This window comes from Triticum dicoccoides, chromosome 7A (genome assembly GCF_002162155.2).
Source record: "Triticum dicoccoides isolate Atlit2015 ecotype Zavitan chromosome 7A, WEW_v2.0, whole genome shotgun sequence".
NCBI lineage: Eukaryota > Viridiplantae > Streptophyta > Magnoliopsida > Poales > Poaceae > Triticum > Triticum dicoccoides.
This window is the reverse complement of record NC_041392.1, coordinates 191,901,797-191,973,885: the sequence shown is the minus strand read 5'-3', so window position 1 is coordinate 191,973,885 and position 72,089 is coordinate 191,901,797.

Genomic DNA, 72,089 nt, shown 5'->3' with positions numbered 1-72,089 from the left:
TGGAAAAATCCTACCGAGTGGAGAGCAATCCTCCCACTCGGGGGCTTAGCTGCAGTCCAGTACTCGCCTAAGTTTGAGACCCATCCCTATCCGCAAGGACGACGAGGTGCAGGTCGACTGCAACCTTCTTCTTCGGAGCTGCGGCACTAATACAACGTCCGCTGCATCCCTATCCGCAAGGACGACGACGTGCAGGTCGACTGCCACCTTCTCCTTCGGAGCTGCGGCACAAATACAACGTCCACTCCATCCCTATCTGCAAGGACGACGAGGTGCAGGTCGACTGCCACCTTCTCCTTCGGAGCTGCGGCACAAATACAACGTCCGCTCCATCCCTATCCGCAAGGACGAAGGGGTGCAGCAAGCAAAGTCCATCCAAAGGCAAACACAAGCACATTCGGAGATAAACCAAATTCAGGTAAATACTAAAAGGTTCCAAGCAGCGAATCAAAAGTACTCGGGCACCAAGCCCGAAGGAGTTTAACGGTTACAGAAACCACTCGGCATTCCGAGGCAAATTTAAAGCGTATCCAAGTTTCATAAGATTGTTCACTCAGCCGGAGGAGGACTGGCAGGCTCCACGAATGAGTCCAGATCGATCCCATCAGCGATCCAAGTGGCAGCAGCAATGAAAGTCTCCATGAAGGACTGGAAGTCGTGCTTTTTGGTGTTAGCGACTTTGATCACATCCAGCTTGTCTTCACGAACCTCCTTGCAATGGACTCGCACCAGGGACAACGCCATGTCAGCACCACACCGGGTGGAGGATTTCTTCCATTCTTGCACTCGGTCAGGGATCTCGTTCAGTCGAGTCATCAGAGATTCTAGATCATTCTGAAGCATCACCTCCGGCCAAAGCATCGAGTCGATTCAAGAGACAACCTCCTTCAGGCATGCGAGGTAGCTTGTGGCGCTGGCGATACGTGAATCTAGTCGGAGCACGTTCATCGCAGTTTCGTCGCAGACCGGGGAAGCGATAGGGTCCAGGCCCGTCTCTACCCTCCCAGTTTGTTCGTCAAAGTATTGACAAAGTTCTATAGCCAAGATCAGTTCAATCAACCGAGCAAAATCCGATGGCAAACATCAACACAGTCGGATTAAAAGAAATACCTCCCAGCATGAGATAATGCTTCTTGGCGAAGGTCCTCAGATAGGCTTCTTTGTCGTTCCTCTTGCGGATCGCAGACTCCAACTTTTCGTTCAGGGCGACCTTATCCTTCTTCAGGACGGTCACTTAGCGGTTAGCTTCATTAAGACAAGATGTCAGTCTAGTCACCTCTCCTTCAAGCGTTCCGACTGAAGCAAGCTTCTTCTCTACGAGAGCGGTTTTGTCTTGAGCTGCTTTTTGTGCGGCTGCGAGGTCCGAGTCCTTCTTGTCTAGAGCCAACTTCATTTTCTCTGCAAAAGAAATAATCGAATCAAAAAAGAGATCAAAGAGATATATTGAAATTCAGTCGGGAATCAGTTACCTTCCATACCAGCGACCTCGTCTTGAGCTTTTTTCAGATTTTCTGAGCCAATTCCAAGTCTAAGTTGAGTTGCCTCTGCTTCTCTTCGAGTTCGGCAAACTTGGAGATAAGAGTACAAGACTTCTATAGGAGGCAAGAGACAGGTCAATCGATAGGTTCGAAAGCAGCTCATTTCCGAATGAATAAAACCTAAAGAAGTGGACAACAAGCTGTTCAGACCCCAGTCGACCGCGGTCTCGGGGACTACACCCAGTGGGTGCACTTGGCGTGCCCCCACCGGTTCTGATCCCACTCGCCCGGCCCGCCGGAGTTAAGTGCAAGGAGTAAAAAAAAGAGAGAAAGAGAAAGAACAATTGCGCCGTCAAGAAAAGAAGAACTCAGACCACAGTCGACTGCCAGTAGTCGACCGCGGTCTCAGGGACTACACCCAGTGGGTGCACTTGGCGTGCCCCCACCGGTTCTGATTCCACTCGCCCAGACCGAGTGGAAGAGCGAAACTACCAAAAACGACAGCAACACCCACTGGGTGCTCTAATTCAATGCGAACAGCAGGAGATTGTGCAGAAGAAGATTTTTCGAGAACAAAACAGTCGGAAAGTCTACTCACCTCGACGTTGGCCCGAAGAGTGGCACTAGCATCGTAGGCAGCCTGACTGCTCTCGTGCACTATCTTCACCCGCTCCATCATCATATCAGCCTGTCGGATGGCTTCCGCAGCCGCTTCCGACTGGTTGTCTGGGATGGGGTAGCTGGTAAAAAAATGTGCAAACGACCCAGGTGCAGATGCTTGAGGCTCCGCGGTGTGGAGTTGGATAGTTGAAGGAACCACAGGCGCGGCCGACCGCGTGGGGTGCCCGATCGGCAAGGGTGCAGCAAACGTCACAGCGGCCCTGCCCGCATCTTCAGCCTGACAGACGGGAGGCGTTGCAGTTGGTTCCTGCCGAGCCACCCTGCCAGCTGTTACTTTCTTGCTCTTCCTAGGCTTAGGAGCCACTTCTTCGTCGTCGTCCGGAAGGTCAATGATGTTGGGTGGATCTGCAAGACAGAACATTCGACCCCAAGTGAACCACTCGACCCTAAAAGGATCAAGAATAGAAATCGCAAGAGTTCATACCTGGGTTAGAGGTCACCGCATCCTCCATTTCCTCGTCCCGGTACTGGTATGAAGAGGTCCCTGACATAGCAGCACTGCAAAGGCCTACATTCAATCGGTTACATCCAGTTAATTGAATCCACATAAAGGATAAGTCAGATGGTTACCCAGAGATAGTAGGAACGGTCACTTTGATCTGAGGCAAAGCTTTGGGCGGTTTGGAAGAGATGGCTTTCGGCACTTTCGGCGCTGGAAGCAGCGCGCCCTTGGATTGCTTTGGAGGCTTCTCAGTCGGCGTCGGGGAAGACGTCCTGGGGCGCTTCGAGGATTGCCCGATCGGGGCAACCACCAAGTCTGAAGCGCGTGCCGGGTCATGAGTGTGCTTGGATCTCCTCTCCCTGCAAGGAGGCGAGTCGACTTCTTCCTCATCAGTCGATTCATTGCTCTCCTCGTCTTCCTCGGCTTCCGAATGCTCCTCGCCGCTCTCGCCCCCGCTCCCTTCTTCTTCAGCGCCGGGGTCCTGCACTCCGTTGGGCATCGAGTACATTTCAATGAGGGCCTGAAAGGATAACAATCAAAAGACATTCAGTTGACCACAAACGGTACATCACGTGGTGAATCGGAAATATACTTGATAAAGCAGAAATATACCTGCTCCAGCTGGCGCGAGTTGTCGAATGGAATCACCCTCCTGGATCCCCGAGGGTTGTCTTTGTTGCCAGTGATTCCCCTCAACCAGTTCTCCAAGATATCCTCGCTGACCTCCTCCGGGTGGATCCGAGTGGTATCTTTGAGCCTAGAGTACATCCACATCGGATGGTCGCGCGCCTGAAGAGGTTGGATGCGTCGACCGAGAAAGACCTCCAGCAGATCCATCCCGGTCACTCTGTCACGGACAAGCTGGACGACCCGTTCGACCAGCTCCTTGACCCGCGCCTTTTCTTCTAGAACTACCTTCAGGGGAGCAGGCTTCTCCACTCGAGCCAAGGAGAAAGGAGGAAGTCCAGTCGACAGGCCAGGGGTTGGCTGATCCTTGCAGTAAAACCAAGTCGACTGCTAGCCCCGGACCGAGTCAGGAAGGATCATCGCTGGGAAAGTACTCTTGCTCCTCATCTGGATCCCCAGACCACCGCACATCTGGATCACCCGCGTCCTCTCGTCACTCGACTTGGCCTTTTTAACCGACTAGGATCGGCAAGTGAAAATGTGTTTGAAAAGCCCCCAGTTCGGTCGACAACCCAAGAAGTTTTCGCACATGGACACGAAAGTGGCCAGATAGACTATGGTGTTCGGAGTGAAATGGTGGAGCTGAGCCCCAAAGAAGTTCAAAAAACCCCGGAAAAAAGGGTGGGGAGGCAGCAAGAATCCGTGATCTACGTGGGTTGCTAAGAGGACACACTCACCCTCTCTAGGCTGCGGCTCAGTTTCGTCCCCCGGGAGCCGAGCCGACTTGTGGGGGTTCAATCCCCCCTCCACCAGGTCGTTGAGGTCGTCCTGCGTGATTGCCGAGCGGATCCAGTCGCCCTGGATCCAGCCCGCCGGCAGGCCGGACCTCGACGAGGATCCGGACCGGCTGGTCCGCTTGCCCTTCGCCTTCGTGGTCGCCTTCTTCGCGCGTTCCAACGCCGCCGTCTTGTCCTTCCCCATGGTGGCGGATCGAGCTTGAGCGGAGGTCCAGCGACGAGGCGGAAGCGAGAGTGGCGGAGGGATCGGGAGAAAGAGAAGAGAGAATGGGGGCGTGCGGAGCAGAGGCCTGGCCTGAGACCTTTTATAAGGCCTTCCACTGAGTGGCTGACTAGTGGACCCAAGCGATCTAAACAAATCCCGCAACAGTCGCGCGCAGTACGTGGCGAAAAAGGTGGCGCGGGGATCGAGGAGACTTACCTAATCCGTCCCGATAACCTCATTTCCTCTCGTCTGGCGCGATTCCCAAAATTCGAATCCCGCGAGATCCGCGGAGAGTGGAACGACCTGTCAGACTGAAGACAAACACCCTCTACATCATCATTCGGAATTCAACCATGAAAGTTCACTCGACAACAACCAAGAATGGACCAAGGCGATTGAGAAAGGCGTCGACGTCGTCTCCTCAACCCATTGTTTCAGGACAAGGCATATTCATAGCACAAAGAGTGGGTCGGTAGTGTTCTCGACCCCTTCCTCACTCAAACCCTGATCCATTCGGGGGCTAATGATGAAGCTATGTACCTAGGGTAGGGTCATGGATCTGTCCAGCGTATCCTCCCCAAGGACATCTTTACAAAGAATCAGAAGCAATCAAAGAGAAATCATCATCCACTCGACCGTGGAGATGCGCTCATTCGACCACCTTGAAGACACTCGACCACCAGAAGATGACGAACCCTCCACTCTGCAACGGTTAAGACTTAAACCATAGCATTATGAGCATTTATGACATTTACTGTAGACGTTACCTGTAACGCATTTCTTTTATGAGCATTGAACTCTGTGTAACGGAGGGGAGCCGGGGTCCTGGCGCACTCTATATAAGCCACCTTCCTCCTCTAGGACAAGGGTTCGCACTTTTGTAAACACACACACACGTATAATCCAGTCGACCGCCTTAGGGCACCGAGACGTAGGGTTGTTACTTCCTTCGAGAAGGGCCTGAACTCGTAAAACTCGTGCGTACAACTACTCCATAGCTAGGATCTTGCCTCCTCATACCTACCCCCCATTCTACTGTCAGTCTTAGATCCACGACAAGGGCAGCTCCTCCTTCACCTCCTGCTTACGCGCCGGTAAGGGCGGCGACGAGTGCGGCGGTAAGGGTGGCGCGGAACCACGGTCACAGAGCGACCGATCAAGAGGACCTCTAGATGACAGTGGAACTCCATGTTCATCGTGGCGGCCTTAGCGAGGAGGAAGACGGCTCAGGAGACCCTGTGCGGTAGCACCACAGTCCGGATGGAGATCAACCCGTTCGCGCTAAGAACCATCCACTAGCGCCTGACTTGCCGATCGTAGCGACGCATGAGAGGATTGGATCAGATCGTGGAGAGGGTGTGGAGAGAGGAGAGGGGATGGGGTTGGCCGAGGCCGAAACCCTTCTTAAATAGCGTGAGCAAGTGGACAGACACCGCTTCAATGCGGCATAGCGGTCAAAGTAGGCTTCTTAGTTGCCATGTCCGTGTTGAAGCGGCGTCACCCTCCTGCTTGGTCACATCACTCTGACCAGCATTGTCCCGTCGCATCCACTCTGAAGCGGCAGACCGAGATGAGTGCGCAACAAACTTTCGAGAGAGATACGCCTGGCGACGATTTTGGCATGATGACATGTTGTCGGATGTGTACGTGGCATGAGTACGGATGCCCGTGCACCTTCCCAAGGTTTGGTGCCAGTTTGTGGGAATTCAGATTTTAGACAGACGAACATATCTGTGAACGTATATGACACCGCATTTGGATGGCAAAAACTGATCCAGACTCTTAAGTATATTGTGTACGTGTATATTTATGTATAGGACCCACCTCCTGTTTCCTCTGTATAGTTGAGGTTGTGGCTCTCCTCTGTACTTATATATACGTGCCTAGTGCACCGATCAATATATCGTGATTGCACAGCCCACATCTTGCCCTTTTATATGGTATCTATTGTAGCACGATCCTAAACCCTAAGCCGCCGCCGCCGCGCCTCTACGCGCCGCCGCCGCCGGCGCTACTCCCCTTTGCCGCCACTAGCCGCCGCCACCATCCTCTCGGTCGCCGCCGCTGCCGCTAGTCGCTGCCGCCTCCCACCACCGCGCCCTCCGCCGCTGCCGCCTCTCTATGCCGCCGCAGCTGCCGATCGCCGCCTCACTTCCGCTCCCTCTCTCCACCCGCGTCGCTCTCCCGCGCCGCAGCACCCCCGCCACCCCACCCCGCACCGCCACCCACGTCGCACCACCTCCACCTTGTGTCGCGCCACGCGTCGCCAACCCTAACCCTAGCCATGAGTTCCTCCTCCTCTACCATCTCCAACCCGTTCGCCGGTCCTGATGTCACTCTCGTCCGCGACCTCAACATCCACGAGCGCGTTCCGGTGAAACTTGATCAATCCACTGGCTCCTACTCCGCTTGGAAGTGGTATTTTTCGCTGGTGTTCCACGAGTACCTCCTTCATGGCCACGTCAATGGCACCGTGGACTTGGACCTCATGATCCATGACGAGGAGTGGATGATCCTCGACGCCACCATCATCCACTGGTTCTACCTCACCATCTCCACCGACCTCTTCCACACTTTGGTGGATGATGACAACGACGCCTACGCCATCTGGACCAAGCTCAACGGCCTCTTCACCGACAACAAGCTGCAGCGCAAGGTCCTCCTCCACGGTGAGTTATACGGGTGCCAGCAGCTTGACTCGTCCATCAACGATTTTTGCATGCGGATGAAAAAACTTGCCGATGAGCTCCATGATCTCGGGAGACGGTTGGCGACGAGCTCCTCATTGTGGGTGTCAAAACTGGCAGATCTTGGGTAGGGGGTCCCAAACTGTGCGTCTAGGATCGATGGTAATAGGAGACAGGGGACACGATGTTTACCCAGGTTCGGGCCCTCTATATGGAGGTAATACCCTTCTTCCTGCTTGATTGATCTTGATGAATATGAGTATTACAAGAGTTGATCTACCACGAGATCATAATGACTAAACCCTAGAAGTCTACCCTATGGTAATGAGTATATGCGATGTCCTTTCCGGATTACCCCCTTCGGTTTATATAGACACCGGGGGGGTCTAGGCTTTACATGGAGTCGGTTACATAAGAAGGAATCTTCGATCGCTAAGCTTGCCTTCCACGCTAAGTAGAGTCCAATCCGGACACGATGCAGTCTTCGGCCTTCATGTCTTCACAGCCCATCAGTCCGGCCCAAAGTATAATAGGTCGGACGCCCGAGGACCCCTTAGTCCAGGACTCCTTCAGTAGCCCCTGAACCTGGCTTCAATGACGAGGAGTCTGGCGCGCAGATTTGTCTTCGGCATTGCAAGGCGGGTTCCCTCCTTCCGAACTCCAGAATAGTCTTCAGACGAAGTAAGTATATCTGGACATGTGTATATAATGGCGGAGGACATAATACCCCACGAGCCCAACTTGTTGATAACTGTTCATGACATCATATCACACCTGCCCGGTTGCTATTTCCAACCATCGGCTAGCGAGCCGCCCCACGTCTCAGGGTGCGGTTTTACTAGCACGTCTCGTCAAGGCAGAGATCGTGTCCCTTTATTTACGGGATTTTCATTAATGCAGGCGTAGGGAACCCAACCATCCCCTGGGTACAGCTCCTTGGCGATAGGTAGGTTTAGAGACCCAGGGGGAAACGCCCGGTATTCGGGGCCTTTATATAGAGATCCTAGTCTCGTCTTCTTCCCTTGCATTCGCTCCTTCCTCAACCCCGGCTACCCCAAGTTCCAACCCTCGGGTCCCACTGGCCACCAGCCTTAGTCATGTCCGGATCCAGCTGTCAGGGCCGGTGGGTGGCTTCTTCTGTCACGGAGGAGGATATTGCGAGTATCTGACCTCGAAAATCTTTCATCGGCTTCCGGCACAAGGGCAAGTCATACCGACCCCAAGATCTAGCGAGAGGGTAGTATTTGTATCCCACTTCCTTCATGGGATAGGGTTTGCGCTTAACCCCTTTGTCCGAGGGCTCATGTTCTACTATGGTCTAGATTTTCATGATCTGGCCCGAGACTCTGTTCTCCTCATCTCGACGTTTATAGTCACGTGCGAGGCCTTACTCCAGACTCCTCCGCACTTTGGTTTGTTGCTCAAGACCTTTTACGTGAGGCAGCAGGTGGCAGAGAAGGAGCAGGCAAAGTGCAGCAGCGTCACAATAGGCAAGCTGGCCGACGCGGTTTGGCCCAAAGGATCTTTCGTCGAATCTTCCGACTTATGACAGCAGGGGTAGTTTTATATCAACGAGACGCAGAGCCCCAAGTGAGCGGCCACACCCGCGTTCCGACCCAACCCTCCAACTCAGCTTGCTTCATGGGTCAATAAGGGATTGGACTGGGGATCCGTCATGAAGTGCAGACTCTGCAAAGTCGCATCCGAAGCCTTACCGAGAAGGGATCGATCTTGTGAATGTTGTCCAAGTAATGATGGTCCGCCAGATCCTGCCATGTCAGCGGTGGCCTCTTCGTATGTGGGAGTTTAACCCAGAAGGGCGGCGGACCCTACATCACTTCTTCGGCACTACGCACGAAGGAATGTGGAAATTGTATTTTGGGGAACGAGGGCAATGGCCGGACACTAGCAAAGATGTTGGCCTTGACTGCAATCGTCCAACTACTTTGGTAAGTACTCGAGCACCTTTCATTCGAGCATCTTTTAACGAGATATTGAACAACCTGTCCCTGCTCCGGACTGGATAAAGAAAGTGGTGCTAATCTGGTGTCTGGCGCCTCTTCCTGAAGACCCCGTGACTGTCCTACTGACGAGAATGCTGATTCCGGTACCGTACCAAGTGGCTGTGTTCGAGGAAACCGAAATCCCTTTGCCCAAGGGCAAGGGTGCAGAGGGAGTCTTCCAAGGCAAGAAAAGGGCTGCTTCCGAAGATCAGGAGGGGAAGCCTTCCAAGAGAGGAAAAAAGACATCGTCGAGCGGCTTAGGCCGGGCGAGTGAGGTTGCCGTAGAGCTTGATGACGAGGACGAACCTCGAGGCAAACCGTAAGTGTAGCTGGGGAACTTTGGACGTACCTCGTTCTTTTCCCACTAGTGAAGTGATCATATGTTCATCCATGCAGGTTAACACCTGTTGTTTCTCAATCGTCCTCCTCCTCGGGAGATCTTCTTCAGGAGATGATGGAGAGTGACACGCCTCCTCCGGCCTCATCGCCCAACAGAGGAGATGATACTGAGGTATCGTCCCAAAGGGCGACCGAAGGGGGTACCTCCGTCACTCGAGGTTCCGGGATCGAGACTGGTGTTTCCGAACCGTCCGGTTTACAGCCGGAGATGGTTCTGGAGGCAAGCAAGCGGGTTCCTTCACTAGAATGCCATACTTCGGCGGTGGTTTCTGAAGACCCAGGAGCGCCGGAGATGCTGACAGACATGCTACGACGAGCGTCCATTTCAGAAGAGCACCGTTCCTTGATGGTTACGGTGGTCGAAAGGGTTCTATCCGCAAAGAGTGGATTGAACGAGGCCTTCACGAGCCTTCTAAGAGGTTTTGAGGTTTGTGATGTAGCTTTATCAACTAAATTTCATTGACAGAATGCACCTGTTGTGTATGCAGTAGCCCTTGAGACTCGGATTGTCTTTCGAAGGGAGCGATCGAAGGATCAAAGAGATATGCCCAGGTATTAACCTTGGTTTAATTTGAAATACAGGCTGCTTCCCCTCCCGTGGCTGCCCAGAATACAGAAGTGGCCGAACTGCAGCGAAAGCTGGATATTGTGGAGGATAATGTTGCGTTGATCAACGGGCATCTTGACGACTCGCAAGGCATGTATTTCGAGTATTCTTTACACCCGTGTGCTTGACATGGGAAAGAGCTTTATATGAAATGTGCATGAAATGCAGATGGTGATGCCGCCATGGAGGCTCTTCGGGCGGAGCTAGTCCGGGCCACGGAGCGGGTCCGGCTTAGTGATGCCGCTGCTAAAGAGGCATCGGTTGAACTGAAGGCCGAACAAGCTGCGTGATGCCAGGGCGAGGAGAAGGTATCCATGATGACACTCGCTTTGGATAATGCTACTGGCCGCTGCGAATTCCTTGAGAAGGAGAATGAAGCCTTAACGGCTGAACTGGACAAGGCCCGATAGGAGGCAAGAGAAGCACGATCAGAGTCCAGAGCACTCCGTGAGGATGTTCGGCAGGCGAAAGAGATAGTGGCTGGAAAGCCTTTTCTGCTGCAGACTAAGTTTGGCGGCCCGGACTATGCTCAGCTGAACCAAGTGTGGAGTTCTCCGGACGAGTATTCGGACTTGCCGAAGAGTTCTTCCGATGCACCGCGGTATTACCAAGCGCGAGCTGGATATGCAACAGAGAAGCTTTTTTGGTCACAGTTCGGTGTGTCTAAGCGCCCGCTGCTGCTTAATGAACAGATGTCCCAATGGGCCGAACTTCATAGGGTATCTGGCGCTGCCATGAAGCATGTTATAATCTGGCTGTGGCCAACTGAGCCTGTGCTGAATAGCTATTTTGGTTTGGTGCAGAAGCTCGTCGACATGGTGCCGCGAATCGATGATGTGAAGCGATCAGTGTGCATTGAAGGTGCACAGATGGCCCTTGACCGAGTTAAGACGTTCTGGGGAAAGATGAAGGCCATCGACGTTGTCACAAAGGGTCCGCCTGGAGGCAGGGGCCGTCCAGAACCGGAGAGCTATTTTGAAGATGTCATGGAGGCTGCCCGCTTGATAGAGGGTCAATGCTCAATAAACATAATGTTCGAGTGAGGTGTATGATGATTGTAAAAGACAACTTTATGGTTAATCTATTTATGTTTTGCTCGAAAGCTTAAATTCCTCCTTTGAGGTTGTTTTAATATAATCTGAAAGTTTTACAGTCGTCGGCTTCAGCCCTCTCGTAGGAAGTACGGGGGTGTTCGGCAAAGCATTTAATCACTCTTTATCCAACGTCTTGATCCATGAAGGAGGTGATAATGCGGCGAACTAGGCAATCAGACTATAAGGCGTTAACACTTTCACTTAACCATAAGAGTTTTATGGTGGGGCTACGACATAGCCCCTGGTGTGTATGCGGCGTGTGGTGCCTTGCATATCGGATTTGAAAAAGATCCTTCGTGTTACACAGAGAATCGCTAAGGATTCCAATAAGTCGTCAAGTGATTGACCAGCTCTCGCCGCATCATGACAGTCACTTTGCGGCTTTCTCTACTGAGGTACTCATCCGGTCTAGGCCAGGGCACAATCGCAGTAGTTCTCCCTTTACTACCCTAGCCGATAGGGCGGAACATAGGGTAGCAAAAACAGGAGCCGGCCAACCCAACTATAGACCCAAGATAATGATTCGGAGCTGATGCATATAAGGCCAAACTTGCGACGCCGAAGTACGCTATTGTAACAACCACAATGCGGCTATATCTCCCACGTGTCGGGGCACGACTTAGAGGCATAGTCGCATGGCAGGCCTGTCGCCAGAGGGGTAATCTTCGCACATCCCATGTACTAAATAAGAAAGGGATAAAGAGTTGGCTTACAATCGCCACTTCACACAAATAGAAGTTAAACATACATCATCCAAATTACAAACAAGGTCCGACTGCGGAACCAAAATAAAAGAAGACAACCCCAAATGCTAGATCCTCGATCGACCCAACTGGGCTCCACTGCTGATCAACTGGAAATGAAACAAAACAACGATCAAGATCTTCATCGAGCTCCCACTTGAGCTCGGTTGCGTCACCTGCACTGGTATCATCGGCACCTGCAACTGTTTGGAAGTATCTGTGAGTCACGAGGACTCAGCAATCTCACACCCGTGAGATCAATACTATTTAAGCTTTATGGGTAGGGTAAGGTAAAGAGGTGGAGCTGCAGCAAGCACTAAGCATATATGGTGGCGAAAATACGCAAATAAGAGCGAGAAGAGAAGCAACACAATGGTCGTGAACAAGAAGTGATCAAGAAGTGATCCTGAAACTACTTACGTTCAAGCATAACACAAGAACCGTGTTCACTTCCCGGACTCCGCCGAAAAGAGACCATAACGGCTACACACGCGGTTGATGCATTTTAATTAAGTCAAGTGTCAAGTTCTCTACAACCGGACATTAACAAATTCCGATCTGCCACATAACCACGGGCACGGCTTTTGAAAGTTCAAACCCTGCAGGGGTGTCCCAACTTAGCCCATCATAAGCTCTCACGGTCAATGAAGGATATTCCTTCTCCTGGGAAGACCCGATCAGTCTCGGAATCCCGGTTACAAGACATTTCGACAATGGTAAAACAAGACCAACAAAGCCACCCGATGTGCCGATAAATCCAGATAGGAGTCGCACGTATCTCGTTCTCAGGGCAACACCGGATGAGACAGGCTACGAGTAAAACCAACCCTCGAGTTTCCCCGAGGTGGCCCCGCAGGCGGCTCGTTTTGGACAAACACTCAGGGGAGCACTGGCCCCCGGGGGGGGGGTGGTTTGAAATAAAGATGACCCTCGGGCTCGCGAAAACCCAAGGAAAGGTTATACGTTGTTAGGCAAATGTAAAACTAAGGTTGGGCCTTGCTGGAGGAGTTTTATTAAAAGTGAACTCTCAAGGGGTTCCCATAACACCCAACCGCGTAAGGAACGCAAAATCAAGGAACATAACGCTGATATGACGGAAGCTAGGGCGGCAAGAGTGGAACAAAACACCAGACATAAGACCGAGCCTTCCACCATTTACCTAGTATATAGATGCATCAATTAAATAAGAGATATTGTGATATCCCAACATATCCATGTTCCAACATGGAACAAACTTCAGCTTCACCTGCAACTAACAACACTATAAGAGGGGCTGAGCAAAAATGGTAACATAGCCAAACAACGGTTTGCTAGGAAAGGTGGGTTGGAGGCTTCACATGGCAATAAAGGAGGCATGATAAACAAGTGGTAGGTAGCGTGACATAGCGATAGAACGAACAACTATCAAGCAAAGATAGAAGTGATTTCGAGGGTATGGTCATCTTGCCTGAGATCCCGCAAGGAAGAAGAAAAACTCCATGAAGAAGACAAACATACGTAGTCGAACGAATCCTCACAACCGCAACGTTACCGGAACTAACACGAAGAGGCAACACTGGAAAGAAGCAAACAACACGGTAAACACACAAGCATAAACATGGCATGATGCAGAACTAAGGATGATGCATGTCCAGTTTAAATATGCATGGCATGGCAAAGTGCACAAACAAAACTACAAGTTAAGTGGAGCTCAACATGTAACAAGATGCATGTTGATGAAACACCACATCTGATTATTTAGTTCACTCCTGGTTAGGTACTCAATAATATTAAATGTTGGTTAACATGGCAAAAGGATAAGCATAAAGAAATTATCTATTTAGGCAAGTTTAAATGAGGCCGGAACGCCAAACAACAATTCCGGGAAATCCCCATATGCATTTAGCAATTTAGTGCAAACACCAATTTTCACCATTTTAAATGTTGTTATCATGATGCGGATGATATATGCAAGTTGGATGCAATTTTAAGAAAATATTGGCATGAGCATGTTATGAAGCATTTGTCATCGTGGCGGAAGGAAAAAGGGTGCCACGGCAACGAATCCAAAAATGATGCCACGACAACATATCGGTTCCGGTGGCTCATGGAGATACCGGTGCAAAGGAAGTGTGGCGGGAGCGTGCAAAAGATGGTGGGGTGATCCCGGTAACCGGGTCCCCACGGGTTAGCGGCCAACGAGGAGGACCGAGCAAGTGACAACTCGGACATGGTGCAAACATAGGGTGCAACTCATACATCACACAACATGCATTCGTTCCCCGGGTCATCTCTCGGCGGTTATACCTTCGAAGCGTGCAAACGAGGACGGTTCAGGTTTGGTGCAAGTAGAGGAACTAGACGTTCTCGGGACATTCGTAGTGGAAGTAGTCGTTCACGTTCGTAGATGTTCGAGGTCACGACATGGGACTTGGTGTCCACAGGGTCTTCACGGGTTAACGGTAGTGGTACACCTTTCGTAGCCGTTCGAGTCATCGTTAAAGGAACTTGACGCTTGTGTTACAAGAGTCTTCGACAATGGTAGTGGTACATATCATAGTGGAACTTGGTGCATCCAAGGTCTTCGGACGTAGTGGTACACATGTCATCGGGGTACTTGTCGGATCCAAGAGGTACTTGGCAATGATAGAGATACACGCGGTCTTTAGCGTTAGCGGTTGTACACGATCGAAGGGGAACTCGGCGTATCCATGTACTTGGCGTTACGGTGTGATAGTCGTTCGAGCGTCTGACAAAGCGGTACTTGGCGGTCTTCGAAAACACCGGTAGTCGCAGTATGCATTCTTGGCGGATTCGTAGACGCGACAGGGGTACTTGACGCATCCACAGAAGGGTCTTGGCGTCCTTGGCGGATGAAGACCGTGGTGCGAGGTGGTGGCTTGGGGTCAGACGACCGAGGTAAGGTGGCGCAGGAGCTTGACGGCGCGGGGGCCATGGCACTGAGCGACGAGCTGCTGCTACTCGATGCAGACAGAGGTAGCCTGGGGACACGGAGGAAGCCGGGAAGTCGGGGATGAGTGCCCGGGTGTAAAGGTCGCGAGGTCGTCGGAGCTTGGTGCGGACCCGAATGGTGAGGCCAACGCGGGACTGGGATCTGCCAATGAAGAGATGAACGGCGAGGCAGAGCTCGCGCATCGGGCGGCGTTAGTGGACGAGGAGGAGGCTGCGGCCTCGCGAGTTCCGGCGGTGGGGCACGGCTCACTGGCGAGCAGCAGGGCCGCCGGGCGCTGCGCGCAGGTCCATGGCGAGGACGCGAGGGGGAGGGGCGGCGCAAGGCGGCGCTGGAGGGTGCAGCAAGGTGGTGCCATGGGTCCTGGACGGCGTTGGCGCATCTGTTGGCTCCTGGAGCTGGTGCTTGACCGCGGAGGGAGGTGGGGATCGGGAAGAGCGACGCTGCTCTCTCTCCCTGGCGATGCGTGAAGGTGCGCGAGGCGGCAGGAGGAGGAATGAGAGGAAGGGGGGCAGGGATCGGGCTATGAAGCTAGGGATAGAGGGATGGATGGGCCTGGGGCGACTGGGCCTTAGGGAGGCCGCGGATGGCTGCTGGGCTGCGCGCTGCTGGGCCTGCTCTCTGCTGCGCTGAGCTGCTGCTGCCCTTTTTCTAAATTCCTTCAGACAGGAAATAATTACAGAAAAGAACAGAGAGCATGGAGAAGGTAGAAGCAAGGATGAGAATTAAAAGTGAGCTCCTGGAGATATGCACTATTTGAATAAATTGCTTTGGCCATTTTTAGACGTAGAAAAATAAACCAAGTTTGAATTAACTTCAAATTGAGTCATTTTTGAACCAAACCAAAACATCTTCAAAAGAGCTGAAACTTGACAGAAAGGTTAAATGAAACGTGTTGGATTTACAGGGAAAGAGTGAACATTATTTAAGGCAGGAAAAAATGTCACTCGAGTAAATGGCTAGAATTTAGAATAAAGGAAGAAGGAGATGGGGTTTGCTTGGAGATGGACTAACTTGAAGGGTGAAGATGCCAACGGCAATGGAGATGAAGAGAAAGAGATCACACCAAGACATACAGAAATAAAATGCACATGCAACAACAAGCAAGATGATCATGATGCAATGCAAAATATGACAACGACATTCGACATGATCCTGGCATAGACATATAGGAATGAAATATGCAAAAAAAAATTATGATAATGCAACAAACAAGCAAACACACATCAACAACTAAAATAAAAGGAAGGGCAACTGAAGCATCGGTCTCAGGGCGTTACAACTCTCCTCCACTAACAGAAGATCTCGTCCCGAGATCTAGGACGACACCGGAGAGAAACGAAAGAGGAAGAGGTAAAGCAAAGTTGCTTCTTTGACAAACGAGTGAAACCACGAACCTTGAGAGGTTGAAAAAATTGAAATAAAGAATACAACGAAGATGAACAAAGTTGAAAACACTCCGTTAGAAAAGAGGAATAAGGAACCTTACTAGACCCTTGTAGGTTGAAAGACATAAGGAAAGGGTTGTAATGGACAAGAAGTACATGCAAGCACTCCGGTTGAAATGATATGTACAAGGAATGATAAGGATCAATTATGACAACACTCCGGTTGGAAAAGGAAGGCATAGAATATGAACTTGACAAGATGAGAGGATACTTGATGAAATCCACAACACACTGCCTCCGGAAATATTGAAATAATGGCACAAGGGGTAAGAAAGATTTCAGACAGCACTCCGATTGAGAAGGGAGGAAAAACTTGACAAGATGAGAAGAACTTGAGAAGAGGGCACGACACTCCGGTTAAAAGGATAAGCACGAGAAAAACACGATCCTTAATTCGAGATGATGAGTGAAGAGAGCAACATCACAATGCCTCCGGAATAAAGAATAGAAAATAGATCATTGGAATAAAAGAATGGAGAAGAAAATGCCAACTTTCGCCATAAATGAGCTTGGAAAGCACCCTTCTTAGAAGGTTGTAACGGAGTTGTTGGAAAAACCAAAACGAAACGAAAAAGCTTGTAGTGGGCTTATGGAAAAACTTCTCAAAATTTGAGGTGAAATTCTGCCACTAATGGAATCAATAGCTTGCTTGAGAGCAACGAAGAGATGAAAACTTCTTTCATCACGAGAATAAGAGGAAACTTGGATTATTGATAAGCACCACCATCGGTGTCAAAATCGGCAGATCTCGGGTAGGGGGTCCCAAGCTGTGTATCATGGATCGATGGGTAACAGGAGATAGGGGACATGATGTTTACCCAGGTTCGGGCCCTCTTGATGGAGGTAAAACCCTACATCCTGCTCTTGTTTATATTGATGGAGTATCAAGTACAGAGTTGATCTACCTCGAGATCGTATGGTGTGGTCTAAAACCTAAGGGTATGATGAATAATATCATAATCATCTATTGACTAGCCTGGCCTCGGCTTATATAATATACCATAGGCCTAGGATAACAAGAGTCCTAGTCGAATACGTTGGTGGAGAGGAGTCCTTTTCTTGATCACCAAGTCTTGTGGAATCTTCCTCGTATATGTCTTCGGCTGTTTGAACTGACCCATGAGTAAACGGCCATGGGGGTCCTCGGACCAATCCAACTGATCGGGAGACGATGTGGTGAGTACCCCCTAGTCCAGGACACCGTCAGTAGCCCCCTGAACCGGTCTTCAAGTTGGGGACGCTCCTCGGTTCTTCCGAACTGTTCTTCGTCTTCGGTCGTCGGTCTTGAAAATTGGTTCAACAAATCTGCCCATCTTCTATATTGAGGATTGCCGAGCTAAATATGAAGATCTCACACGTCGGGTATCCGAGGAGCCCTTTAAGTCTTCATCCTTTATCAATGCCTCGTTATTTTTATGCCACACCTCGGGTTTGAAGTTGTTCCTGGGCGGCAGTGTCCTCTTGCGTCCGAGCTCCAACGTCGGACTATATTCGAGGTATCTTTTGCAGAGGAACACCAACCCCGGACCTCTTCCGAGCTCCAACGCCGGAATGTATCCGAGCTCCAACGCCGGACTATGTCTAAGCTCCAATGCTGGACTATATCTGAGGTGTCATAGATCACCTTGGTTCAAAAAAAAGTTGAAGGAGTTTAGCCGAGCTTAATGTCGGAAATGCCCTCTATGGAGCCAGCCACTGGCGCCCGAGCTTTATGCCGGACTACTTCCGAGGTGGTGCACCACCCCGACTGTGGGCCAATTTTTGTCAATATTTTTTATTGGTGCAATTTATTCTCTGCCGAGATATATAGCCAGTAGCCCACAAGGTGTGTATCGGTCTAAAACCCGAGATGCACCTGAAGGATGACATAAGACCGTTGATCCCAGTAGCCGCTGAGACTCAGGTTGATTTGCAAAATCGGCCTGAGGATCAACTCCTAGCTCGGTAGAACACTTTGGGACACAAAAAGCGGTATGCAAAGTCCTCGAGACTCAGGTTGGGTGCGGCCGACCAACCTGAGGATCATAATCTCCTCGAAAACTATATTGCACTTAAATTTTCTGCACTGGATTGCCAATGCAGTAGCCCCCGAGACACTGGTTGGGTGGCAACACCAGATCAGGGGATGGATGTGCCCCTTTAATATTAGTAAATGATAAGCCCGAAGCCCAGTAGCCCCCGAGCCTTAATGCAGGCACGGGTGGCCGAATTAAGTATCGATATCCAGGGTAAAATCACAAATTATGTGTAATGATTCTATGTATCCAAGTACTTTACATCATTAATTCTTGGATCCGCATTGTACAAAACTTTGTTGACCGACCATCGACTTCCACCTCCTCGGCTAGTAGCCGAGGAGTGTTTGTCCTACTTTATAAAGCCGTTATAAGGGCAAAGATTTATGGAAAACAAGGCAATCCAGCCATACGGTTTTATAAACAAAGGTACGCGGAGAGATATGTTATATTACTTAATGTAAGAAACATCTTCCAAGGAAAATAGTCCCGCTATCGGTTCCTTTCTTTGGGTCGTCATGCGTATCATGATCATGAAACCTCACCTCCGATCAATGTGGGAAGAAAATATTGAGGATTTAATTCGGGGAAAGTTCCCAAACTCTGTGGTATTAATGAACCAAAATTTTTACTTCCGTCGTTGCCGACCAATGTGATCCTTTAAGATCACTAGCTTTCGGCTTCACCCAGTCTGAGGTACCAACTCGGATGACCCGGTAGTAACAATCAAAGAGGTGCTCCCTTTACCTCCTAGCCAAACAATCAGGAACGTAGAGGTAAGCACAGGAGCCAGGCAACCCAGCTGGCAAAAATCTTAAGTCAAATTGATGCATATTTATGGCTTTATAACGATGATTACGGAAGGCAACCCTTGTATACTAAATACAAATGTCGATAATATGTTTATTTTGACTCTGTTGCGATCGTTTATTAGTTGAAAGTGGCCCATCGTCAGCTTCTACCCATTTGTAGATACTACGCAGGGTGTCTCCGCAATAACAAGACAACCCTTAGCCGACGTCTCGGTGCCCGAAGGCGATTGTGTTAGTGGAAACAAGGCAATCATATATGCGGGATTTATAACTTTCACTTAGTCATAGGATCTTTAAACGGGGGAAGCTAGCTACGATCCCCGGTTAGTGTTCGACGACATTCGAGGTCAAGCCGTAAAAACTTTGGCCAATGTTATGAACGGCCCGTCATTTAACATAGTCATCAGATCGCTGACCAGTTTACGATTATTGTGACAGTCAGTTTTCGGCTTTCTCCATTGAGGTGCTTAACCATGCGAGCTGGAAGCACAATCGCAGTGGTTCTCCCTTTGCACACCTAGCCGAACAAAGCAGAACGTAGGCAAGCACAGGAGCCGGGCAGCCCAACTATTTGACTGAAGACACAATTTGAAACCGATGCATATATAGCAATATCCGAGAATGTTTTTGCCGAATCTCTAAAGGTGTCCAGTGTTACACTGCAAGACTTATGTTGAAAACGCACAAATAGTTTAAAAGTGCCATAAATTTGGAAAACCAAAAAACGTTAGTAAAATCTTGACGTCCGAACAAGATCAACTGTTCGGTGCCAATCCGAAAATTGGAAGAAGAAGAAAAAATTGTGCTTCTGTCGTGCTTTAACATGACACACCCGATCTCAACACTTCAAGAAGGCCAGACTATGGCTCCAAGCTCCTTATCCCAAAGGCGGAGTACTTCTTCGAGGCTCGTTTAGTGAACTAAACTCGAGCAACTTTTTAGAGAGAAGACAGGCTATCCGGCTATTAACCATACACTTGAGTCGAAAAAGGAGCGGTAGAAAAAGACTCTGCAATGACCAAGAAGAAAACACATTTACTATAAAACAGCTCATATAAATTTTAAGATCCCCCAAGTGACTTGGGTAAAAGAATTTTATGTATAATGATTGTATGTACCAAAGTACTTATATAATATCTGTGTTCACCCGAACTTTAAACGCGTCTTAACCGACCGTTGGCTTCTCCCTCTTCGGCCCAGGGCCGAAAAGTGTTATGTACTCCACCTGTCGAGAATATCGACGATGTTTCTGATAACCAGGCAATCAAGCCATAAGGCTGTAACAGACAAAGCACGCTCAGGGAACTTATGCTATATTACTGATGAAGTATAAGAAGCATCTTCGAAGAAAATAGTACCCCCACCGATACCTTTCTTCGGTTTCTCATTGTTACTATGAGACTTGTGCAATAGATTTTTTGTACTCATGAGTTCCGTTTTGTGCCGACCATGATTGAAAACAATAAGAGCGCTAGCTTTCGGCTTCACCCAGTCTGAGGTACTAACTCGGATGACCCGATAGTAAGAATCGCAGAGGTGCTCCCTTTACTCCCTAGCTGAACAATCGGGAACATAGGGGTAAGCATAGGAGCCAGGCAACCCAGCTTGCGAAACACTTAAGTCAACATGGTGCATATTGTGGCGTAATACACGAACAAGGAACGAAGCCGTACAAGTATAATCATATGCAAGAGGAAAGGCTTCATAAAGGGAGCCCCTAAATAAACGGGGTATTTGAATTTGTGTGTCACAAACAAAGGTTTGACAAGGAATTTTGGCACAAAAAACTTTTTGCCAAAAAAGTGTAATGATTGGTCGAACCGAACAAAATTTAAAATTGAAAGTTTTTGAGCATGAAAGCGACTTAGCTGGTTAATGTGCTCGATGTTGATGACGCGGGCCGAGATTGTGGCGGGACGAGATCCCAGCCCCCAAGCCGGCGCCGAGATGTCCGAGTAAAGAGCTCGGCTTGATGAAGTGGTGATGCAGCATAGTCGATGGGCGAGGTGAAAACCCCAGTCAGACCGCGGCGACAGAGCAGGCCGATAGTGTGACGCCGAAGCCCCCGGTCCAGCCGAGGTGATGCAGTAGGTCGGCAAGGTGACGACAGAACCCCCACATCAGCACATTTGTGTGCCAAGGTAATAGCACTGCCCCTCCGAAATCATTTACCTGTGCACAAAAAATAGTCCAATCCGGAGATAATAATAATGATAATAATAATAATAAAAATTCTCTGCATAATTAATAATTTAAGCAAAGTGAATAATAAAAGAAATATGGCCCGTGTGCCGAACACTCGATGAGGTAGAGCTCTCTCAGTGATGCCGAAGTCCCCGAGGCAACCGAACATGTCGGTATGGTGATTCGACCTACAAGGTGATCACGCGAGCCGATTTATGCCGATTGGGACGACGACGTCGACTTGCCAAAGTGATCGTGTGACGTAGTCGAAGTCGATCACCTACACACATAAAATAGTGCGGTCCAAAAAGGATAATTGCTTTTCGCAAAAATGATTTATTGAAAGAGATGTAGCCTGGTGCCGAATTAAATGTCGATGCAGGGCATCGTTGTGACGCGGTGAAGGCGTGGAAAAGTCTGACTTCACAGGCCAGTCTAAGTTCCGGATGCGGCATTCGCCGAACTGTATACGGAAACTGACCGAATCACTACGCGACCATTGTTAATGCGGCTACCATTTGATAGACCTGTGTACAGATGATGACACAAACCAGAGTAATAATTCCTTGGGAAAAATAAACCCAAGCAAGAAAAAAACTAGGATTAATTGCACCTGCTTTATCCGTTGTAGCAATCTGGAGAAAGGCTACTCCCAAAATTGGGACTCGATCAGCACACCCATTGCCTGATGGGTGATGAAGCGGTGGCATGGCGATGCTGGCAAAAGTTGGCTCACCGAGGCAAAGCCCGTGGTCCAGCTAATGTGATGAAGCTGTTCGGCTGGTGGCGCCGAAGTCTCCGAAGTAAGTTGATGAAGAGATGGCAAAGCCCTCGGTCTAGCCGAGGAGATGGAGCAGGTCGGTAAGGAGATGTTGCAGCTGCCATGTCAGCCGAGGTGTTGAAGCAGTTCGGCGTGATGGACATCGGCTTGAAGAAGCAACAATGCAGCTATGCCAACACAGGTTGTAACTTGTGACGCGGTCAATGCCGGCTTGATGAAGTGACCATGCAGCAATGCATGTGTGCCCGCTTCGTGTAGTCTGTGGGGCGGCGATGTTGGTGATGATTTTTACTTGCTGATTCCGAACTCTTGTTCGCTCGACGAGATGATGATCCGAAGATGTTGAGCTCAGCTCAAAAAGCGATGACGTGTCTAGCGCAGGCCGGCAGCCGTGGAGCAATATTGCCGGACTGGTTTGACATCAGCATGATGGTGAAGATTACCTCAGAGGAGGCTTAAAATTTTATTGGAACGTGTTTAAAAACAACACACATTACCCTAGAAGAATTTTTTAAGAAGGTTGTCCGATACCACGTTCATAAAGAAACATGAATTTGGGTCGGATCCGTATTCGCGCAGAAAACATATCCGAAAAGTGATGCACTAATCGGAAGGTTGCCGGAGTTTGGATGGTCGGATCGAGCTGAAATTTTGAGGGGTGGTAGACGTAGGAATTCCGCAGCCGATCAATGGTCGGATCTTCCAAAGGACGTCCGAGCTAGGTGCTGGAGGCCACGCCCTAAACTCGTCCAGATTTCCGTCTAGATTTGATAGGGCTCCCGTATATCGTAGATTGCCTGAGATTCCTCCATAGAAACTCCACGAAACTTTGCATGGTTGTTGTAGACTCAATTCCGCACAATTCCACCAAAGGAATCATCAAAGCGATGCTCGAGGAGGCGGTGGCAGCGGATACAAGTTTGCTGTTTGGAAAAACAACACGGTCGCCCGAGGGCAATGTTGACATTGAGCCCCCGAGCTCCATGGATGATTCCTCGATGATCTTGATAGAGATCGGAGTTGATGTTGATGAAGGCCCTCGTCCGAACATGACGATCGGAGATGGAGCGCGGTCCTCGGTCGAGCCGAGTGATAACCCACAAGTATAGGAGATCGCAACAGCTTTCGAGGGTAGAGTATTCAACCCAAATTTATTGATTCGACACAATGGGAGCCAAAGAATATTCTCAAGTATTAGCAGCTGAGTTGTCAATTCAACCACACCTGGAAACTTAGTATCTGCAGCAAAGTGTTTAGTAGCAAGTAATATGATAGCGATGGTAACGGTAACAAAAGAGTAACGAAAGCAAAGTAATGTTTTTGGTATTTTGTAGTGATTGTAACAATAGCAATAGGAAAGTAAATAAGCGTAAACCAGTATATGGAAAGCTCATAGGCATTGGATCAATGATGGATAATTATGCCGGATGCGGTTCATCATGTAATAGTCATAACATAGGGTGACACAGAACTAGCTCCAATTCATCAATATAATGTAGGCATGTATTCCGAATATAGTCATACGTGCTTATGGAAAAGAACTTGCATGACATCTTTTGTCCTACCCTCCCGTGGCAGCGGGGTCCTAATGGAAACTAAGGGATATTAAGGCCTCCTTTTAATAGAGAACCGGAACAAAGCATTAGCACATATTGAATACATGAACTCCTCAAACTACGGTCATCACCGGTAAGTATCCCAATTATTGTCACTTCGGGGTTAACGGATCATAACACATAGTAGGTGACTATAGACTTGCAAGATAGGATCTAGAACTCTCATGTATTGATGAAAACATAATAGGTTCAGATCTGAAATCATGGCACTCGGGCCCTAGTGACAAGCATTAAGCATAGCAAAGTCATAGCAACATCAATCTCATAACATAGTGGATACTAGGGATCAAACCCTAACAATACTAACTCGATTACATGGTGAATCTCATCCAACCCATCACCGTCCAGCAAGCCTATGATGGAACTACTCACGCACGGTGGTGAGCATCATGAAATTGGTGATGGAGGATGGTTGATGATGACGACGACGACGAATCTCCCTCTCCGGAGCCCCGAACGGACTCTAGATCAGCCCTCCTGAGAGGTTTTAGGGCTTGGCGGCGGCTCTGTATCGTAAAACGCGATGATTTTTTCTCTATTATTTTTCTCTCCCCGAAAGCAGTTATATAGAGTTGGAGTTGGAGTCGGGGGGTCTCCAGGGGGCCCACGAGGTAGGGGGGCGCGCCCTTGGGGGGGCACCCTCGTGGGAAGGGTGTGGCCCCCCTGGTCTTCATCTTTGGTGAGGATTTTTTATTATTTATTGTAAGGTATTCCGTGGAGTTTCAGGTCATTCCGAGAACTTTTGTTTTCTGCACATAAAACAATGTCATGGCAATTCTGCTGAAAACAGCATCAGTCCGGGTTAGTTCCATTCAAATCATACAAGTTAGAGTCCAAAACAAGGGAAAAAGTGTTTGGAAAAGTAGATACGACGGAGACATATCACCGAGGTGACCAGTCGAGCCGGCGACGAAGATGCCAGCGTCGCAGTTGATCTGCGGGCGAGCCATTGATCCTTTGCCGATCACACAACGAAACTCTCAATGAAAGCACCATTGTCGGTGTCAAAACCGGCCCAAGCTGTGTATCATGGATCGATGGGTAACAGGAGACAGGGGACACGATGTTTACCTAGGTTCGGGCCCTCTTGATGGAGGTAAAACCCTATGTCCTGCTCTTGTATATATTGATGGAGTATCAAGTACAGAGTTGATCTACCTCGAGATCGTATGTTGTGGTCTAAAACCTAAGGGTATTATGAATAATATCATAACCATCTATTGACTAGCCTGGCCTCGGCTTATATAACATACCAGAGGCCTAGGATAACAAGAGTCCTAGTCGAATACGTCGGTGGAGAGGAGTCCTTGTCTTGATCACCAAGTCTTGTGGAATCTTCCTCATATATGTCTTCGGTTGTCCGAACTGGCCCATGAGTAAACGGCCATGGGAGTCCTCGCCCAATCCAACTGATCGGGGAGACGATGTGGTGAGTACCTCCTAGTCCAGGACACCGTCAACCACAATAGCAACATTCCTTAGGGAAGGATTTAGGTGAAATATAACGCAAGATAACTCCAATGAAGAGATTGATGGGTTGCAAAGGATCTCATGAACGAATTGAAAACGATGAGTTTAAAATATCTCATTCTTAAGAACTTGTGAATCATGAAACATGAAAGAAATTGTCAAGAATGACATAACATCACCTCAAAAGATGAGATATGAAAGAATTGCACTTCGAAATGCAAGATGAAGAATACTTGAGCTCCTCTTAAAAGAAACTCGATGAACACTTCGAGAAGGAATTAAATCCTTGGTGAACCATCATGTAGAGCCTCCATGAAGAACTCCGGTAATAAAAGGATAACGAAAAGAAAGATAAGTTGAAAACACGAGGTGAAGACTTGCAATGATTTAGATGGAGCTTCGCGACGAGATAAAGAGAAAAACTTGAAACTCCGGAAAAGAAAAGATGAAGCATCTCGAACCGAGAATGCGGTATGATGAACAACTCTGGAAACAAGAAATTAGATCACTTGGATGAAACAATAATAAGAATTACGTTATGTGTAACTGACAGTGTCCTGGACTAGGGGGTACTCATCACATCGTCTCCCAATCAGTTGGATTGGGCCGATGACCCCCATGGCTGCATACTCATGGGCTAGTTTGGACAGCTGCCGCATACAAGGAAGATTCCACAAGACTTGGCGATCAAGACAAGGACTTCTCCCCACCGGCGTATTCGGCTAGGACTCTTGTTATCCTAGGCCTCTGGTGCATTATATAAACCGAGGCCAGGCTAGTCGATATATATACAACAATCATACCATAGGCTAGCTTCTAGGGTTTAGGCTCTCTGATCTCGTGGTAGATCTACTCTTGTACTACCCATATCATCAATATTAATCAAGCAGGACGTAGGGTTTTATCTCCATCAAGAGGGCCCGAACCTGGGTAAAACATCGTGTCCCCTGCCTCCTGTTACCATCCGCCTAGACGCACAGTTCGGGACCTCCTACCCGAGATCCGCCGGTTTTGACACCGACATTGGTGCTTTCATTGAGAGTTCCGCTGTGTGTCCGACAAAAGGTTGATGGCTCGCCTGCAGATTAACTACGACTTCGGCATCTTCGTCACCAGCTCGACTGGTCACCTTGGTTCGACCAAGGATTGCGCCCTACCTCCGATCGTCATGTTCGGATGAGGGCCTTTATAAACATCAACTCCGATCTCTATCAACATCATGGAGGAATCATCCAGGGAGCCCGGGGGCTCAACGTCAACATTGCCCTCGGGCAACCGTGTTGTTTTTCTGGACAACAAACTTGTGTCCGCCGCCACCGCCTCCTCAAGTGTCTCTTTAACGATTGCTTCGGTGGAATTGTGTGGAATTGAGTCTACAACAACCCTGGAAAATTTCGTCGAGTTCCGATGGAGGAATCTCCGACAATCTACGATATACCGGAGCCTTGTCAAATCTGGACGGGAATCTGGACGAGTTTAGGGCGTGGTCTCCAAAGCCTAGCTCAGATGTCCTTTGGAAGATCCAACCGTTCATCTACTGCGGAATTCCCATATCTACCACCCCTCCAAATTTATCTCGATCCGACCGTCCAAACTCCGGGAACCTCCCGATTAGTGCATCACTCTTCGGATCTGATTTCTGCACGAAAACGAATCCGACCCGAGTTCATCTTTTTTATGAACGGGATTTCGGACATCCTTTTTGAAGGAAGTTTTGTATGGGGTGTTGTGTTTTGTTCCCGAACACATCCCACTGACTTTAAAATCTTTTGAACATAATCTTCAACATCATGCTGGTGTCAAACCAATTCGGCAATATTGCTCCACGGCTGCCAACCTGCGCTAGACGCGTCGTCACTTTGTTGAGCCGATCTCGACTTCTTCGGATCATCATCTCGACAAGCCGAACAAGAGTCCGGCATCGCGAAGGATAAATCATCACCAACATCACCGCCCCATGGATTACACGGAGCAGGCATACCGGCATCGCCGCACGGTCACTTCATCAAGCCGGCATCGACCACGTCACGACCTACATCGGCAGGGCCGCACTGTTGCTTCTTCAAGCCGATGTCCATCACGCCGACCTACTTCGACTCATTGGCTGACATCGAGGCTTCGACATCTCGGCTGGACCGGGGGCTTCGCCATATCTTCATCAACCTAAAATCCGGAGACTTCGGCGTCACTAGCCGAGCAGCTCCGTCACGTTAACTGGACCGAGGGCTTTGCCTCGGCGAGCCGACCTTTGCCAGCATCACCGTGCCGTCGCTTTATCGCCCATCAGGCAATGGGTTCGCGGATCGAGTCCCAATTTTGGGAATCACCTTTTTTCGGATTGCTACGACAAATAAACCAGGTGCTATTAATCCTAGTATTTTTTGCTTGTTTGAGTTTATTTTTCCCAAGGAACTATTACTCTTGTTTGTCCATCATATGTGCACAGGTCTATCAAATGATGGCCGCATTAACAACGGTCGCATGGTGGTTCGGTCAGTTTCCGTACATAGTCCGGCGAACGCCGCATCCGGAACTCGGATCGACCTGTGAATTCAGGCTTTGCCACACCTTTACCGCATCACGCCGACGCCCTGCATCGACATTGACTTCGGCGCCAGGCCATATTTATTTTATTACTCACTTTGCATAAAATATTTATTATGCAACGATTTTTTAATTATCATTATTACTATTATCTCCGGTTTGCACTATTTTTTGTGCACATGAAAATGATCCGGGGACTTCGACATCACTCTGCCGGTCTGCATTGACCTTGCTATGTCACCACTTCGGCGTCTCGAGCTCTCTGCTCCGCCACCTCGGGACCGGCTTGGGAGATGGAACCTTGTCCCGCATCAAGCTCGGACCGCGTCATCAATGCCGAACACATTAACCAGCTAAGTCGCTTTCATGCTCAAAGTTTTAATTTTTAACTTGTGTTCGGTTCGACCAAGCATTATACTTTTTTGGAAAAAAGTTGCTTGTAAAAGATTTCCTTATCCAAACTTTGTTTGTGACACACAAATTCAATTACCCCGTTTACTTGGGGGCTCCCTTGATGGAGATTTTCCTCTTGCATATGATTATACTTGTACGGCTTCGTTCCTTGTTCGTGTATTACGCCACAATATGCACCATATTGACTTAAGCGATTTGCAAGCTGAGTTGCCTGGATCCTGTGCTTACCCCTATGTTCCCGATTGTTCGGCTAGGGAGTAAAGGGAGCACTTCTGCGATTGTCACGACCGGGTCCTCCGAGCTCTGACCTCAGACTGGGTGAAGCCGAAAGTTAGCGCTCTTATTGTTTTCAATCATGGTCGGCACACAACGGAACTCATGAGTACAAAAAATCTATTGCACAAGTCTCATAGTAATAATGAGCACCGAAGAAAGGTATCGGTGGGGGTACTATTTTCTTCGAAGATGCTTCTTACACTTCGTCTGTAATATAGCATAAGTTCCCTGAGCGCGCTTTGTCTGTTACAGCCTTATGGCCCGGTTGCCTGGTTATCGGAAACACTGTCGATATTCTCGACAGGTGGAGTACATAACACTTTTCGATCCTTGACTGAAGAGGGAGAAGCCGACGGTTGGTTAAGACGCGTTTAAAGTTTGGTTGAACAAAGATATGATATAAGTACTTCGGTACATACAATCATTATACATAAAAACTTTTACCCAAGTCACTTGGGGGCTCTTAAAATTTATATGAGCTAATTATAGTAAATGTGTTTTCTTCTTGGTCATTGCAAAGTCTTTTTCTATCGCTCCTTTTTCGACGTGAGTGTGTGGTCAATAGCCAGATAACCCATTTTCTCTCTAGTGACCGCTCGAGTTTAGTTCGCTAAACTGGTCTAACGAGAAGCACTCCACCTTTAGGATAGGAGGCTGGAGCCGTAGGCTGACCCGCTTGAAGTCTTGAGATCGGATGTGTAATGTTAAAGCACGACAGAAGCACTCTTTTTTTCTAAGACCAATTTTCGGATTGGCACCGAACACTTGATCTTGTTCGGACGTCAAGTTTTTACTGACGTTTTTTGGTTTTCCAAGCTCATGGCACTTTTAAACTATTTGTGTGTTTTCAACACAAGTCTCGCAGTGCAATGCCAGGCACCTTTATAGATTTGGCAAAAATATTCTCGGATATTGCTATATATGCATCAGTTTCGAATTGTGTCTTCGGTCAATAGTTGGGTTGCCCGGCTCCTGCACTTGCTTCCTACGTTCTGCTTTGTTCGGCTCGGCGTGCAAAGGGAGAACCACTGCGATTGTGCTTCCAGCTCACACAGTTAAGCGCCTCAGTGGAGAAAGCCAAAAACTGACTGTCACAATAAACGTAAACTGGTCAGCGATCTGATGACTGTGTTAAAATGACGGGCCACTCATAACAATGGCCGAAGTGTTTACGGCTTGACCTTGACTATCGCCGAACACTACCAAGGGCTATTAATTGGCCTCCCAAACTAAATCCTCGATATTTTTCTCTTACATTAGAGCTGAGGTTTCATGATCATGCTTAGCATGACAACCCAAAGAAAGGAACTGATAGTGGGACTATTTTATTTGGAAGACATTTCTTATGTTAAACAGTAATATAACATATCTCTCTGCGTACCTTTGTTTATAAAACCGTATGGCCAGATTGCCTTGTTTGTCATAAATCTTTGCCCTCATAAAGGCTTTATAAAGTAGGACAAACACTCCTCGGCTACTGCCCGAGGAGGTGGAAGCCGATGGTCGGTCAATAAAGTTTTGTAAAATGCGAATCTGAGCATTAATGACGTAAAGTACTTGGATACATAGAGTCATTACACATAATTTATGATTTTACTATGGATATTGATCCTTAATTCGGCCACCCGTGCCCGCATTAAGGCTCGGGGGCTATTGGGCTTCGAGCTTATTATTTACAAATATTACGGGCACATCGATCCCCTGATCTGGTGTTGCCACCCAACCAGTGTCTCAGGGGCTACTGCATTGCCTATCCAATGCAGAAAATTTTAAGTGCAATACAGTTTCCGAGGAGATTATGATCCTCAAGTTGGTCGGCCACACCCAACCTGAGTCTCGAGGACTGAGCATGCCGCTTTTTGTGTCCCGAAGTATCCTGCCGAGCTAGGACTTGATCCTCAGGCCGATTTTACAAATCAACCTGAGTCTCAGCGGCTACTGGGATTAGCGGTCTTATGTCATCCTTCAGGTGCATCTCGGGTGTTAAACTGATACACACCTTGAGGGCTACTGGCTATATATCTCGGCAGAGAATAAATTGCACCAATAAAAAATATTGACAAAAAATCGGCCCACAGTCGGGGTGGTTGCACCACCTCGGAAGCAGTCCGGCATAAAGCTCGGGCGCTAGCGGCTGGCTCCATAGAGGGCATTTCCGGCATTAAGCTCGGCTAAACTCCTTCAACCTTTTTGAACCAAGGTGATTTATGATAGTCCGGCATTGGAGCTTGGACATAGTCCGGCGTTGGAGCTTGGACATAGTCTAGCCTTGGAGCTCGGATGCATTCCGGCGTTGGAGCTCGGAAAGCGGTCCGGCGTTGGTGCTCGGCTGCAAAAGATACCTCGAATGCAGTCCAGCGTTGGAGCTTGGACGCAAGAGGACGCTGCCGCCCGGGAACAACTTCAAACCCGAGGTGTGGCATAAAAATAACAAGGCATTGATAAAGGCCAGAAACTTAAAGGGGCTCCTCGGATACCCGATGTGTAAACTCGCCGAATGCATTTCGGTGATCCTCAAGATCGAAGATGAGAAGATTTGTTGACCCAGTTTTCAAGACCGACAACCGAAGATGAAGAATAGTTCGGAAGAATCGAGGAGCGTCCCCAACTTGAAGACCGGTTCAAGGGGCTACTGACAGTGTCCCGGACTAGGGGTACTCATCACATCGTCTCCCGATCAGTTGGATTGGGCCGAGGACCCTCATGGCCGCATACTCATGGGCCAGTTCGGACAGCTGCCGCATACAAGAAAGATTCCACAAGACTTGGCGATCAAGACAAGGACTTCTCCCCACCGGCGTATTCTGCTAGGACTCTTGTTATCATAGGCCTCTGGTGCATTATATAAACCGAGGCCAGGCTAGTCGATATATATACAATAATCATACCATAGGCTAGCTTCTAGGGTTTAGCCTCTTTGATCTCGTGGTAGATCTACTCTTGTACTACCCATATCATCAATATTAATCAAGCAAGACGTAGGGTTTTACCTCCATCAAGAGGGCCCGAACCTGGGTAAAACATTGTCCCCTGCCTCCTGTTACCATCCGCCTAGACGCACAGTTCGGGACCCCCTACCCGAGATCCGCCAGTTTTGACACCGACAGTAACCTTCATCAATTTAAAATGATTACATGAAGCGGATTTGGCATACTACTTATTCTCGTAGAAAGGATTAAGAAAGATATAATGTAAACTTGAGAAGGACTTCAACGAACCACCAGTAGGATTTGGAAAGCACGAATGCATTGATACGATAACAACGGAAAAGAAATGTTGGACGAACCACCGTAAGGATTAAAAGAACGAACACATCACGAGGAAGAATTGGAAAATGAATGAAGATACTTGAGAGAATTTAGATACATGAGAACGAATAGATCACGAGCTGATTAGAGAATATTTGAATGACGCTCCGGTAAGATTGGGGAAACAGAGATGAATGCTGAGAATAAATAATTCTGAGATGATGGGCTCCGGAGAATCAAACTGAAAAGACTCTTGTATTGCTCTGAGTGGTTGAAAAGAATTCTCACAATCGAAAAAAATTATGAGAGGATGGCATCATGCTAGAACCATGAATCTTTGGCAGAACGAGTAAGGATTTAAGAGGAACTCCTCTTTGATCTTCAAAATCCGAGAATGACGATGATAAACACCACCGTGAATTTGTGTAGACACTCCGGGAGAATCAAAAGCAAAGAGGTAGATCCAACGATGAAAAGAATTTGAAAGATCTTGAAGAAAGACATATGACTGATGACAATCCATTCTTACGTCAAACTTGGAAAAGAATTTGAGGATAACTCCAGAAAAATTAGAAGAGTCAGGTAAGATCCTGGGAAAAGACCTGTGGGTTAGGGCCCACTCAAAAGATACACCGTTGAAATGGTTTGAAGAGAGATTGCACCGGTTGAATTAAATGGCTAAATAGATATAACAACATCGAGATAGCTTGAACGGTTCAAGAATGGAAACATGAATCTTCTAAGATATCTTCAGCACTCCGGAACAGGTGAATAGCGAGAAGTGGATGATTAAGAGGTGCACTGGCATCAGAAAAAAACATTTGAAATGAGGAAAAGCTATGATCGACAAGGCTTGAATTGAATCCACCAGAGAAGAAAAAGAACGAAGAATGATTAACTTGAAGCTCCGTTAGTATCTTCCTGAGAATCACCGGATAAGAACATAGAAGAAAAGAATGAAGAGACTTCACATCAATAAGATGGATACTTGGTTAAGAAATCCAAGTCCTTGAAGGAAAAAGGGTGGGAGGGCGGGAAAACAAAGGCAACTTGGGAAGATGAAACGAACCACATTGGGAAAAACCAAGAGGTGATCTTGCAGATGTTGAAATGATCGGATCCACTTGAAGAGAAACACGCCGGTTGAAAAGGATTGACATGACAATCTCGATTATCATGAAGGATTAATATTCACATAGGAATATGAGAACACCGTTTAGGAAAGGTATGGAATCAACACTTGACATTGAAGCAACTCGAATACCACAAACCAAAACAAAACAAAGGATTTGGCTTGCAGAATAAGCTAGAAACAAACATATGATAGACCCCATATCGTATCATGTGTCTGTCTGAAAGATATCCTACGAGATACTTGAATTCCCACTTATAAACTCCCGAAACTTTATGGTTATGCAATCAGGTGTTGGGGATACAGGGGAAGCATAATATCTCACCCAAACTAACAATTCCTACATCCAGCTATATCCATCCTTCAACACATAACCAAGAAACATTCGGAAATTGTTTACCTCAACCTTCGAAAAGCATCCATTATACGAGTTATGGCAATACTCCCGAACTCCCGCCCCAGTACTGGGTGGCATCGAGGTTATCTCACCAACAACTGCATAAAAGAGATTTTCGATGTCGGCGAACTCAGGTGTTCCAGAACTGCAACGATAAAATGGTGACGACAACACCTCAGAGCTCAACTCCCCGGGACACTGCCACAACCAAATGTCAGGAGGCACCAAGAAAAATGTTCTCGTCACAAAACTATCGGAACGATTCCAAGATACCCGCGTGATCCTAAAAAAATTCGTGAAATTTGAGGAGAGGAGAGTCAAAACTTTTATGTCAGGAGGCCTCACCAGAGCGACGAAGGGACTGAGGAGTAAAAAGAATCCTACTCTCCGATATATATAATCCTAAAACTCAAAACATTTTGTTCTAGACTCAACTACGTCAGCGATTCGATCAAGTAGGGGGCTCCTAAGTCGGGGATGGATCTGATACCAACTTGTAACACCCACAGTGTGGCTATATCTCCCACATGTCGGGGCATGCCTTAGAGGCATAGTCGCATGGTAGGCCTGTCGCAAGAGGGGTAATCTTCACACATCCCATGTACTGAATAAGAAAGGGATAAAGAGTTGGCTTACAATAGACACTTCACACAAATACAAGTTAAACATACATCATCCAAATTACAAACAACGTCCGACTACGGAACCAAAATAAAAGAAGACAACCCGAAATGCTAGATCCCCGATCGACCCAACTGGGCTCCACTACTGAACAACAGGAAACGAAACAAAACAACGACCAAGATCTTCATCGAGCTCCCACTTGAGCTCGGTTGTGTCACCTGCACTGGTATCATCGGCACCTGCAACTGTTTGGAAGTATCTGTGAGTCATGAGGACTCAGCAATCTCAAACCCGCGAGATCAAGACTATTTAAGCTTATAGGTAGGGTAAGGTAAAGAGGTGGAGCTGCAGCAAACACTAAGCATATATGGTGGCTTACATATGCAAATAAGAGCGAGAAGAGAAGCACCGCAACGGTTGTGAACTAGAAATGATCAAGAAGTGGTCCTGAAACTACTTACGTTCAAGAATAACACAAGAACCGTGTTCACTTCTCGGACTACGCCGAAAAGAGACCATCACCGCTACACACGCGGTTGATGCATTTTAATTAAGTCAAGTGTCAAGTTCTCTACAACCGGACATTAAAATTCCCATCTGCCACATAACCGCGGGCACGACTTTCGAATGTTCAAACCCTGCAGGGGTGTCCCAACTTAGCCCATCACAAGCTCTCACGGTCAATGAAGGATATTCCTTCTCCCGGGAAGACCCGATCAGTCTTGGAATCCTGGTTACAAGACATTTCAACAATGGTAAAACAAGACCAGCAAAGCCACCCGATGTGCCAACAAATCCCGATAGGAGTCGCACGTATCTCGTTCTCAGGGCAACACCGGATGATAAAGTCTACGAGTAAAACCAACCCTCGAGTTTCCCCGAGGTGGCCCCGCAGGCGGCTCGGTTCAGACCAACACTCAAAGGAGCACTAGCCCGGGGGGTTTAAAATAAAGATGACCCTCGGGCTCGCGAAAACCGGAGGGAAGGTTATAGGTTGTTAGGAAAATTTAAATCCAAGGTTGGGCCTTGTTGGAGGAGTTTTATTCAAAGCAAACTATTAAGGGGTTCCCATAACACCCAACCACGTAAGGAACGCAAAATCAAGGAACATAACACCGGTATGACGGAAACTAGGGCGGCAAGAGCGGAAGAAAACACCAGTCATAAGGCCGAGCCTTCCACCCTTTACCAAGTATATAGATGCATTAATTAAATAAGAGATATTGTGATATCCGAACATATCCATGTTCCAACATGGAACAAACTTCAGCTTCACCTGCAACTAACAACACTATAAGAGGGGCTGAGCAAAAGCGGTAACATAGCCAAACAATGGTTTGCTAGGAAAGGTGGGTTAGAGGCTTGACATGGCAATAAGGGAGGCATGATAAACAAGTGGTAGGTAGCGCGGCATAGCGATAGAACGAACAACTAGCAAGCAAAGATAGAAGTGATTTCGAGGGTATGGTCCTCTTGCCTAAGATCCCGCAAGGAAGAAGAACGAGTCCATGAAGAAGACAAACATACGTAGTCGAACGGATCCTCACAACCGCAACGTTACTGGAACTAACACGAAGAAGCAACACCGGAAAGAAGCAAACAACATGGTAAACACACAAGCATAAACATGGCATGATGCACAACTAAGGATGATGCATGTCCAGTTTAAATATGCATGGCATGGCAAAGTGCACAAACAAAATTACAAGTTAAGTGGAGCTCAACATGTAACAAGATGCATGTTGACGAAACACTACATCCGATTATTTTGTTCACTCCCGGTTAGGTACTCAACAATATTAAATGTTGGTTAACATGCTAAGAGGAGAAGAATAAAGAAATTATCTATTTAGGCAAGTTTAAATGAGGCCGGAACGCCAAACAACAATTCCGGGAAATCCCCATATGCATTTAGAAATTTAATGCAATAACCATTTTAAATGTTGTTATCATGATGCGGATGATATATGCAAGTTGGATGCAACTTTAAGAAAATATTGACATGAGCATGTTATGAAGCATTTGTCATTGTGGCGGAAGGAAAAAGGGTGCCACGGCAACGAATCCGAAAATGATGCCACGGCAACATATCGGTTCTGGTAGCTCATGGAGATACCGATGCAAAGGAAGTGTGGCGGGAGCGTGCAAAAGATGGTGGGGTGATCCTGATAACCGGGTCCCCATGGGTTAGCGGCAAACGAGGAGGACCGAGCAAGTGACAACTCGGACACGGTGCAAACATAGGGTGCAACTCATATATCACACAACATGCATTCCTTCCGCGGGTCATCGTCTCGGTGATTATACCTTCGAAGTGTCCAAACGAGGACGGTTCGGGTTCGGTGCGAAGTAGAGGAAGTAGACGTTCTCGGGACGTTCGTAGTGAAAGTAGTCGTTCATGTTCGAAGATGTTCGGGGTAACGACACGGGACTTGGCGTCCACGGGGTCTTCGCGGGTCGACGGTAGTGGTACACGTTTCGTAGCCATTCGAGTCATCGGTAGAGGAACTTGACGCTTGCGTTACACGGGTCTTCGATGATGGTAGTGGTACATATCATAGTGGAACTTGGTGCATCCAAGGTCTTCGGGCGTAGTGGTACACATATCATCAGGGTACTTGTCGGATCCAAGAGGTACTTGGCAACGGTAGAGGTACACGCAGTCTTTAGCTTGAGCAGTTGTACACGGTCGAAGGGGAACTCGGCGTATCCATGTACTTGGCGTTCCGGTGTGATAGTCGTTCGAGCGTCTGAGAAAGCGATACTTGGCGGTCTTCGAAAACACCGGTAGTCGCAGTATGCGTTCTTGGCGGTTTCGTAGACGCGGCAGGGGTACTTGACGCATCCACAAAAGGGTCTTGGCATCCTTGGCAGATGAAGACCGTGGTGCGAGGTGGTGGCTTGGGGTCGGACGACCGAGGCAAGGTGGCGCAGGAGCTTGAGGGCGCTGGGGCCATGGCGCTGAGCGGCGAGCTGCTGCTACTCGATGCAGACAGAGGTAGCCAGGGGACACAGCGGAAGCCGGGAAGTCGGGGATGAGTGCCCGGATGTAAAGGTCGCGAGGTCGTCGGAGCTTGGTGCGGACCTGAACGGCGAGGTGTCGTGGAATTGTCACGGCAGATGTCCTTGCGAAAGGACTTAGTCGTAGGGCCATCGCAACTAGGAAGCACTACAAAAAAATACACTTCCGTGATGATATGTGTTTGTCACAGTAGGTCACGTTTTTTTGTCATGCATGTACATCCATGACGATTTTATGACGGAATCAAGATAGTCATAGCTGTGCTGTTGTAGAAGTGTTCCATGACATTACCAAAATTATCATCACGGAAGTGTCCACTTCCATGACGATAAATCGCGCGTCAGAGAAGTGCTTTCGTCAAGGGTGACCGACACGTGGCATCCACCGTAACGGAACACCGTTAAGCTATCGGGTCGGGTTTTGGATCCGATAACCCATTAACAGCCCCGACCAATGGGAAATTTCCATGTGTAAAATTCTTATTGGCCGGACGAAACACGTGTCAGCTCGTCAGTGGGTCAAATAGGCGCCTATGATATGTCGACACGTGCCACGGCCCACCACTGGCCCATTTAGCTTACAAAGCCGGCCCGTTTGACTTGGTCAAAAGTTAACGGGCTGGCCCATGAAAATCCTGTTAACGGTCTCTTCGCAAATAGCCCATTTTACGGCCCGTTAACTCACGACCCGTTAGGCCCTAAAGGAAATCGGCCCAACAACGTCATGTGGGCCGTCGAATATAACACCAGCCCATTTCAGTTTCGGCCCATGTATGGCCCATGACGTCTTTCGGCTCATATGAGGCCTTCGTATCTTTCGGCCCTTTACAGGCCCACGGTGACTCTAGCCCATAATGAACAGTAATTTTCTTTATACCCGTTAACGGCCCGTGATTTACATGGCCGTTTCCAGTCCGTGTTAGCTTTCGGCCTATTGACGGCCCATACGTTCTTGGGCTCCTTTTCGGCCCTCGATTACTTCCGGCTCGTTACTGGCCTGTTCCCCTAATGGGCCAAATTCGGCCCATGGCAAGAGTCAGCCTGTTTCTGGCCTGTTAACCCGTTGCGCCGTTTCCAGCCTGTCCTATATTCTGGCCCATTAACGACTCGTTATGCCTGTGACAGAATTAAGCCTTTTCTGTCCTACAACCTGTTAATGGCCTGTTACCATGCTGGGCCGATACCAATTACACCCGATTACGACCCATGTAGACCCATTTATCCAACGGCCCGAGGCCCACCGATTACATGTCGATTTATCGACGGCCCGTAGGAGACCCATGGATCCTACGACCCGTATATGGCCCATGGTAGTTGCGGCCACTAGCAAACCAGGGAAAAAGAAGACTAGGAAATAAATAAGGCCGAAACTAACGCTAGGCTATTAAGGCTATTGCACATATTACATCCACTCGGCATCAAAGATCGCCACCACTGCAAATATAGGGAACACCCTACACTATACAAAAATGGCTTGCTGTTTTCTTCAGCCGGTGGCTGCACGTTAAGAATAAATTTTGTATCGCACCAAAACAAATTACAACTATATAACAAAAGGAAGGTTGGCATAAAACTTAATAGTCTAGCAGATAAATGCACCACCAGAAGTTCAGAAGCTCAGTTCATTTGACCTGACTGTTACGTTTTCATGCTGTATTGTCCGATGGAGCACCATAACCCTCGCCTTCATTTCCCCTAGGCTCCTGAACAACATAGAAAATGTCTGATAGTCTGGTTTCAAAACCATGCATATCTTGACGACATTGAGCAATGTTTCTCCTTGTTTCACGAAGGGTCTCTGTTAGGGAATGGACTTGTGTCTGGAGCGCAGATACAACATTGCTTTGAGCTTGCATATCTTGATCATGAGGCAGTTTGGACGATGTTGCCTTAACAACCAACCCAGTATTACGTAGGAACGTGCTTTTGGCACTGTTAGTGGACATGTACTGACCTACTGCAGCAAGAGCTGACATTGCGGTTATAGCTGCCTCGCCACCTTCAGAAGGTGGCGGTTCCACCATTTTTTCCATAGCTCGCTAAAAAGTTGAGGTTTTACATTAGTAGTACGAGAACAGAAGATATTAAGGAGGCAGCAAAACCAAACAAAATAGCTTTGGTCTATATACAGAACTTATTCTGGTGAACCCATGTAAAATATTAGTTGTATTTTATTGCAAAGTACATAATAAAACCAGGTTCCAAACATATGACCATGTACCATCGCTAATGTATTGTCTATTTCTTCACATTCTATTGAGGGCTAAGGATAAAGAGATGAAGTTTATAATACGGTAAGAATAGTATGCCATCACTCATATCACAAAACAACTGAGAATAGACAAACATGCAATTGTAACGTTGTGTGGGCAAGTACAACACGGAACTAGATTACGGGTCAAGATCAAAGGAACATGACTCCTCTCTTTTAAACCTTGTAAGGTGCAATGATACGCTAAAACAATTGTGTATAAAATTGAAAAGAGTAATAGACATTGGCTGCAAACCATGCAGTTCAAGGCACAAGTAAGAGTAAGTAGTAGTTAAAAGGCATGATGATTAAGGACTTACAACAGCGGCTTCGACTGGTGTAGTCATGCCCTTCTTGATGGTGTGTGATACGTCTCCATCATATCTATAATTTTTGATTGTTCCATGCCAATATTCTACAACTTTCATATACTTTTGGCAACTTTTTATACTATTTTTGGGACTAACATATTGATCCAGTGCCCGGTGCCAGTTCCTGTTTGTTGCATGTTTTTTGTTTCGCAGAATATCCATATCAAACGGAGTTCAAACGGGATAAAAACCAATGAAGATTTTTTTTGGAATATATTTGATTTTTGGGAAGAAAAATCCACGCGAGACGATGCTCGAGGGGGCCACGAGACAGGGGGGCGCGCCCCAAGGGGGTAGGCACGCCCCTGAACCTCGTGGCCACCCCGTAAGGCGGTTGGTGCCCTTCTTTCTCCGCAAGAAAGCTAATATCTGGATAGAGATCGTGTTAAAATTTCAGCCCTATCGGAGTTACGGATCTCCGGGAATATAAGAAACGGTGAAAGGGAAGAATCTGGGAACGCAGAAACAGAGAGAGACAGAGAGACAAATCCAATCTCGGAGGGGCTCTCGCCCCTCCCGTGCCATGGAGACCATGGACCAGAGGGGAAACCCTTCTCCCATCTAGGGAGGAGGTCAAGGAAGAAGAAGAAGGAGGGGGGCTCTCCCCCCCTCGCTTCCGGTGGCACCGGAGTGCCACCCGGGGCCATCATCATCACCGCGATCTACACCAACATCTCTGCCATCTTCACCAACATCTCCATTACCTTCCCCCCTCTATCTACAACGGTCCACTCTCCCGCAACCCGCTGTAACCTCTACTTGAACATGGTGCTTTATGCTTCATATTATTATCCAATGATGTGTTGTCATCTTGTGATGTCTGAGTAGATTTTCGTTGTCCTGTTGGTGGTTGATGAATTGCTATGATGGATTTAATTTGCTTGTGGTTATGTCGCTGTCCTTTGGTGCCCATCATATGAGTGCGTGCGTGGATCACACCCTATGGTTAGTTGTATGTTGATAGGACTATGTATTGGAGGGCAAGAGTGATAGAAGCTTCAACCTAGCATAGAAATTGATGCATACGGGATTGAAGGGGGACCAATATATCTTAATGCTATGGTTAGGTTTTACCTTAATGAACATTAGTAGTTGCGGATGCTTGCTAATAGTTCCAATCATAAGTGCATAGAATTCCAAGTCAGGGATGACATGCTAGCAGTGGCCTCTCCCACATAATACTTGCTATCGGTCTAGTAAAGTAGTCAATTGCTTAGGGGAAATTTTGCAACTCCTACCACCACTTTTCCACACTCGCTATATTTACTTTATTGTTTTTTTTATCTAAACAGCCCCTACTTTTTATTTACATACTCTTTATTATCTTGCAAACCTATCCAATAACACCTACAAAGTACTTCTAGTTTCATACTTGTTCTAGGTAAAGCGAACGTCAAGCGTGCATAGAGTTGTATCGGTGGTCGATAGAACTTGAGGGAATATTTATTCTACCTTTAGCTCCTCGTTGGGTTCGACACTCTTACTTATCGAAAACTGTTGCGATCCCCTATACTTGTGGGTTATCAAGACCTTTTTCTGGCGCCGTTGCAGGGGAGCAATAGCGTGGGGTGAATATTCTCGTGTGTGCTTGTTTGCTTTATCACTAAGTAATTTTTATTTGTTGTTCTTAGTTGTTTTCTATCTTTAGTTATGGGTAGGAAACGCAAAATACCAAAAAAATTAGTTGTACCTACTAAACCAATGGTTGAAGAACCACTCAAAATCTATCACACTGCTGAAGCCTATTACATGGATCATCTTTGATCCCTATGTGCTCGTGCTGAAACCCCAACTAGCTTAGTTGAAGGCAAATCTTTAGATGAGCATGCTTGTTTTGTGCGACACCGAATATCTGAAAAAGGGAAAACTTTACTGGATCAAATTCATCATTTGCAATGCTATGCTTGTAATTTATGTGAAATATATGATTTTACTTGTTGTTCTGAAAACCCTAAGAAACACCTTCCCAATCAATGTGAGTTTAGTGATAATGGAATCGTATCTTCGTATGCTAAGGGTGTTTATAATTACTATGATGTTCAACAAATTGAAGAATTTTTTGCTTTTAAGGGTGCTTATGAAATTGCTTCTTTATTGAAAAGTATGATGCTACTCTTTACAAATCTGAAATTTTTTCCATACTTAAATATTGCTATGATAATTATGCTTCTAATGCCTATGTTGAACCATATATTGACTACTACTCCGCTATCCAAGAAGAGACTAATATTTTGCAGGAGTCTATGGAAGAAGAAATTGATGAAACTGTGAGCTCATTGGATGAAAAAGATGATGAGGAGAGTGAAGAACAAAAGGAGGAAGAGCAGATTAGCTACCTGTGCCCACCTTCTAATGAGAGTAACTCTTCAACTCATACATTCTTTAATTTCCCTTCGTGCTTACCGGAGGATGATTGCTATGATGATTGTTATGATCCCGTTGATTCTTTTGAAATATCCCTTTTTGATGATGCTTGCTATGCTTGTGGCCAAGATGCCAATGTGAATTATGCTTATGGAGATGAACTTGCTATAGTTCATTATGTTAATCATGAAATTGTTGCTATTGCACCCACGCATGATAATCCTATTATCTTTTTGAATTCTCCCGACTACACTATATCAGACAAGTTTGCACTTATTAAGGATTATATTGACGGGTTGCCTTTTACCGTTGCACATGATGATTCGGATGAATATAATATGCATGTGCTTGCTTCTCCTACTTGCAATTATTATGAGAGAGGAACTATATCTCCACCTCTCTATGTTTCCAATATGATAAAATTGCAAGAAACTGTTTATACTATGCATTGGCCTTTACTTTGTGTGCACGAATTGTTCTTTTATGACATGCCGATGCATAGGAAGAGAGTTAGACTTCGTAATTGCATGATATATGTTACCTTGTGCTCACCACTAAATTATAAATCATTGTTAATTAAAATTGGCTTTGATATACCTTGGGATCCGGGTGGATCCATTACTTGAGCATTATATGCCTAGCTTAATGGCTTTAAAGAAAGCGCTGCCAAGGAGACAACCCGGAAGTTTTAGAGAGTCATTTATTTCTGTTGTGTGCTTTTATAAAGTTTAGAAATAAAAATAATGTGCCAAGGTTTGCCTTTAGGATGTTTACATTTGCTTGATGGTTTGTACGGTGCAGGACAGAAACTTTGGCTGTAGTGCGTGATTTTACATTTTTAGCTGGAACGTCAAACGGTTCTGATTCTTTTTTCACTGTCTTCCTATACAAATTGTTTATTTTTACTAATTTTGGTATAATTTTTCAAGTATCAGAAGTATGGTGAATGTTCAGATTATTACAGACTGTTCTGTTTTAGACAGATTCTGTTTTTGATGCATAGTTTGCTTGTTTTGATGAAACTATCAATTTATATTAGTGGATTAAGCCATGAAAAAGTTATACTATAGTATACACAATGAAAAAACAAAATATAAATTGGTTTGCAACATTACTTAGAGTAGTGATTTGCTTTATTATACTAACAGATCTTACCGAGTTTTTTGTTGAAGTTTTGTGTGGATGAAGTGTTCGATGATCGAGGAGGTCTCGATGTGAGAAGAAGGAAGAGAGGCAAGAGCTCAAGCTTGGGAATGCCCGAGGCACCCCGAGTAAATATTCAAGGATACTCAAGCGTCTAAGCTTGGGGATGCCCCGGAAGGCATCCCCTCTTTCTTCAACAAGTATCGGTATGTTTTCGGATTCGTTTCGTTCATGCGATATGTGCAATCTTGGAGCGTCTTTTGCATTTAGTTTTAATTTTTCTTTTATGCACCATGCTGGTATGAGATAGTCCTTGGTTGATTTATAGATTGCTCATTTCACTTCACTTATATCTTTTGAGTATGGCTTTATAGAATGCTTCATGTGCTTCACTTATATCATTTGAAGCTTGGATTGCCTGTTTCTCTTTACATATACAACCGCCATTTGTAGAATGCTCTTTTGCTTCACTTATATTTGTTAGAGCGTGGGCATATCTTTTGTAGAAAGAATTAAACTCTCTTGCTTCACTTATATCTATTTAGAGAGATGTCAGGAATTGGTCATTCACATGGTTAGTCATAAAATCCTACATAAAACTTGTAGATCACTGAATATGATATGTTTGATTCCTTGCAATAGTTTTGCGATATAAAGATGGTGATATTAGAGTCATGCTAGTGGGTGGTTGTGAATTGTAGAAATACTTGTGTTGAGGTTTGTGATTCCCGTAGCATGCACTAATGGTGAACCGTTATGTAACGAAGTTGGAGCATGAGGTATTTATTGATTGTCTTCCTTATGAGTGGCGGTCGGGGACGAGCGATGGTCTTTTCCTTCCAATCTATCCCCCTAGGAGCATGCACATAGTACTTTGTTTCGATGACTAATAGATTTTTGCAATAAGTATGTGAGTTCTTTATGACTAATGTTGAGTCCATGGATTATACGAACTCTCACCCTTCCATCATTGCTAGCCTCTCTAGTATCGCGCAACTTTCGCCGGTACCATAAACCTCCTTATACCTTCCTCAAAACAGCCACCATACCTACCTATCATGGCATTTTCATAGCCATTCTGAGATATATTGCCATGCAACTTCCATCATCATCATATACATGACTTGAGCATTCATTGTCATATTGCTTTGCATGATCGTAAGATAGCTAGCATGATGTTTCCATGGCTTGTCCGTTTTTTGATGTCATTGCTACGCTAGATCATTGCACATCCCGGTACACCGCCGGAGGCATTCATATAGAGTCATATCTTTGTTCTAGATATCGAGTTGTAATATTGAGTTGTAAGTAAATAGAAGTGTGACGATCATCATTCTTAGAGCATTGCCCGAGTGAGGAAAGGATGATGGAGACTATGATTCCCCCACAAGTCGGGATGAGACTCCGGACGAAAAAATATATAAAAAATAATAAAAAAGAGAAAGGCCAAAAAAAGAGAAGTCCCAAAAAGAGAAAAAACAAAAAAACAAAAAAATGAGAGAAAAAGAGAGAAAGGGCAATGTTACTATCCTTTTACCACACTTGTGCTTCAAAGTAGCACCATGTTCTTCATATAGAGAGTCTCTTGAGTTATCACTTTCATATACTAGTGGGAATTTTCATTATAGAACTTGGCTTGTATATTCCAACGATGGGCTTCCTCAAATGCCCTAGGTCTTCATGAGCAAGCAAGTTGGATGCACACCCACTTAGTTTCAGTTTGAGATTTCATATACTTATAGCTCTAGTGCATCCGTTGCATGGCAATCCCTACTCACTCACATTGATATCTATTGATGGGCATCTCCATAGCCCATTGATACGCCTAGTTGGTGTGAGACTATCTTCTCCTTTTTGTCTTATCCACAACCACCATTCTATTCCACCTATAGTGCTATGTCCATGGCTCATGCTCATGTATTGCGTGAAAGTTGAAAAGGTTTGAGAACGTCAAAAGTACGAAAAAATTGCTTGGCTTGTCATCGGGGTTGTGCATGATGTGAATATTTTGTGTGAAGAAGATGGAGCATAGCCAGACTATATGATTTTGTAGGGATAACTTTCTTTGGCCATGTTATTTTGAAAAGACATGGCTGCTTTATTAGTAGGCTTGAAGTATTATTGTTTTTATGTCAAATGATAGACTATTGCTTTGAATCACTCATGTCTTAATATCATGCCATGATTAGATTACAAGATCCAGATTATGCTAGGTAGCATTCCACATCAAAAATTATCTTTTTTATCATTTACCTACTCGAGGATGAGCAAGAATTAAGCTTGGGGATGCTGATACGTCTCCATCGTATCTATAATTTTTGATTGTTCCATGCCAATATTCTACAACTTTCATATACTTTTGGCAACTTTTTATACTATTTTTGGGACTGACATATTGATCCAATGCCCAGTGCCAGTTCCTGTTTGTTGCATGTTTTTTTGTTTCGCAGAATATCCATATCAAACGGATTCCAAACTGGATAAAAACTGATGGAGATTTTTTTGGAATATATTTGATTTTTGGGAAGAAAGATCCATGCGAGACGATGCCCGAGGGGGCCACGAGGCAGGGGGGCGCGCCCCTGACCCTCGTGGCCACCCCGTAAGGCGGTTGGTTCCCTTCTTTCGCCGCAAGAAAGCTAATATCCGGATAGAGATTGTGTTAAAATTTCAGCCCAATCGGACTTATGGATCTCCGGGAATATAAGAAATGATGAAAGGGAAGAATCTGGGAACACAGAAACAGAGAGAGAGACAGAGAGACAAATCCAATCTCGGAGGGTCTCTCGCCCCTCCCATTCCATGGAGACCATGGACCAGAGGGGAAACCCTTCTCCCATCTAGGGAGGAGGTCAAGGAAGAAGAAGAAGGAGGGGGGCTCTCCCCCTCGCTTCCGGTGGCACCGGAGTGCCACCGGGGGCCATCATCATCACCGCGATCTACACCAACACCTTCGCCATCTTCACCAACATCTCCATCACCATCCCCCCCTCTATCTACAATGGTCCACTCTCCCGCAACCCGCTGTACCCTCTACTTGAACATGGTGCTTTATGCTTCATATTATTATCCAATGATGTGTTGCCATCTTATGATGTCTGAGTAGAATTTCGTTGTCCTGTCGGTGGTTGATGAATTGCTATGATTGATTTAATTTGCTTGTGGTCATGTTGCTATCCTTTGGTGTCCATCATATGAGTGCGCGCGTGGATCACACCCTAGGGTTAGTTGTATGTTGATAGGACTATGTATTTGAGGGCAAGAGTGACAGAAGCTTCAACCTAGCATAGAAATTGATGCATACGGGATTGAAGGGGGACCAATATATCTTAATGCTATGGTTGGGTTTTACCTTAATGAACATTAGTAGTTGCGGATGCTTGCTAATAGTTCCAATCATAAGTGCATAGAATTCTAAGTCAGGGATGACATGCTAGCAGTGGCCTCTCCCACATAATACTTGTTATCGGTCTAGTAAAGTAGTCAATTGCTTAGGGGAAATTTCGCAACTCCTACCACCACTTTTCCACACTCGCTATATTTACTTTATTGTTTCTTTATCTAAACAGCCCCTACTTTTTATTTATGTACTCTTTATTATCTTGCAAACCTATCCAACAACACCTACAAAGTAATTCTAGTTTCATACTTGTTCTGGGTAAAGCGAACGTCAAGCATGCGTAGAGTTGTATCGATGGTCGATAGAACTCGAGGGGATATTTATTCTACCTTTAGCTCCTCGTTGGGTTCGACACTCTTACTTATCGAAAACGGTTGCGATCCCCTATACTTGTGGGTTATCACTGTGACAGTCCTTGAAGGTTTCCACAGAATTTGGTTCAGGTACTTTTTGGTCCTTGCGGGCTTTCCTCTGCATTTCGAACAAGTCAATATAGATCTGATAATATGGTACAGCGAAAAGAGTGAAACGGCAGCTAACTACAAGAGCCTCGCAGTGTGCAATATAGCTACGAGATCCTGTCGTCTGTTGGAATTTCACTTTCGTACGGTTGGCCTTGTTCTTTGAACAGTTCACCTACAAGAAGATAGATTTGTGTGGCACATGCATAAATAGGACTTCAACATGTGATCTGATCACATATATATAATGTACCTGATACTTCGGATCAGACCAGTATTTAACAAGGCCCCTCTAGTCTTCATCTGATATATTTTCCACTGGAGATGTTTGGGAAAGTTCACTGTTAGCCTTGCCTTCAAAGTGAGTTTTCCTCAAGTTATACCGATACTGTCGCAGAGCAGACTTGAAAACATGGGTGCAAGCTTGTCTGGTTGCATCATCTTGGCTATCCAACTTGAACCTCATCTGTTGAAAATTATGGGAGTCTCATTATCAGTAACCTAGAAAGTATGGGACAGAGCAAGACGATATTACTAGTTTCCATACATAACCATACTTATAGATAAATGGTCGAGGAAGGTGTTGAACTGGGTTTCATCTTTGTCATTCCTGTACTGAATCCATGTTGGGAGGATACGTACATGACACCTAACGGCAACAGTTGCCTCTGATACTAACTTGGCTGACTTTGTAGCATCACGTGGCCTTTTTAAACCTGCCTCAAAATGGATCTCCATTCTTCCTCCTCTAGATTTAGTTTACCTATCGAGCATTATCCCTGATGTTTGTTTCCTCTTGCGCCTAGGTGCTAGTCCAACAACGAACATAGGAAGTGTTAGTGTACATCAAACTGTGAGACTACATATAAAGAAGCATGCAACTGTAACTTGACTCCAGCAACTATCTTCTTGCTGTTGAAGCTCACAAGGTTCATCTAATATTGCCTACTCGTCTTGTGTCAAGAGTGCTTGGGAAGTAGTGTCAGGTGGCAACTGGCAAGGGAGCTTGGGAACATGCTGCTAGCTCAGTTGACGCACGAGTAAGTCGTGCAGCTGGTAGTACTGTGGTAGGTGTTGCAAGAACTAGGGTTGTCTCTGCTTGTTTGGTGGCAGCTATTTTGTTTCTGTTTGGATTTTTTTGCAACTCGTGTAGCATGGGATGCCGTGTTTGTAGAATTTTCCGCTGGACTTTGACCTTCTATTGCACCATCAGTACAAGCAGAGTCTGCAGGATTCATCCGCTTCTCATTCCCTGCCATTCTGTGTTTCTTCCTCTTTCTCTGTGCCATGTTAAGTCAAGCTGACAAGAAAAACGAATAACAATTTAGTTCTTCAGAACAAATTGATGCGTGATGCAGATGAACTGAACTTTGATGTTAGACAACCACATGATAGGAGGATGTAATATGTATGAAAAACAGGACGGAAGAGATAACCAGAACTATGATGTGTAAACTAAGAAGAAGACATTTCACCAAATTAGAAGCAATGCAATGAAAGGTAGACACCATATGAAAGATGCTACAAATATTGCTTTGCCAACTTAATAGTGTCTCATCATAAATGGCGTTTAAACAAATGTGAAGCAGTACAAGAAATAAATCATATGCAAGATGCAAACAACATCACACTACCATGTTAGAGGTCTCTCGTCATTAGTGTCATTGCATATTCACAGCTTATGATGTGTAAACTAAGGAGAAGGCATTTCAACAAATTAGAAGCAATGAAAGCTAGACACCATATAAAAGATGCAACGAATATCACTCTACCAAGTTAAAACTGTCTCGTCATAAGTGCCATTTCAACAAATTAGTAGTACAAGCTAGAAAATAATGTGAGATGTAACCTATATCACACTCCGAAGTCAAACGTGTCTTATGATAAGTGATTGTTGCAGGTTACACAACATTAGTAATTTGATGTAAGAACATGGTGTGATAGACAAATATTGTATGTTCTAGAAACAGGAACACGTGTCTTATTCAAGTATAATGTGTAAAGTAAGCAGATGGAATTCAACAAAATTAGAAGCAATACAAGCTAGACATCACACATAACATGCAACCACATATAACAATGCCAAGTTAGAGGGAGCACCGGTGATGCTGCACTAGGGGAGACGTGCTCATCATAAGCACAACTTTGTTGAGTGTCTATGCATGTGTTGTCTTGGAAATCATCTTGGGAGCGTGGAGGAGTAGAAACTGTAGAGGCCCTCCGTTCGGAAGGAGCACCTTTATCCGCTGCCTTGCTAACTTCCTTCCGCTTTATTGATTTTGAATTGTCAAGTAAAACCGACAAGAAAAAGCAATAAAATTCTCTCTTCAGAACTCATTCATGCATGATACTGACAATCACTACTTTGATGTAAGGCAAACACATGATACCAGGATGGAATATGTACGAAAAACAGGACGGCATGGCATGTTCACAACTGTTTGTGTAAACTAAGTAGAAACCATTCCAGCAAATAAGAAGCAATGCAAGCTAGACACCACATGAAAGATGCAACCAATATGACTCTGCCAAGTTAAAAGCGTCCCATCATAAATGGAATTTCAAAAAATTAGAAGCAGTGCATGCTATAAATCATATGAAAGATGCAACTAATATCGCACTGCATATACTAAAGGTGTCTCATCATGTTGATTGACGCGGGATACAAAAAAACAATAGTTTTATGTAAGGACATGCTTAATAGATAGATGTACTATGTAATAAATACAAGAAGGCATGTCACATTAACAGGTATAATGTATAAGCTAAGCAGACTAGCACATGCAGTTTAACCAGATTGGAAGAATTACAATCTAGACACCATATGCAACATGCAACCACATATCATGCTGCCAAGTTATAGCAAGCACCTGCGATGCTAGTGTAGGGGAAATGCTGTAATCAACTACAGAGCTACGTTCACTATCTTCATCTAGCATTTCTGTTTCTTGAGAAACATGTCAGGAGGCTGATGCTGCATTCTTTAAATGAGGAGTAGTCCCCTTGCCTGCCTGCCTCGTCATAAGTGATTGATGAGGGATACACAAGAACTTTAGTTTGATGTAAGAACATGGTTAATACACAGATGTACTAGTATGTACCAAAAACAGAAAGGCATGTCATATTCAAAGGTATAATGTGTAAGCTAAGCAGATGCAATTTAACCAAATTGGAAGCAATACAAGCTAGACATCCGGCTAGAGTGGTGAGCATGATCATCTAGGACCTGAGAGCCTGGTGGGAGGCGGGCTGCTTCACCACCATCGCAGCTTTTTAGTTGGCTTCCAGGTGATGCCTATCTTTGCTGGGCTTGTCACTGGCTCGGCCAGTGCGCTGACTAGCTATTTGTCTTCTGGTGCTCACGGGATGGTGGTTCATGTAAAAAAATATCTTTCCTTATCTTACCGACTTCGGCCTTTCGAATACAAGCTAGACACCATATGGAACATGCAACCACATATGACACCGCAAAGTTAAAGCAAGCACCTGGGATGGTGGTTCATTGCGAGCGAGGTCATCAACTCCAGAGCTACGTTTACCGTCTCCATCTGCTGACACTGCACCCTTTATAGCACTGTAACGTGTCTTGCCTACCCGCATACAAAGCTGGAGCGACTTCTCTCTTTTCTTTTTGGCTTCTCTCATGGCAGTAGAGTCTGAAATACCCTTGCATAAAAACACAGTAGTGAGAGTAAGGGTGAAGTGTGTGCAGAACTAGTGCACTGTAAAAGTAGCAGATAGCAGGTGGCTGAAAAATAAATGACAGGAGACATATGATAGCTCTACAACATTGCATGGCAAACAAAATTAGATTCTACTCTGTATGATTTTGTAATATATGAGCACAGGAAATGCAGGTACTCCTCCAGCACACCACCACATGTGGTCATATCTAAGATACAGTCAACTGAAAATAAATAGGTCAATCGATTTTTTAATGAACTGTCCGATCTATAAGGAACAGGCAGATGGCCTTCGTCTACCTCCCGCCAGTCACTATTGATGATCTTTCTCGAACCGCCAGTGACCACCGTCCCAGACCCCTGCCTCCGCTGCCCCGCCCTCCCATCGACCTCACACCACCGCCGTGCTTGGCAGCGCCCCCAGGCCATCCCTTTAATCCCGGTTGACCTCCAGATCAGGCGCCAGTAGCTCTAGGATGCACACGCCCCTAAGATAAACACCAAGGCGCTGTTTCCCCGGCATAATAGGCGTACTAGCGCCTGTTACGCCGGGGAATGCTTCCATTAATTGGGAATCAACTGGCCAGAAATTGAAATTCAGGGGGGCGACGGACCTCTAGCTAAGGTGAAATAGTATATGAGGAGAAACCTTGTGCATCGCGAGTTACTAGGAACATCTAGTATCAAGAAGAAGCGGTCAACTAGTGTCTTCTGTGGGATGAATACCGTGCAAGCAGAGACGTAAGATTTGCACGAATAAGGGAAGAGGAGTACCTTTTTCGGTTGCTGGTGTGGTCACCTCCACATGTCGCACCGATCTTCTTCTTTTTACCGGGGAAACCGATGTTCTGGAGGGTGCAGGCTTGGACGAACCCATGGCCAAATTGTTGACTGTGTTGCCGTGGCCGTATGTCGGCGGAGGGGAAGCAGATCCGAGGCGGCGAAGTACGGCGTAGCAGGAACATCTCCGGTACAGTGGAGGATGGCGAAGTTGGAGCGGCAGCGGTGAGGCACAGGACGGCGTGGTTGAACTGGCTCGGGTACGGACGGCTCGGCCTCGGCTTCAACTACTAGCCGTGGAGGGCGTTGCGGTTGAGGTTGCGGTGGACGACGGCGTCGGGGTATCGCCTCCGGCGTGATGGAGGAGGGCGGCGGTTGATGGGTGGGATGGGGTGGTGGACGGAGGACACTCGGGTTTCGTGGCTGGTGGATAGGTAGTTTTGGCGCCCACGGAGTACGAATGGGGAATCGGATGGGTGGGGGGAACCATGTTTCGGTCTAGGACGCGCTTGTTTCTGGCTTTTTTGAACAGAAGATGGGACATGCTTGTTTGAAATTTGGGAAAGGTACAAACTTTGCCCCCTCTTGAATTTCGGACCTACTGCGGGTCGGGGGTAGGATGTTAATCCCAGGTGTCCCAAATAGTGGGCGGGAGCGATTTTGGTCGTGCGCATGTGTGCTTAGGCGGCCATTGTGTATGAATGTTTTTCGGATGCGGTTGCGTGGCGTCTAGATGAAGCTATAAACCTACCCCGGTTTAGACCTTTGGACGTTGGGCCGGTAGGTCTCACTGGTCGGAGTTATTAGAAAAGTAATTTCCTTGTACTACCAAACATTGGTCTCACGCGGTTTCGAGCGAGTAGAGGCTCTTTTGGCGCTTCGTTCGAAATTTTGAAACACAAGCATTCATGTTTAGAGTACTCTTGAACTATGAGGATTGACCTAAATAGACAATGTTATATTTAACCTTGTATGTTTGAAAACCTCATTAAATTATCCGCTTCTTTTTGAAATTTTGACACTTGAAAATCCTATAACTACGATTATTTTGGAATGGAGGAGCTAAATTTGAATCTATTTTGTACACGACTACATATGCTATTATGTACAAAATCAGAGCAAAGATTGGTGCTCCCATAATTTAGGTATGGTTTACAAATGCCATGATATCAAATTCAAATAATTGAATGGACTTTATGTTGAATTCAATTTTTTAAACCACCTTAAGTTGAATTCAAATGTATGCTAGTTCATAGGTAGCTATTTATAATGTCCATTGTGTAACTTTCGTATGTATAATGTGCTTTACACACACAACATGAACTATACTCACGTTTATATTCGATTGCTAAAGCGATGCATTGTCTGGAGTTTAAAAATACTAACTATGTGGATCAATTGTGTCGAATAATAACATAGACATGCTTAAATTCGATAGAATCTAGATGTCTGATGGATCAGTGACCGATCCTTACGCGAATTGCAAATATCATGATTCCATCCTAATATTTGGATACAGTTTATATCTTTAATCAATGTGTAGAGCAGTCTTTTACGTGTTGTTTCACTCTCCATCGGTGGTCTCTCACACATGCTCACACACTCTCTCCCGAGGTGTCTTTCTCGCACACATGCTCTAGATATAACCCTCCCTCCCTCTCGTAACCATTTACAACTGTTTTCACTAACCTTTATCACAAGCACTCTTCCTCTCGCAAACATACACACGCACAATCCTCATCGACCCTTTCTATATACATGGACCTGCCTACGTGTCTCATGTACGCACATTATCTTTACGCCTGTCTCTCACGCATTGTCTCACACCTCTCTTCCTAATCGACGAGTATGATTCTAGCAGAGCATTCTGTAGGATGCCCCTTAAAGTTAGGTTGGATGAATAGTAATATCAGAGATAAAGGGGTTACCTTAGTCCGAGAACCTAGGGTTACAAATCCTAGCCGGCTTTGTCAGTGGACACCGAGTCCTTCACAATTCTGCTATCTTTGTCTTGTACGACTAGTCATCCATGGGTCTTCCTAAATGCGTCACGGGCCGACCAATATGGCACTGGACGGAACCGAACGAAGGGCCTCACCTCGACCCACCGGACCTCATGCGGTGACACACCCTCTGCCCCCACGTCTCATTATCTTCTCACACCCACACATACCAACACAAACACCACACACACAGAAAATTTCTCCTGGTGCCGCTATTCCCTCCCCCTTGCATATACACACTCAAGGGAATGGAATCTCTTGTCGTGACGTCCTATTCGTCTCTCTCTCTAGACCACTCTCATTTCTCGTGCTATCTCTCCCACGCCCCCCCCGTCGGCCCCTCTATCCATGCCTCTCTCGAATACGTAATACACACACATACCTCTCTAGGCCCCGCCAAATGCATCAACTACACATTCACACATGTTACATCACGTACCCCATTGATCTAAAAAGCCCTCTCTTCATGTTTATTTCGCATACAACATTCCTTTTGAATAAAGTGTGGCCAAAAAATTATTTTAGGGTTTCTACATATATACAACATTAAAAAGTTATATGGGGGAGTACGAATGCTAATTTGCATTGCATGGTGCCCACAATGATATTTATTCCGCACTGTGAATTTGTATATTTTTATACAACATACAAAGTTAGTCATAATAAAGTGAAACGAAGAGCATCTCTCTCTCCATCGCATACCCCCCTGTACGCCCCTTTCACGTATGCACACAAAACCATCTCCAGGTCCTCTAAAAGTAAGGCCCCAGAAAATTCACGCATGTTTCATCTTTCTCTCACGATATATGGAATGACGATCATTGTATTTGAAAAGAAAGCACGATACGTACATTGGACTTCAGAATCCACTCATTACGGTCACCATTTACGTTTAGTGGTTATTATACAGTCACGGGCTCACCGTACAACTCTGTATTTGCTCATTACATGACTAGTTGACCAGTTAAACGCTCCATGTGGCACCTCTAGTGTTGCATCACATTATCTCACTACCATCGTGCCCACCTGTCGACTTGTATGTACTCTACATCTACACTCTTATAAAATACATAAAATACACTCTTATAAAAAATAGAGTTGGTGATGATGGTGTGCCTGCCATCCTGCAATATAGGACGTCCGATTTATATCTGACGGATAGGAAAGAAACTATGGCAATTTTGTGAAAAGGTACCCACACACCTCTCCACATTTGCAAATAAGGCCTTCCCTCGTTCATCCTTTTCTCTCACAGATAAACAAGTCATACAAATGCATCTTGATGTTATGTGCAACGCACGGGCATCTTGGTAGTAAGAATGAAAACAAATGACAAAAAAAATATTTGCACGGTGGTTCGAAGTCATGACTGCGGGCACAACGGACAAGGTGGCCTTGTATTGGTATGTTGAGCCGTCTGTTTTATCACAAAGGAGCTGGTGTGGTGATTATACACACACGCACACATGCACACGAACTGCATCCACGCAACACTCACACAAACACATGCACCCACGCACGCACGCAACACTCACACGTACACACGCAACCACGCACGCACGCAACACTCACACGCACACACGCACGCATGCATGCACACACCAGTACACCACACGACCAACACACACTCTCACGCTCAAGTGCTCAACCTACACGTGCATGCGCACACATCAGGCCCTGACAGACACATACACAACCAAGTGATTCCCACGCACAAGTTGGAGCCTTGTCGCGCCTGCGTAAATTTGTGTTTATCTGACCTTTTGCCTATACGAACTGACAGGTGACCCACAAGGAACATGGTCAATTTAACTAGTCAATATGGCGCCACGTAGACTATTTGGCCGGTCAACAGAGAGCAATCCGATGCTGAACTGTGAGCAAGTGACCGTATAATCACCGTAAAACGTATATAGTGACCATAATCAGCTATTCTGAAGTCCGGTGACCGTATTACGCTTTTCTCTCTGTAGGCCCTCCAAAACTACATCTCTACACGTTCTCGCATGTTACATCTAACAACTATGCAATACAGCACTACTACTACACTCTAACACAATAAATCATATGTGTTTTTAGTTTTACTAGATATCATATTGTTACTTATAATTATTCAGTTTGCATACATTAAAATTGCCTTTGAAATGTATGGCCAGTATCATCTACCGCGCGGGAAAAATCCCGCCCTTTCCTGTTTAATCGTGTTTGTATTGATGGATCATGCGAAACAGCAAAACTATAGTACTATACAGTACAAGTGACAGTTCACTGGGCCGTTGTGTCATCTACTCTTCCTTCGTAAGAGTGGAGCGCTCTCTTTCATAAATCTTCTAGTCCCTTTCGTCGACATGTGGGACATCAAGCTACTGGGTCCACGTGCCATACTGGAATATAGTGCAGAGCAGCCGGGGTGAAGCACCCCAGTCATGGCACCGGCGTAGTAATGAGCAATGAGGCGTCAAATCAAAAAGCTGCACCTTTCCCGCAGTTAAGTTGGAGGGACAAAGCAACCATCATTTCACTCGTTGCTGAATCTGCTTCTCCCTCATCTTCTTCAACTTAACCACGTGTTGCTTCTGCCGTTGTTCTGCCTCATGTGGGACGCGGATCGGCTTGGTAAAGCACTGACACGTGGGACCGCATGTTAGCAAACCGCCAGGACAACGTCCTCCGAAAATAAGAAGCCTAATCCTAGACTTACAAAGGGCTACGTAGATGCTACGTATACTTTCCATCTATCTATATATGCCCCCCTGATTTTCAGGAGGGGTGGGCCTAATCCTGTCCTTTAATCCAATCAAATAGTCCCACATCACATCAGTTCGTAACTTTACGTAAACCATTACGTGGATGTAGCATTGCTCAAATAAGAAACCTCCCCCGCCATCCGTGCGGCAAAATCACCTCCTTTTTACTAATCTTGAAGCGGAAGTGAGAATGCAGGGGATATTAATGCAAAGGGCCACTAACACTAACCAAGGACATTAATATCCCCTGCATTCATGCGGAAGTGAGAAGGTTGGTTTGCATGGCGCTGCATTAATCAAGCGATGAGGAGTGAGATGGTTAGCTCTTTGGTCTTTGCAGAAAAAAATACGCATTAATTGACACATGAAACGAGGATTTGTATCGATTAAATCCTGTGAAGGAAATCCCCGCCTTTCATTTTTAACACTAGTACTCCTATTACATACATACTTATCCTATTTGGGTCTAGGCCTTGCTTTGCCAAACTTCGCCACACATTTTTGCCAAGCTTGCCTAAAATTTTCAAAATGAGAAGGAGGTATACACTTGCGCACGGCTGTCGCGGCCGCACCGCACCCTCACATGGTCGCTCCTGCACGCCGCGGTCGCACCGCACCCTCACACAGTCGCTCCTGTACGCCGCAAACCCAACCAAGGGAACGCACCCTCACTGACACGTGCTGTCGCATGTGAACAAACCAAACTCATCCATCCTATCGCTGACACATAATTTTCGTTCATAGAGTATGTTTATCCAACCGCATGTTGGGGAGTATCCATACGGCCCGTGCGGTGGTCTGTTGGGGAAGAAGAAGAGGTGAGGAAGAAGGAAAGAAGGGTTAGGAGACATAGGATATTCATCCAACCGCCTGAAATGGTAGACTGACCCAAGTCAGGCGACTTTCATAACAAATATTTGTTTTTACACAGCAAAAGATCCATAAAAATAACAACATAAAGAAAAACTATCACTGCTCGCGGAAAGAGACGGCCTCGTCGTCTCTGGCTGCTGGCGCGAACCAGCCGTCGCTGCCGACGTGTGTCTCCGCACCGTGGTTGTCCGTGGCCTCTGGCTACTCGTTCAAGCGGAGCGTGCGGGCGCTCTGCACAGACTAGAGCACAACCCGATTAAAGTCGAGGATGTTCGGTTCCGCCTGTAGGAGGGCCTCGATGGCAGCGGCATCCGCGCGCTCCGCGTCGAGTCGAGCCTCCGCCGCCCGGTTCAAGTCCAGGACGTCCGGTTCCGCCTGCAGGAGGGCGTCGATGAGAGCGGCATCCGCGCGCTCTGCGTCGAGTCGAGCCTCTGCCACCCGGTTCAAGTCCAGGATGCCTGGTTCCGCCTGTAGGAGGGCCTCGCTGGCAGCGGCATCCGCGCGCTCCACCTCAAGTAGAGCCTCCGCCGCCCGGTTCACATCCACGACATCCGGTTCCGCCTGTAGGAGAGCCTCGATGGTAGCGGTATGCGCGCGCTCCGCGTTGAGTTGAGCCTCTGCCTCCCGGTCCTCCTTTAGTATCGCCATGTTGAACCGCTGATCCGCCTGCACCATGGGGGACTCGGACGCCGACACGAAGTCGACGTCCATCATCTCATACCCATCGAGGGCCTTCTGCACCGCGACCTCCGCCATGAACATTGGATCGGCTTCCCCCTCCTCGTAGCTTGGCTCCAGATAACTCGGGGATTGGCCTGCCGCAAAGAAAGCTTGGGAACGGAGGTCTGTAGCGCCGACCGCCGCCGCGATTTCTGCGCGGCGCTCCGGTGTCAGCATCTTGTAGTAAGTGATCTTGCGGCGCACCATGGCTTTCCGGCGAACTAGGGGACGCTTGATGCGGGCTAGGGGATCGAAAGGTGGGGGAATGGGCTGGAGATTTGGTGTGGTTTTAGGGCAGTGGCTGACGTAGGCCGAGCAGCGAAGGTTCTGGTGTGAATAGTGGTTCCGGTGACGACCGGTGAATCAGTTTTGACTATACATCGCTCTTGTCGCGTTCGCATTGCAGCCCGGCACGCTGGACCCTCCACGCCGCTCACCGAATGGAACGCACTTCGTCTTGCGTTTTCGCTCACTTGTGGGACTGCGGTTGAGAGCAAACCGAGGTCCTCCATTTTATGCGGAGTAAATAAAAATAGAGGGAGTATACTATGGATGAGGATCCCTTGACATGGCCGAACCCATTGAGTAACTAATGTGCCGGGCCTAGCAAGCATGGGGTCCGCCAGTAAGTGACCGAAAGGGAGGGTAAGGCAGGTGACGGTGTCCTGGACTAGGGGGTACTCACCACGTCGTCTCCCGATCTGTTAGATTGGGTCTAGGCCCCCCATGGCCGTATACTCATGGGCCAGTTCGGACAGCTGCCGCATACATGGAAGATTCCACAAGACTTGGTGATCAAGACAAGGACTCCTCCCCAGCGGCGTATTCGGCTAGGACTCTTGTTATCCTAGGCCTCTGGTGCACTATATAAACCGAGGCCAGGCTAGTCGATAGATGATATATAACATACAATCATACCATAGGCTAGCTTCTAGGGTTTAGCCTCTCTGATCTCATGGTAGATCAACTCTTGTACTACTCATATTATCAAGAACAATCAAGCAGGACGTAGGGTATTACCTCCATCAAGAAGGCCCGAACCTAGGTAAACATCGTGTCCCCTGCCTCCTGTTACCATCCGCCTGGACGCATAGTTCGGGACCCCCTATCCGAGATCCGCCGGTTTTGACACCGACATTGGTGTTTTCATTGAGAGTTCCGCTATGTGATCGGCAAAAGGATCGATGGCTCGTCTGCAGATTAACTGCGACGTCGACATCTTCGTCACCGGCTCGACTGGTCACCTTGGCTTGACCGAGGACTGTGCCCTGCCTCCGATCATCATGTTCGGATGAGGGCCTTCATCAACACCAACTCCGATCTCTATCAAGATCATGGAGGAATCGTCCATGGAGCCCGGGGGCTCAACTTCAACATTGCCCTCGGGCGACCGTGCTGTTTTTCTGGACAACGAACGCGTATCTGCCGCCACCGCCTCCTCGAGTGTCGTTTTAACGATCGCTTCATTGGAATTATGCGGTATCGAGTCTACAACAACCCTGAAAAATGTCGTCGAGTTCCGATGGAGGAATCTTTGACAATCTATGATATACCGGAGCCCTGTCAAATCCAGACGGGAATATGGACGAGTTTAGGGCGTGGACTCCAGAGCCCAGCTCGGAAGTCCTTTCAAAGATCCAACCGTTCATCTGCTGCGGAATTCCCATATCTACCACCCCTCAAAATTTCAGCTTGATCCGACCGTCCAAACTCTGGGAGCCTTCTGATTAGTGTATCACTTTTCAGATCTGTTTCCTGCGCGAATACGGATCCAACCCGAATTCATGTTTCTTTATGAACGTGATATTGGACAACCTTTTTAGAGGAATTCTCTTCTAGGGTATTGTGTGTTGTTTTTAAACACGTGCCCGTAAATTTTTAAGCCTCCCCTAAGGTCATCTTCATCATCATGCTGGTGTCAAACCAGTCCGGCAAGATTGCTCCAAGGCTGCGGACCTACGCTAGACACGTCGTCACTTTGTTGAGCCAAGCTCAACTTCTTCGGATCATCATCTCAGCTTGCCGAACAAGAGTCCGACATCGCAAAGGATAAATCATCACCAACATCGCCGCCCCACGGATTACACGGAGCGGGCATACTGGCATCGCCGCACGGTCACTTCATCAAGCCGGCATCGACCACGTCATGACCTACATCGGCAGGGCCACACTATTGCTTCTTCAAGCTGGTGTCCATCACGCCGACCTACTTCGACTCATCGGCTGACATCGAGGCTTCGACATCTCGGCTGGACCGGGGGCTTCGCCATCTCTTCATCAACCTACTCCGGCGAGTTCGGCGTCACTAGCCGACCAGCTCCGTCACGTTAGCTGGACCGAGGGCTTTGCCTCGGCGAGCCAACCTTTGCCAGCATCGCCATAACATCGCTCTATCGCCCATCAGGAAATGGGTGTGCGGATCGAGTCCCAATTTTCGGAATCACCTTTCTTTGGATTGCTACAACAAATAAATCATGTGCTATTAATCCTAGTATTTTTTGCTTGTTTGGGTTCATTTTTCCCAAGGAATTATTACTCTGGTTTGTTCATCATATGTACACAGGTCTATCAAATGATGACTGCATTAACGATGGTCGCATGGTGGTTCGGTCAGTTTCCGTACATGGTCCGGCGAACGCCGCATCCGGAACTCGGACCGACCTGTGAATTCAGGCTTTGCCACGCCTTTACCGCATCATCCCGACGCCCTGCATCGACATTGACTTTGGCGCCAGGCCATATTTCTTTTATTACTCACTTTGCATAAATTATTTATTATGCAACGATTTTTTAATTATTATTATTACTATTATCTCCGGTTTGCACTATTTTTGTGCACAGGAAAATGATCCGGGTTGGGCAGTATCGTCAACTCGTCGTACTGACATACCACGTCACCTCGGCTGGACGGGGGGCTTCGTCAACACATCATTACCCCATGCCAGGGACTTCGGCATCACACTACCTGCCCGCATTGACCGTGCTATGTCACCACTTTGGAGTGCTGAGGTCTTTGCTCCGCCACCTTGGGACCGGCTTGGGGGATGGAACCTTGTCCCGCATCAAGCTCGGGCCGTGTCATCAATACCGAACACATTAACCAGCTAAGTTGCCTTCATGCTCAAAGTTTTAAATTTTTAACTTGTGTTCGGTTCAAGCAAGCATTATACCTTTTTGAAAAAGAAGTTGCTTGTAGAGAATCTCCTTGTCAAAACTTTGTTTGTGACACACAAATTTAAATACCCCGTTTACTTGGGGGCTCCCTTGATGGAACCTTTCCTCTTGCATATGATTATACTTGTACGGCTTCGTTCCTTGTTTGTGTACTACGCCACAATATGCACCATATTGACCTAAGCGATTTGCAAGCTGGGTTGCCTGGCTCATGTGCTTACCCCTACGTTCCCGATTGTTCGGCTAGGGAGTAAAAGGAGCACCTCTGCGGTTGTCACGACCGGGTCATCCGAGCTCTAACCTCAGACTGAGTGAAGCCGAAAGCTAGCGCTCTTATTGTTTTCAATGATGGACGGCACACAACAGAACTCATGAGTACAAAAAATCTATTGCACAAGTCTCATAGTAATAATGAGCACCGAAGAAAGGTATCGGTGGGGGTACTATTTTCTTCGAAGATGCTTCTTACACTTCGTTAGTAATATAGCATAAGTTCCCTGAGCGCGCTTTGTCTGTTACAGCCTTATGGCCTGATTGCCTGGTCATCGGAAACACCGTCGATACTCTCGACAGGCGGAGTACATGACACTTTTCGGCCCTTGGCCGAAGAGGGAGAAGCCGACGGTCGGTTAAGATGCGTTTAAAGTTTGGGTGAACACAAATATGATATAAGTACTTCGGTACATACAATCATTATACATAAAATTCTTACCCAGGTCACTTGGGGGCTCTTAAAATTTATATATGAGTTGTAAATGTGTTTTCTTCTTGGTCGTTGTCAAAACACGACAGAAGCATAATTTTTTCTTTCTCTTCCAATTTTTGGATTGGCACCGAACACTTGATCTTATTCGGACGTCATGTTTTTACTGACGTTTTTTTGGGTTTCCAAGCTTTTTGGCACTTTTAAACTATTTGTGTGTTTCCATCACAAGTCTCACAGCGCAATGCCGGACACCTTTATAGATTCGGCAAAAACATTCTCGGATCTCACTATATATGCATTGGTTTCGAATTGTTTCTTCGGTCAATAGTTGGGTTGCCCGGCTCCTGCGTTCCCTCCTACGTTCTGCTTTGTTCGGCTAGGTGTGCAAAGGGAGAAGCACTGCGATTGTGCTTCCAGCTCACATGGTTAAGCACCTAAGTGGAGAAAGCCGAAAACTGACTGTCACAATAAGCGTAAACTGGTTAGTGATCCGATGACGTTGTTAAATGATGGGCCATTCATAACAATGGCCGAAGTATTTACGGCTTGACCTCGACTGTCGCCGAACACTAGCAGGGGCTATTAACTGGCCTCCCAAACTAAATCCTCGATATTTTGCTCTTACATTAGACCTGAGGTTTCATGATCATGCTCAGCATGACAACCCAAAGAAAGGAACCGATAGCGGAACTATTTTCTTTGGAAGACATTTCTTATGTTAAACAATAATATAACATATCTCTCCGTGTACCTTTGTTTATAAAACCGTATGGCCAGATTTCCTTGTTTGTCATAAATCTTTGCCCTCATAAAGGCTTTATAAAGTTGGACAAACACTCCTCGGCTACTAGCCGAGGAGGTGGAAGCCGATGGTCGGTCAACAATGTTTTGTACAATGCGGATCCGAGCATTAAGGATATAAAGTACTTGGATACATAGAGTCATTACACATAATTTGTGATTTTACTATGGATATCGATCCTTAATTCGGCCACCCGTGCCCGCATTAAGGCTCGGGGGCTACTGGGCTTCGGGCTTATTATTTACAAATATTAAAGGGGCACATTGATCCCCTGATCTAGTGTTGCCACCCGACCAGTGTCTCAGGGGCTACTGCATTGCCTGTCTAATGCAGAAAAATTTAAGTGCAATACAGTTTCCGAGGAGATTATGATCCTCAGGTTGGTCGGCCACACCCAACCTGAGTCTCGAGGACTGAGCACGCCGCTTTTTGTATCTCGAAGTATTCTGTCGAGCTAGGACTTGATCCTCAGGCCGATTTTGCAAATCAACCTGAGTCTCAGCGGCTATTGGGATCAGTAGCCTTACATCATCCTACAAGTGCATCTCGGGTTTTAAACCGATACACACGATGAGGGTTACTGGCTATATATCTCGGTGGAGAATAAATTGCACCAATCAAAGATATTGACAAAAAATTGGCCCACAGTCGGGGTGGTGCACCACCTCGGAAGCAGTCCGGCATAAAGCTCGGGCGCTAGTGGCTGGCTCCATAGAGGGCATTTCCAGCATTAAGCTCGGCCAAACTCCTTCAACTTTATAGGACCAAGATGATCTATGACATCTTGGATATAGTCCGGCGTTGGAGCTTGGACACAGTCCGGCGTTGGAGCTCGGATACATTTCGGCGTTGGAGCTCGGAAGCAGTCCGACATTGGTGCTCGTCTGCAAAAGATACCTTGAATGCAGTCTGGCGTTAGAGCTCGGACGCAAGAGGACACTGCCTCCCGGGAACAACTTCAAACCCGAGGTGTGGCATAAAAATAACAAGGCATTGATAAAGGCCGGAAACTTAATGGGGCTCCTGGATACCCGACGTGTTATCTCGTCGAATGCATTTCGGCGATCCTCAAGATCGAAGATGAGAAGATTTGTTGAACCACTTTTCAAGACCGAAACCGAAGATGAAGAACAGTTCGGAATAATGGAGGAGCGTTCCTAACTTGAAGACCGGTTCAGGGGGCTGTGTCCTGGACTAGGGGGTACTCACCATGTCGTCTACCGATCTGTTAGATTGGGCCGAGGACCCCCATGGCCGTATACTCATGGGCCAGTTCGGACAGCTGCCACATACATGGAAGATTCCACAAGACTTGGTGATCAAGACATGGACTCCTCCCCACCGGCTTATTCGGCTAGGACTCTTGTTATCCTAGGCCTCTGGTGCACTATATAAACTGAGGCCAGGCTAGTCGATAGATGATATATAACATACAATCATACCATAGGCTAGCTTCTAGGGTTTAGCCTCTCTGATCTCATGGTAGATCAACTCTTGTACTACTCATATTATCAAGAACAATCAAGCAGGACGTAGGGTATTACCTCCATCAAGAAGGCCCGAACCTGGGTAAACATCGTGTCCCCTGCCTCCTGTTACCATCTGCCTGGACGCACAGTTCGGGACCCCCTATCCGAGATCCGCCGGTTTTGACACCGACATTGGTGCTTTCATTGAGAGTTCCGCTGTGTGATCGACAAAAGGATCGATGGCTCGTCTGCAGATTAACTGCGACGTCGACATCTTCGTCACCGGCTCGACTGGTCACCTTGGCTTGACTGAGGACTGTACCCTACCTCCGATCATCATGTTCGGACGAGGGCCTTCATCAACACCAACTCCGATCTCTATCAAGATCATGGAGGAATCGTCCATGGAGCCCGGGGGCTCAACTTCAACATTGCCCTCGGGCGACCGTGCTGTTTTTTTGGACAACGAACGCGTATCCGCCACCACCGCCTCCTTGAGTGTCGTTTTAACGATCGCTTCATTGGAATTGTGCGGAATCGAGTCTACAACAACCCTAAAAAATTTCGTCGAGTTCCGATGGAGGAATCTCTGACAATCTACGATATACCGGAGCCCTGTCAAATCCAGACGGGAATATGGACGAGTTTAGGGCGTGGACTCCAGAACCCAGCTCAGAAGTCCTTTCAAAGATCCAACCGTTCAACAGCTGCGGAATTCCCATATCTACCACCCCTCAAAATTTCAGCTTGATCCGACCGTCCAAACTCTGGGAGCCTTCTGATTAGTGTATCACTTTTCAGATCTGTTTCCTGCGCGAATACGGATCCGACCCGAATTCATGTTTCTTTATGAACGTGATATTGGACAACCTTTTTAGAGGAATTCTCTTCTAGGGTATTGTGTGTTGTTTTTAAACACGTGCCCGTAAATTTTTAAGCCTCCCCTGAGGTCATCTTCATCATCATGCTGGTGTCAAACCAGTCCTGCAATATTGCTCCAAGGCTGCGGACCTGCGCTAGACACGTCGTTACTTTGTTGAGCCAAGCTCAACTTATTCGGATCATCATCTCAGCTTGCCGAACAAGAGTCCGACATCGCAAAGGATAAATCATCACCAACATCGCTGCCCCACAGATTACACAGAGCGGGCATACCGGCATCGCTGCACGGTCACTTCATCAAGCCGGCATCGACCACGTCACGACCTACATCGGCAGGGCCACACTATTGCTTCTTCAAGCTGGTGTCCATCACGCCAACCTACTTCGACTCATCGGCTGACATCGAGGCTTCGACATCTCGGCTGGATCGGGGGCTTCGCCATCTCTTCATCAACCTACTCCGGCGAGTTCGGCGTCACTAGCCGACCAGCTCTGTCACGTTAGCTGGACCGAGGGCTTTGCCTCGGCGAGCCAACCTTTGCCAACATCACCATAACATCGCTTTATCGCCCATCAGGCAATGGGTGTGCGGATCGAGTCCCAATTTTCGGAATCACCTTTCTTTGGATTGCTACAACAAATAAACCATGTGCTATTAATCCTAGTATTTTTTGCTTGTTTGGGTTCATTTTTCCCAAGGAATTATTACTCTGGTTTGTTCATCATATGTACACAGGTCTATCAAATGATGACCGCATTAACGACGGTCGCATGGTGGTTCGGTCAGTTTCCGTACATGGTCCGGCGAACGCCGCATCCGGAACTCGGACCGACCTGTGAAGTCAGGCTTTGCCACGCCTTTACCGCATCACCCCGACGCCCTGCATCGACATTGACATCGGCGCCAGGCCATATTTCTTTTATTACTCACTTTGCATAAATTATTTATTATGCAACGATTTTTTAATTATTATTATTACTATTATCTCCGGTTTGCACTATTTTTGTGCACAGGAAAATGATCCGGGTTGGGCAGTATTGTCAACTCGTCGTACTGACATACCACGTCACCTCGGCTGGACGGGGGGCTTCGTCAACACATCATTACCCCATGCCAGGGACTTCGGCATCACTCTACCTGCCCGCATTGACCGTGCTATGTCACCACTTCGGAGTGTCGAGGTCTTTGCTCCGCCACCTTGGGACCGGCTTGGGGGATGGAACCTTGTCCCGCATCAAGCTCGGGATGCGTCATCAATACCGAACACATTAACCAGCTAAGTTGCCTTCATGCTCAAAGTTTTAAATTTTTAACTTGTGTTCGGTTCAAGCAAGCATTATACCTTTTTGAAAAAGAAGTTGCTTGTAGAGAATCTCCTTGTCAAAACTTTGTTTGTGACACACAAATTCAAATACCCCGTTTACTTGGGGGCTCCCTTGATGGAACTTTTCATCTTGCATATGATTATACTTGTACGGCTTCGTTCCTTGTTTGTGTATTACGCCACAATATGCACCATATTGACCTAAGCGATTTGCAAGTTGGGTTACCTGGCTCCTGTGCTTACCCCTACGTTCCCGATTGTTCGGCTAGGGAGTAAAGGGAGCACCTCTGCGATTGTCACGACTGGGTCATCCGAGCTCTAACCTCAGACTGGGTGAAGCCGAAAGCTAGCGCTCTTATTGTTTTCAATCATGGTCGGCACACAACGGAACTCATGAGTACAAAAAATCTATTGCACAAGTCTCATAGTAATAATGAGCACCGAAGAAAGGTATCGGTGGGGGTACTATTTTCTTCGAAGATGCTTCTTACACTTCGTTAGTAATATAGCATAAGTTCCCTGAGCGTGCTTTGTCTGTTACAGCCTTATGGCCTGATTTCCTGGTCATCGGAAACACCGTCGATACTCTCGACAGGCGGAGTACACGACACTTTTCGGCCCTTGGCCGAAGAGGGAGAAGCCGATGGTCGGTTAAGACGCGTTTAAAGTTTGGGTGAACACAAATATGATAAGTACTTCGGTACATACAATCATTATACATAAAATTCTTACCCAAGTCACTTGGGGGCTCTTAAAATTTATATATGAGTTGTAAATGTGTTTTCTTCTTGGTCGTTGTCAAAACACGACAGAAGCATAATTTTTTCTTTCTCTTCCAATTTTTGGCTTGGCACCGAACACTTGATCTTATACGGACGTCATGTTTGTACTGATGTTTTTTGGGTTTCCTAGCTTTTTGGCACTTTTAAACTATTTGCGTGTTTCCAGCACAAGTCTCACAGTGCAATGTCGGACACCTTTATAGATTCGGCAAAACATTCTTGGATCTCACTATATATGCATTGGTTTCGAATTGTTTCTTGTTTCAATAGTTGGGTTGCCCGGCTCGTGCGTTGCCTCCTACGTTCTGCTTTGTTCGGCTAGGTGTGCAAAGGGAGAACCTCTGCGATTGTGCTTCCAGCTCACATGGTTAAGCACCTCAGTGGAGAAAGCCGAAAACTGACTGTCACAATAAGCGTAAACTGGTCAGTGATCCGATGACGTTGTTGAATGACGAACCATTCATAACAATGGCTGAAGTGTTTACGGCTTGACCTCGACTGTCGCCGAACTCTACCAGGGGCTATTAACTGGCCTCCCAAAATAAATCGTCGATGTTTTGCTCTTACATTAGACCTGAGGTTTCATGATCATGCTCAACATGACAACCCAAAGAAAGGAACCGATAGCGGGACTATTTTCTTTGGAAGACATTTCTTATGTTAAACAATAATATAACATATCTCTCTGCGTACCTTTGTTTATAAAACCGTATGGCGAGATTTCCTTGTTTGTCGTAAATCTTTGCCCTCATAAAGGCTTTATAAAGTAGGACAAACACTCCTCGGCTACTAGCCGAGGAGGTGGAAGCCGATGGTCGGTCAACAATGTTTTGTACAATGCGGATCCGAGCATTAAGGATATAAAGTACTTGGATACATGGAGTCATTACACATAATTTGTGATTTTACCATGGATATCGATCCTTAATTCGGCCACCCGTGCCCGCATTAAGGCTCGGGGGCTACTGGGCTTCGGGCTTATTATTTACAAATATTAAAGGGGCACATCGATCCCCTGATCTAGTGTTGCCACCCGACCAGTGTCTTGGGGGCTAGTGCATTGCCTGTCCAATGTAGAAAATTTTAAGTGCAATACAGTTTCTGAGGAGATTATGATCCTCAGGTTGGTCGGCCGCACCCAACCTGAGTCTCGAGGACTGAGCATGCCGCTTTTTGTATCCTGAAGTATTCTGCCGAGCTAGGACTTGATCCTCAGGCCGATTTTGCAAATCAACCTGAGTCTCAGCGGCTACTGGGATCAGTAGTCTTACATCATCTTTCAAGTGCATCTCGGGTTTTAAACCGATACACACATTGAGGGTTACTGGCTATATATCTCGGCAGAGAATAAATTGCACCAATCAAAAATATTGACAAAAAATTGGCCCACAGTCGGGGTGGTGCACCACCTCGGAAGCAGTCCGGCATAAAGCTCGGGTGCTAGTGGCTGGCTCCATAGAGGGCATTTCCAGCATTAAGCTCGGCCAAACTCCTTCAACTTTTTTGGACCAAGATGATCTATGACATCTTGGATATAGTCCGGCGTTGGAGCTTGGACACAGTCCGGTGTTGGAGCTCGGATACATTTCGGCGTTGGAGCTCGGAAGCAGTCCGGCATTGGTGCTCGGCTGCAAAAGATACCTCGAATGCAGTCTGGCGTTAGAGCTCGGACGTAAGAGGACACTGCCTCCCGGGAACAACTTCAAACCCGAGGTGTGGCATAAAAATAACAAGGCATTGATAAAGGCCGGAAACTTAATGGGGCTCCTCGGATACCCGACGTGTAATCTCGTCGAATTCATTTCGGCGATCCTCAAGATCGAAGATGAGAAGATTTTTTGAACCACTTTTCAAGACCGAAACCGAAGATGAAGAACAGTTCGGAATAATCGAGGAGCGTTCCTAACTTGAAGACCGGTTCAGGGGGCTGTGTCCTGGACTAGGGGGTACTCACCATGTCGTCTCCCGATCTGTTAGATTGGGCCAAGGACCCCCATGGCCGTATACTCATGGGCCAGTTCGGACAGCTGCCGCATACATGGAAGATTCCACAAGACTTGGTGATCAAGACAAGGACTCCTCCCCACCGGCGTATTCTCTTGTTATCCTAGGCCTCTGGTGCACTATATAAACCGCCTTAGGTATCATGTGCCCCCACTCGTTCCCTCTCGATTTCATCTCGGGGTCCGGAGATCTATTGAAAGTGGACTAGGGTGGGTACATGCGAATGATACTCGGCGGAATGTTCAAATGAGGCATGCGGGAGGATGGACTCGACTGGAGGGCGACATGATCGATGGAGAAGAGGGTTGGAGGGGAATGCGAAATAAGCAAACACCACATGATTATACTTGAGTGGCTCAAACAAACAATAAGTTGTCTCGCTTGGCCTACATAGTGAAAGGCCTAATGGGCAACGCGGAGCACTAACGCTCATATATGGCCGGGAAAACAGGGAAACCTATGTAGCGCAGACTAGTCCAATGGAGGAGCTGGCCCACGACCTCCTCGCCACCGACAACCGTTCATGTGGGTCGTTGGGGCCAACAACGGGGCGCAGCTCCAGCACTAGGGATGGCAATGGTTCGGGTTTGGGGCGGGTGGAGCTGGTCCAAATCCAACCCATGACCCATCTTCCTACCCTCTGCCCATCCACCAAATTATCCATGGGCACAACTTGTGCCCATGCCCAAACCCGCTGGATAACCACATACCCATGGAGCTCCATGGGCACAGAAAAGTCAACATGAAGCCTTCCCAAAGATCAAATTAGCTCATCATCATTCACTCACAAATAACAACAAGCTAGATGCATAAGTAGGCAACAAGTAATATGATGAGTCCTTAAGTGTGACATACCAGAGGTTGATTCTGCATCATATAGCCTATGGCACCAATTGCATATTGCCTGCCATTTCCCATTGATTCGCTCTTTCTACTGTCATTGGAATATGGCCCCACATGTCAGACGGGTATCCATTGGATATCCATGGAGCACAAACTATAACCGTGCCTAACCTGGCTGTTCATGGGTATCCATATCCACTGACCCATGGGCAGAAATGCGCTCTATACCCTTGCCCAACCGGGTCGGTATACATGGGTATCCAGATCCATGGATAAAATTGCCATCCCTATCCAGCACCGCCTCTGGACATGGCGATTGCGGTGGGAGACACGCTCATATCGTCGCTAGACACGGTCGGTTTCAGTGTGCCAAGGGTGGCGTTAGTGCTGTGGCACGACCAACGGTATGTTTGGTTTGTGCCCAAGGTTGCCCCATCAAAGCATTGGGTAGCCAAAATTTTGGTTGAGGTATTGGTTGCCCATGATTTGGCCGACATTGGGAAGAAAAATGAACTAGAGTTGGCTAGAGTTCATTGGCATGCCAAAGAAATGGCAACCTTCCAAACAAAGACCAATCTTTGGGTCATGACCAAAATTTTGGTTGAGGTATTGGTTGCCTATGATTTGGCCGACATTGGCAAGAAAAATGAACTAGAGTTGGCTAGAGTTCATTGGCATGCCCAAAAAATGGCAACCATCCAAACAAATACCAATCTTTGGGTCATTACCAAAATTTTGGTAAGGTGCACTTTGGCCACAATCCAAACACACCCCAACACCCGGCTCATCGAGGATGCACGGGGCGCTGCGATGCATCCGCGTAGTGGTGTAGCTCGGCCAACTGCATCCTCTGGACCTGAGACCATGCCGGGTCATCTTGCTTTTTCAATGACATGCGGGGATCGCATGTGAGCAAAGGGCATCTCCAACGTTGCCACGACCGCAGCTGACTACCCTGGCACACCAAAACCCTCATTCCTTGCACCGTCGCACGGTGCGTTCCCAGCCGGCGCCAGTTGCCCGCATTCATGCCGTCCGTTTGTATGTCGTCGTTAAGAGGCTCGGTGCCCGAGGAACCAACTTCGGTGATTTAATGACGCACCCGGACGCTTGGCCTCACCGGAATGTGCTACTTAAAGCGGCAACGCCTAGCTAACCTCCACACCATAGCGCATTGTCCTCATACCTGGCACCACATCCGCCATGACCGCAAGTGCGAAGCTCTGCGGGAGAGCTTGTCTTCGGGGATGAAGCTTGAGGTCACCGCCCTTGCTCAAGTCGCCTCTCGCGATGCAATAGCGACGTAGCCGGACGCGGACGCGGCCGCACAAGTGGTGGCCACGCTGGCGGCTGACGACGGGAGCACCGTTAGCCACGCGTCCTACTTGCCTCGTCTAATGTCCGACACCGCCGAGGTCGGGGACTCCTCCGAGGATGAGTAGGGCATGGGAGGCGGCAGGGCATGGTGTGCCAACTGGCCGGTCTGTATCACGTGTTCTACTCTTCCTCGCCGGAGACCACACCTTCACTTCACAGGTCTTGAACCCCGCCCCCGTACATAGAGATCGCAGATGGAGGACGTTGGTCGCCACTGTAGAATAGGTATAGGGTCAGGTTTCTTTTATTTTTTCGTCCTATAAAAGTTCGAAATGTAATGAAAATCTGTCGTGTTTGCATTAATCTCAGATGGTGTATATGAACTTTCACAATAATATACATATTGTAGAGTACTAGCAAGATGCCCGTGCGTTGCACAGAAGATCAAGATCTTGTGGGAGAAAAGGATGAACGAGGGAAAGCCTTATCTGCAAATGTGGAGAGGAGTGCGAGTAAATTGTCATAGTTTCCTTCCTATCCGTTAGATATAGATCGGACGACCTATATTGCAGGATGACAGGCACACCATCATCACCAACTCTGCTTTTTATTGAACCGAGAAAAATCTAACATACGAAGTAAAATAAACACATAGGGTCTATACATACACAAATTATCTTAGGCACTCCAATAGTACGTCCACTACACATTCACGCATTTCACATCTTTCTACATCTACGGGAACCTACGAAAGGGTTAACGTAAATTGCCTCTCTCTCTCCTCCCCTGATTTTCATGGTGGTGGGCCCCTCCCTCCCCCAATCTACAATCAATAGCTCACACATTTCACATTACGTTAATTACGTAACTGGGATTACGTAGGTGTAGCATTACTCGTCCTAAAAAACCCAACTAAGCCAACCTCCCAGCATATCACGCGGGAAAAGACCCAGTCGCGCCATTTTAGTTGGGATTACCGGATTACTAGTAGTAGTATCGATGGATCGCGTGAAGCAACAATTTTTTTTTGAGGGGGAGAAGCACATAGTTTAAAAGGAAAAAAGGCGGTACACTCACATCACTCTTGTCGCGGTCGCATTGCACCCCACCCACATTCGGTCCTGCACACGGCTCTCGCAAACGGAACGCGCTTCAGCTTGCCTCTTCACTAACACGTGGGGCTGCACTTGGAGAAACCGACCATGCGCCAAACTCCCCCCGCCCACCGCACGAAAATCCTCCTCCCTCCCCCCACACACCCAACAATTCCCCCCAAATCCGATTCAACCGCCCT